The 72,089-nt window shown below is 42.3% G+C and overlaps 1 protein-coding gene and 1 non-coding gene across 2 annotated transcripts; both read left to right on the forward strand.

Moving 5' to 3' along the window:
- Positions 1–36,922: 36,922 nt before the first annotated feature.
- Positions 36,923–58,042, forward strand: LOC145416097 (synaptophysin-like). The gene is made up of 6 exons (XM_080285189.1): positions 36,923–37,009; positions 40,428–40,493; positions 46,245–46,366; positions 52,082–52,277; positions 54,621–54,809; positions 57,905–58,042. Exons 1-6 carry the CDS (start codon positions 36,923–36,925, stop codon positions 58,031–58,033), a joined length of 789 nt encoding a protein of 262 aa, XP_080141315.1. The 3' UTR covers positions 58,034–58,042.
- On the forward strand, positions 41,062–41,180 carry LOC145416161 (5S ribosomal RNA). Its single transcript, XR_013900207.1, has one exon. It is a non-coding gene; the product is annotated as a 5S ribosomal RNA (ribosomal RNA).
- Positions 58,043–72,089: the final 14,047 nt, after the last annotated feature.

Consider the following 72,089-nt stretch of genomic DNA (forward strand, 5'->3'; position numbering starts at 1 on the left):
GCTAACACTTACTGCAATATATCTACTCTTATATGTATCTGTGTAATGTTTTCCTATCTGTGTACTTTATCTATCAGCTTGAAATATTGCTGAACTGAGGCAACACCTTAGCAAGGAGACATGCTAATCATGAAGTGCAGGGGAAAGGTTTCAAAACTATCTGCTACTGGTAAACCTGGGGCATTTACTTACTGTACTCTTGTTACTCTACCCAGGCATAAAATAAGCATCTTAGCAATAGTTTATCAAGCAGAATGCTAGTCATGAAGAAGTGCAGTGGGATGGATGTAGACATGTAGTACTGTGTTATTCTACCACAGAGATATATGAAAAAAGCAGGTGAATGGACAAATCCCAGGCCACGTTACGGTGCAAGAAGTTTGATAATTGAGCATAGACGAATATAAATAAGTTAAAAATCCATCCAATCAGCCATCATCCAATCCCACGTCGCCCCACAGAGAAGCGTAGGAACCCGGGGCTAGGCAAGTTGGTCCTGACATTTAAGATGAAAATAAGTTAAAAATAAAGCTCATTATTATCCTTAGACCCCCAATGCATCACTCTCAGTTGAATAAAACCATCTGGTGTTAGTTGGAATAAAGACAGTTGCCCTCCCACTTACGAACAAGAGCTAAGAAGAATTGCTGTTGAGATTAAACACTTATCAGCTTGAGATTTCATTCGGCCGTGTGGTTGCCAGCCTGATAGTGCCAGGGATTGACTCCTGGCACTGCATCATCCTAGCTTATCATCAATCATCGTCGTCGTTGATTGGCCAGTAAAATCAGCACCTAGACTAAGTTAACTGGCCTTCTATATCCTAGTGGTGGAATGATCTAGTTATGGAGCCTAGCACTAACTATTCTATCATCAATCATCGTCGTCGTCATCAATAGGCAAGTAAAATCAGTACCTAGACTAAGGTAACTGGTCTTGTATACCCTAGTGATGGAATGATCTAGTTATGCAGCCCAGCAATGCCACTGATCATAATTAAAATCATCATTAGGCATTATCATCATCATTCCTGACTCCTCTTCCCACCCAACGATGGGGTCAGGAGTTCTCTATTAAAATATCGTAAGTAGGGGAGCAACTGTTATACTCTGTCCATCTCAACTTGGCTTAAAAGTGATCTGGAAAGGATGCAGAGCCACAGTATTGCTAGCCTTGTCTTACTCTGCTTCTGGCCGATGAAATTAGGCTGCCAAGGACAAAACTCTCTGCTAAGTCAAGGTGGACCATCCAAAAATTTTCTAACTCACATTTCAGACGGGTGGTTGTAGCTGTAGCTGTAGCAGAAGGAACTGCAATGTAGAAAGGTTTTCAGGATCAACGGCACTGGGAACCTCTATTCTATCACAGGTATTTGCCGAGTTTTAGGCCACTGAGTATTTTTCAACATTCACCACACAATCTTGTATCGCCCTATGAGCAGCGAAGGAGCCCAGGGCTGGGCAAGTTGGTCCCGACATTCAAGATGAGAGTGACCAGCCACACTCATCCCCGAGTGGCATTACATTAACGATAAACCTCAACCACCCTTGGGTATAGACATTGCATGATGAGAAAAATTGAGCCAGCACCGCCGGCTTCAGCAGGCAGCACCACCAGGATCAACTCCAGCAGGCAGCACCACCAGGATCAACTCCAGCAGGCAGCACCACCAGGATCAACTCCAGCACGGCAGCACCACCAGGATCAACGCCAGCACAGCAGCACCAACTCAGCAATCGCAGGAACAGAAGCCTGAATAACACAGACGGACCCTGAAAATAAGGCAAGGTTTTAGATAATCTCAAGTGTGTTCAAACTTAATCCTTTTGTCTGTGGAGGAGTTCAATATGGATCTTAATTAACCCCTAGTGTATTGGTACTGGATGGGGGGGGGAGGGCTGCCTGACTACATTTACACTTCTCAATGCCACACCTATCCTGCAAGAGGAGAATGATGGACTACAGAAGGGTAACTCAGCCTGCAGTCCACTGGGATAATGTTCTGCTGTGCCTGGGGTTGAACTACTACTAGTACACAAGACTTAAGATGAACAAATCCATTTTACATCATCTGTCTAGCTCAATTCCTTGGTTATAGTCCCTCAAGTACTTCCTTATTCCCAGCAGAACAAGAAATTCCGACGGCTCTGCATTATTTACCGAACTCTTCATGACTGGCTTTATTCCTGTGTTAATCTTTTGTTACAACTCAGCACTGAATAAGGACAGATGGCAGTTTAAACAGATAGATAGTGGGAAACTGGGTAGTAGATAGATTCCTTCACAATGATGGCCGTCTCCTAATATAAATGAAAGAGTCTGGTGGTAGCTAGTATATTATGACAAGAGCAGAAGGCCCCATACTACAGGTCCCTTTGGCAAAATTCAAAAAAGTCACAATAGGACGCTTACCTGAGAGTGGAGGCAGATGGTTGGTATTACCGTGATTGGGCAGCTGGTTGGTATTAATTTGGCAGCTGGTTGTGGCTTTCTTCTCCCCTTTCTCCATCTCTGTTGGCAGTTTCCACAGCTGGGTCAATTAACACACCTGAAAAAATAGTACACATTAGTCCTTTCCTTCCAAACCTTGATTAACAAAAGTATCTGGTTAGCAGCAAGAACAATATAACCTGGGAACAGTAAGGTTTAATTACATGGCAGTAAGAATTTGCAAAGTCTGTAGTAATAATAATAATAATAAATAATAATAATAGTAATAACAATAATAATAATAATAATAATTTAATTTTTAATGGCTCCAACATGCTTGCATGTGTCGGCCTTGGTCACCTAATGGCGGCTCTCCATGCTGCACGATCCATTGCAGCCTCCCTGTTCAGTCCTTTAACCCTGAGGTCACACTTAATGACCTCATCCCATGTCTTTCTCGGTCTACCCCTCATAACCCCACCCCCAATATTAACACTTCTCACCTTCCTCACCCAATTATCATCCCCCATCCTCTCCACATGCCCAAACCATCTCAATCTACCTCTCCTCATCACAATACCAATACACTCCAGTCCCATCCTACCTCTCAACTCTTCCATCGTAAACCCTGCCCCCTCAGACCTTGCACACAGGGACGCACTACACATCCACCTAATCATTGTCATTTCTGTACGTCTAAGCCAGCAAATATCCTCCTCCTTCACTGCCCAGGTCTCACTACTATACAGCATGACACTCCTAACACATGCTGCATACAAAGACCTCTTAGCACGTAGGGAGAGCCCTCTCAATGTCAGGAGAGGCAAGAGCTCCCTGAACTTCTTCCAACCACTTCTCACCCTAGCCACAGAACTAGCTCCAGCCCCACCTCCAGCACACAACATGTTTTCCAAATAACAAAACTCTTCCACACACTCAAGAGATTCACCAGCAAGATCAATCCCTTCACGCCTCACAACCTCCATCTGCTCTCCCCGACACACCGTACACATAAAATCAGCAGTATCTCGCAGTATACCTCTGACAGCACTACATCTCTTATGCACCCATTTATCACAAACACCGCACAAGATGGAATTACTTCCCACACCCTCGTGTCAAACTGCACGTGGCCACTCTCCCTCGTCTTTGACAGTACCGCCACCAACCCTAGATATCATCACTTTTGTTTTATCTGCAGTTACCCTTAAGCCCTTGTGCCCCATACCATCCCTCTACTTCCTAAATCTTTCCTCCGCTTCCCTTTCATTCTCTGCAATCAACACCAAATCATCGGCATGCAACATCTCCCACAGGAATCTGCTTTTGAAGTCACGTGAGAGGGCTTCAAGTACCATGATAAACAACATAGGACTCAAAACTGACCCCTGATGCACACCAACATTCACGGAAAACTCATCACTCAAATCTCCATTCACTCTTACCTGGGTGCTACCCGGGTGCGTGCACCCACATACATAGCCATAACCACCCTAACCAGCCACTCCTCCTAGTCAAGCCTTCTCATTGCCCACTTCACCACCTCTCTAGGGACTCTGTCAAAGGCCTTTTCCAAATCAACAAAAACAAAATACAGATCCCTTTTCTTACCAATATATTTTTCCTGAAGCTGTTAACAATGAATACGGCATCAGTGGTCCCCCTACCTGGGATAAACCCAAAGTGCATCTCATCAACATTCACTCTCTCTCTCTAATTATACCTTCTAAGACTCTCTCCATTACCTTCATTATCTGATCTAAAAGCTTTATACCTCTATAATTTCCTATTTCCAGGTCATCACCCTTCCCTTTTTACACATTTACAATTACACTCTTCAGCCAATCATCTGGGACAACACCATCCATCCATCATCCAATCCTACATTGCCCCATGAGGAGCATAGGAGCCCGAGGCTAGGCAGTTGGTCTCGACATTTAAGATGAGAGTGACCAGCCTCACTTATCCTTGAGTGGCATTCACTCATAAATAATCAAATTTGTCTGGTCAGTGACTAACCGCACCCCTATATCTCCTGAGGCCTTCAACATTTCAGCAGTCAACCCAGACACACCTGCTGCCTTACCCACCCTCATCCTGCCTATTGCCTCACTCACAGTAGCAGTATCAATCAAAGGCCAAGGGCCAAACACTGGATCTGCTGGCTCCAAACCTTCCCTGTCCCAGTCAAACTCCTCATTCAACAACCGGTTATAATGCTTTCTCCATGCATCTTTAATATCCTCACTGTTAACCACTACCCTTCCTTCATCATTCTTCACACACTGCTCACTTATAATATCTCGATTATCCCTCTTCATCTGATCACTTCATCACCTTAAATATCAAATTTTTCCTTTCCACACTATTTAGGTTATCAAACAAAAGTCTCAGTGACTCAGACTTCGCCCTGTATACCTCTCTTCTAGCCCTACGCTTGGCAGCCAAGTATTCCTCCTTGCTGTAATGATAATCATCATCATCATCCGGGCAAGGTGAGGAGTAGCAATGTCCAGACAGCCTAAATTTGCCCAATCCAATGGGCCACGCTTCCATTCATTCACCATTCAAGCCCCCAGAATCCTGGCTCCGTATGATACGCCAAAAACATTGACCACGTTCTGTAGCTTCACATAAACGTATCCGAGAGTCAATAATAATAATAATAAAAATGCAGTACCCCAGTCTGCAGTCCACATACAGTATATGCTGGCTACAGTTTACATATTGAAGGGACAAAAAAAATGTCACCATATGCTGAATTAATCTGCCTTCCGATATAAAGAATTACAGAAATCTGCCTGTATCACACCCCAGGGGTTGTTGCTGTTGATCAACCCTTGTCTGTCTAGATGAGCAGACCCATCAACTGCAGGGAAGTAATTGCCCTTCCCATGCACTGAGTCTGTATTCCCTTGCGGCTGACAGCGGGGAATAGTGTAAAAGTTTAGTTCCTGGATGGATGTCACATTTGGGTAATTCCACGAAGATGTCAACCTTTTGAGTCAAAATCAGAACTGCTTAAAAGTATATAAATTATACATCATTTTAAAGCTTAATCATTGAATTTTATGAATCTGAAGAGAAAGAGAGCCTCAACTGTCAACTTGGGGAGCTGCATACAAAACTGTCACGTTAGGTCACCAAAGAAAAACCAGTGCTGAATATAGCAACTTTCATAACATCATTGACCAGAGTATGTTATTGTTTGGAATGCTGACACTGTGTTTTATTGAAAATGTGTCTATTTGAGTTGTGATTGACACTACAGTTGTTTACATATACTGTATGTTGTGGTCAGAATGTAGCATGACCTTTAAATGGAAGTATTTCAGGAGTAACGTGTCTCATGTTTTTTCCCCATTTTTCCCATACACAACTAACAAACTGGAGAATACCAACATAACTTTATATTATAAGCAAGCATCCCAAGGCCTTAATAATGTAATGTTGGGATACTTTGAAATAAACCCTGGTAAGCCATATGGTCTGTCACACGTTACATGCCCACTGTGAGGAACGTTATCAGAAAATGATGTAAAGTTTCTCACGCACACCTTTGAACAAAAAATCAAAGTACCTGCACTGAAGTCCAATGATAAAACCCCTGTGTTTGTAATTTAGTATGTTATCTTTAAGTTTTTATTCTTTCCAAACAGTAAATTGATTTTGCCTGGTACCTGGTGAGTGTGCTTTACCATCATGTCTCCAATGACTTCAGCTGATTACTTGAATTCTGCTGGTATTCATTTTACACATGTATCATTGTGGACTGATGGGGCAGCAGCCCACTTCAAGAATAGGTATTCTATGGCAGCTCTAACCTCTTACAAAGCCATCCACAACTGCACTGCTGAACAGAACTTTCAAGAAAGTTATCATGGCAAGGGCCCTCATGATAGGATTGGGGCTTTACTAAAACGGAATGTCTACAAGCAAGTTTTGCAAGGTCGCTGTACAGTAAGGTCTGCTGTAGAATTTTATGAGGAGGCTGAACAAATAACAGATAAAACTGAACTAATGTATGTGTCTACTGAACATATAAACATTGAGAAGTCAAAATATGTAGAGATCTGGAAAAACTGTAAGGCAGCAAAATCCACTCAGCAGTGCATGTCAGTAAAACCTCTTGGCCACTGTAAAGTAGAATTGTATCATTTGACTGCAGGCCAATCGCCTTTTAAGCAGTGCTACCTTCAGAAGACTGGCTATGACCCACAATCTGACTCCAGTACTAGCAGTGATAGGGAAGGTACAGCATCTCTTGCAGAAATGTCAGAGTCATTCATGTCCCAGCCTGAGCCACAGAGTACTACTGATATTGAGGCAACACAAAAACCATCCCCAGGTAACTATGTACTAGTTCATTACACTACCAAGATGCTGTCGAAGCATTATGTTGCAGTGGTAGAATCAGTTCCGGAGCCAGGCATGTTTGAAGTTAATTATTTAAGAAAGAGAGGCACTGACAAAATGGGTGATAAGTCAGTTTCATTTTCCTGACAACCTGGACAGACGAGATCTCAGAGGATATGGTTGTGCAGGTATTGCCAACTCCTCATGTGTCAAGAATGACACGCACATTCAAAGGGGTGAACTTTCCTTCCTCAATTAATTAGTCTAAAAGGATGAATTTTCCATCTTCGATGAGCAAGTAGTTGATCTTTGTCTTGTTTATATCGCTGTTGTGATATACAGGTAAGCTGATTATGTAACTTTCACATCTCTTACTGGCTGTAGGGTTACCTGCATGTTATAAGGTAATTTCTGTTCATAATATTCAAAATTATATTGTTCTTTTCCACTGCATCACCCCCAACCCTGCTTTACAAGAATCATGTTTTGGTTAATTTATCGTGTTTCACATTAATACATGACTTACATTGTTCTGTGATAATTACTGTAACCTTCATAAAAGATGATTTTGTAATTACATGAGAAATATAAATCACACAAGTAACGTTTCTCACTTTTCCTGTTACGTGTCTCACGGTCACATTTTCCTCAACAGCAGCAAAATTCTTAGGGGAAACAGAATTTGCTGGCTATGATTATGATCCTCATACACTGACATATGACTGATATAAAGCACTTCTTGACCTAACCAGTAAAATCACAGAGTTATTGAAAATACTCACGCAAAGTAAAGGGTGGGGTAGCATCGCGGTAACGTTTCTCACGCCACTTTTAAAAATTTATTTAAGTCAAAATAAAAACATATGAATAATCTGACCATGGCATAATGTACTGTGAGGTGTTGGTAGTATACCTTGCAAACAGCATTTATTTATACTGCCTACATAATACAAGTGAGAGTAGATCAGTAACTTATCTCTGAATATAATGTTTCTCACGATGGAATGACCCATTTACATCTCTCCAATCAGTTAACAGGGGCACCATAGTTGGCTCCACTTCACCTCATAAAATGGTTCACCTCACAAAAATGGTTACCACTCACAGGTGTAAGTGTGTTCCTGGGTTACAGAAGTGAAATCAAAATTACATTCAAGTCCCTTCCTTCCTCTCAACTCTTCCACTGTAAACCTAGCCCTCCCAGGCGTAGCATTCAAGAACACACAACACATCCATCTAATCACTGTCCTCTGTATGTCTGAGCCAATGAATATCCTCTTCCTTTACTGCCCATGTCTCACTACCATCCAGTATTACACTCCTAACACATGTCTAAGATGAATATAATTTCCTGACCAACACATATACAACATAAGGTACAATACTAGACTTCCTTTACTTAGCCTAAGGTGCCTTCATGTGGTGGCACTGATGTGTGAGAGTGGTGGAGCTGCCCAGGTATTTAAACATCCCTCAACACCTTCCCTATCTCTGCATGGAGGATGATGGAAAAAAAAAAATAGGTTCATCCTTGGTTTGTATAAATCCACCAACTGTGTAAATTAAAATAAAAAAAGAACTGACGCTAAAGAGGGATGCCTTCACCTGGTGACACTAATATACAACCTCCCTCAACCCACAATTTCAAAGAAGGAGGATGGTGAGTGAGAGGCTAATGAAGATAATGTATGTGAGTGAGGTGGAGGGGAGGAGAGGGAGGGGGAGGCCAAGGATGAGATGAAGGAATGGAGTGGAGAGGTATATGAGAGAGAGGGGTGTGAGCTGGGACCAGGGCAGTGAAATGGCGGGGGACAGGGCAACATGGAGGCGATTTGTTTGTGGACAACCCTTACGGGATTAAGGCGTCTGGTAATAGATAGACAGAGAGATAGCATGGTGGACTGCAGGAGAAGAGCAACATCAGTCTGCAGTCCACTATATTTCAGAATCTACCTTTTGATTCACTTTCATCGCTTCACCCACAGATAAACAAACCGAGATACATGAAAGCAACAAAACCACACGTGCCCTATGGTAACATGCCACACATACCTTCACTATAAGCGCACACACGTGCACATGCACACACACACACACACACACACACAAAGATTCATATCCTGATGGGCCTGAAGCAATAACAAAAACAAAGAGGCATCACATTCACACACTTACCACATTGTACAGGCAGGTGTTGGGGTTAACGTCCATTACAGTTTCAAGTTAGCTGGGGATTCCTCCTCCTCTTCTTTCTGCCTCTCACTAGGCAGCTTCCACGGCTGACAATCAACTCACGCACCTGAAAAATATATTTACAAAATTAGTCCTTTCCTTCTGAACCTTAAGTTTACCTGGTAAGAAACGTATCTGGTGGCATCAAGAACAATATCATTTGGGGACAACAACAGGGTGACATGGAGGCAATTTGTTTGTGGCCACCCCTGGAGGCATCTGGCAATAGATTTTTTTTTTTTTTTTTTTTTTTTTTTTAAATGCACAAAAGGAACACAAGGCTACAAGCCCACAAGATTGTTCCCTCCAAGAAAAAATAAAAACACGATAACAGAAGCCATATTCAAGACCCAATCATTTCAAGATGCCTGGACACACTGTATTTAAAACACTAAAGATCACAGACAGTAGGAAATACAAAGACAGTTATAGAGTTGACCTGTTGCATATATGAAGTACTGAATGTAATGGTTAACTCTTGCATTTGGGAGTTTACATATTATCTATCTCTCTCTATTACAGAGTGAAAAAAAAAATGTCACCATAGACTGAATTAATGTGTCTTTCAAAACAAAAATAAAGGAATCAGACTTAACAACATTCAGGAACAGACTCAGCACTCTTTCTCTCTCTCTCTCTCTCTCTCACACACACACACACACACACAAAAGGGGGCGATGTCTGGTAGATTTACCCCTTAATACACTTAAAGCATCATACTGGCAAGTGCAAGTGCAATAAGATTGTGTCATATCATATTGTTTATAAAGGCTCCAACCTGATTGCATACATTCGCCTTGGTCACCTAATGGCAACTCTCCACATTACCTGATCTCTGGCAGCCTCCCTATTCTGTCCCTTATCCCTGAGGTCACACTCTATAACCTCGTCCCAGGTCTTTTTCAGTTTGCCTCTCACAACCCTACCTGACATTCATACTTCTCACTTTCCCCACCCAACTGCCATCCTCCATCCTCCCCACATGCCCAAACCACCTCAATCAACCCCTCCTTATCACAACACCAATACACTTCGGTCCGATCCTTCCTCTCAACTCTACCCTCAACGTTCACACCTCTCACCCTCCACACCCAGTTGTCATCTTTCATCCTCTCCACATGCCCAAACCGTCTCAAGCTACCCCTCCTCATCACAACATCAATACATTCCAGTTCCATCCTTCCTCTCAACTCTTCATCAACATCTCTCACCATACCAGTTGTCATCTTCCATTCTCTCCACATGCCCAAACCATCTCAATCTATCAATCCTCATCACAATAATGTTTTCATGTACATTTTTATACCCTAACTCCTGTTGCAACAATAATCAACTTACATGATGAAACTAAAAAATCCCTAATTATATATGACATGGTGGGCATACAAAGACAGAAAAAAAAGATCACTTCTATATTTTTACCTTAGAAAGTGCAGAACTAACCATCTACATGATATCTCCTTGCTGGGTATAATTTAGTCAACTACTGAGGGTGTGTTTATACTTCAAGATTACTTTTCTCATTTATTTGTACCCTTAAAATTTGCACACACACACAGGTTCATTTGTGCAACATTGGGGGGTTAGTCCTTAGCTTTAACTCATCTGATGTCTGTCTATCTGTTGCAAGACGCCTTAATCCCATTAGGGGTGACCACAAACAAATCTCCATATTGCCCTGTCCTCTGCTATTTCACTGACCTCCCTGCAACTCAACATCCGCTCTCCGATCTCTCTCCACTCCATCTCATCCTTGGTCTCCCCTTCCACCTCGAAATGAACGGATCTTGAATTTGGCTCTCTTTTGTATTGTTTTTGTTTGTTTCTTGGAAGGAACATTAATGTGGGCTCAGACTGTGGTTCCTTCTTCCTCGCATTAAAAAAAAAAAAAAAAAAAACTCTTCCAGCTATTCAGACTCTTACACACTCTTTCAGCCAGTCTAACTTTCATACACTCTACTAGCCAGTCTCTCATTCTCCATCCTTTCCACTTGGCCAAACCACATCAAAGTACTTCTCTAAACACTTTCAATCACAAAAGATTTCACATGAGCTAAGGGGTCTTTGTATGCAACACGTGCTACGAGTGTAATGCTGTATGGTAGTGAAACCTGTGCAGCAAAAGAAGAGGATATTCACAGGCTTAAATGTACAGAAATGGCAATGATTAGGTGGATGTGCAGTGCATCCCTGAGTGCAAGGCCTGGGGTAGCTAGGTTTACGACAGAAGAGTTGAGAGGTGGGGTGGGACTGGAGTGTATTGGTGTTGTGATGAGGAGAGGTAGATTGAGGTAGTTTGGGCATGTGGAGAGGATGGGAGATGATAACTGGGTGCAGAAAGTGAGAAGAGTTAATTTTAGGGGTGGGGTTGCAAGGGGTACAGCAAAAAGGACCTGGGACAAGGTCATTAAGTGTGACCTCAGGGTTAAGGGACTGAACAGGGAGGCTGCCAGAGATTGAGCAGCATGGAGAGCCACCATTAGGTGGCCAAAGCTGACACATGCACGTTGGAGCCTTCAAAAATGAAACTAGTCACACCAGGTACTGACCAGAATTTTCAGCCATGTACCTGCACACACAGTTTGGTTTCTAAGGGTGCTGTTTACCCCTCCATAAATATAAGTTTTTTTGCTTTCGTTTTATAATCCTGACAGTCTGTTTATATGTGACAATATGGTGCAGAGACCAAGGATGAGGTGGAGGGATGGAGTTAAGTGATATACGAGGGAGGGGGGAGTGAATTGAGGGGAGGGCAGTAAAATGGTGGGTGACAGAGCAACTTGGAGGCGTTTTGTCTGTGGCCACCCTTTGCGGGATTAGGGCGTCGGGCTATAGATAGATAGATAGATGGTGCAGCACAAATGATTTGCCACACAGCACACCCAAGGCAATAACTCTACATGGAGTTTACTGATGACTGACAATGTGTAGGCAGAGCTGATGGAGATTATGAGATAGTAGAAGGTCAAAAGGAATAGGGAAGTGAGCTTAGAAAGACAAAGAGAGAGAAAAAAAGACAAGTAGATAGATAAACAGATAGAGATAGAGAGAAAGAGGGAGAAACTTTATTACAGTACAATGATCCCTACTCTATCATATGGAAGTGAAGCTTAGCCTTACCTTATGAAACCCTATGGAGATCTCAGCCTCTAAGCCTCAGTTACGCAGTGCCGTGGCATCAATATATTCTTGCAAATACCCTAGCCTGTCGCAGTATGCAGCAAGAGGTGGTGTGTCTCCCATCTTTCACAGGAAGGCGTCTGAATTTGGCCTGAAGGCTTCTACGGTGCAGGTTAACACGTTTGTGAAATATCCTTTGACGTGGCAGGATCTTCCCCTCTTGCTACGGAAGTTTTATTCAAGCTTGGGTAGTGCCAGACTCCTCCACAGGGTTAACATGCTGGTCTCATCCCTGGTGAAAGGACACAGGTCAACGGTGAGAGCAGTGGAAGAGTGGCAAAGAGTGAAAAAATGTTATCTGAGAGGAGCATGTGGAGTGAAAAAGAGGTATATGAGAGGTGCATGTGGAATTATATGGAAAAACAACGACAAATGATGAAGGTGACAAGCACTGTGATGTGGATGTTACGAGAAATACTCTGTGATGGTTCAGTCATGTGGAGAACAGAGAATGAGACTGACCAGGAGACTGTATGAGTGAGGTATTAGGGGAAACTAAGGCTAAGATGGTGGGATGGAGTGGTGAGAGATATCAGAGGAGTTGTGAATGGCAGAAGACAGAGTGACACGGAGGCGATTTGTCTGTGGCCACCCCTTGAAGGATTAACGTGTCTGGTAAGTTATACAGATAGATACAGGTAGATAACAGACAAGGTCAAAGGGAATCTGCTGGTAATGCATGACTTCCTGTAAATGTCTGTTACTATGACCTCAATCTTGGCTATAAAAAAATAAAAAAATAAATAAATCATGCCCTATGGGTCAGACACTTACATACTGAAACTTTATTTATTTATTTATAAGTGTACATTAGTGATTATTTAATGCACAGCTTCTCCCTTTCCAAAAAAAATTCTAATGCTTGATCATTTTAAAAACACTTCCCTATCTTTCTTCCTGCCTCCCTCCCTTCCTGGATGGTGTGGAGGGTGGGAGATAATCCTGTCTATTCTTTTCTCACATGTTTGTTAAATCTTTGTAGCCTCACATCCACTCTTTTTTTTCTCACCAGAATGAGAGACTGATGAGGAGAGTGTATGTGAGTGAGGTAGAGGGGAGGAAGAGGGAGAGGGAGGCCAAGGAGATGGGATGGAGTGGAGAGGTATATGAGAGAGGGGGGTATGAGCTGGGAGCAGGGCAATGAAATGGCAGGGGACAGGGCAACATGGAGGTGATTTGTTTGTGGCCACCCCTTATGGCAACAGATAAATAGGTAACCTTAACATGTGACAATAGGCCCCCTGTTATTCCTGCTTCATGTGAACGCCAGTATGAACTTGATAATTCCTCACATAACTCTCCATTCACTCTCACATGTACAGCAGCTGCCCATTCATAAAATTTCACGTCAACCTGACAATCCATTAAGGTACAGTTTTCTCTATCTATCTACCTACTGCCAGACGCCTTAATCCCATAAGGGGTGACCACAAACAAATTGTCTCCGTGTCGCCCTGTCCCCCGCCATTTCACTGCCCTGCTCCCAGCTCACACTCCCCTCTCTCATATACCTCTCCACTCCATTCCCCCATCTCATCCTTGGCCTCTCACAGCTCTCTCACAGCCCATTTTTACTATCACCCATGGAACTCTATCAAATGCCTTCTCCAAATCCACAACCATCATTCATTCCCTTGATATAGTCCCACCTACTTCTTCCTTACCCTTTCTCATTCTGTGTGTCCTCTCTTCATACTTCTCCATTGCCATCCAGTCACATTTTATTATTTTTCCCGTGCAGGTGGCTCTACACTGAGTGACAAGCCTAATGGTTTCCTGTAACTGAGGAAACTGTTTACAATGCTGGGTGGTAACCATATAACCAGATGATGGGGTGATGTGCAGCCTTCTATGGTGACTGTCAACTGGTTGGACTGACGCATGTCCGGAGTCCATCCAGAAACCTATCTATCTATCTATTGCCAGACGCCTCAATCCCGTTTGGGGTGGCCACAAACAAATCGCCTCCAAGTCGCCCTGTCCCCCGCCATTTCACTGCCCTGCTCCCAACTCACACCCCCCTTTCTCATATACCTCTCCACTCCATCCCTCCATCTCATCCTCGGCCTCCCCCTCCCTCTTCCCCCCTCCACCTCACTCACATACACTCTCTTCATCAGTCTTTCACCCTCCATCCTCTCCACATGGCCAAAACACCTCAGTGTGTTCCTCATAACGCTTCCTATCACATCCACATCCACACCACAGAAACCAAGCCTCCATAATACTTCCTGTGCCTCATTTTTTTTTTTGTTATTTATTTTTTTTAATGCAATGAAGAAGGAGCCAAAGGCCAGGAGCCCACAAACTATTCCTTCCAAGAAAAAAACAAAACAAAAACAATACAAAAGAGAGCCAAATTCAAGATCCGTTCATTTCGAGATGCGTGGACACAATGTGTTTGAAAGACTAGAGATCATAATAAGTAGGAAATACAGACAAAGGGAGACAGTTCCAGAGTTGACCTGTTGCATAAATGAAGGACTGGGAGTAACGGTTAACTCTTGCATTAGAGAGTTGGACAGAAATGGGATAAGAGTTTGCTGCTAGACGAGTGCTACGCACCCGTCGTAGAGGTAGGGAGATCCAAGCAGACAGTTCAGAGGAGCAGTGACCACTGATGTAGCGACAGAAAAGAGAAAAAGATGCAACAATGTGGCGAAGAGACACAGGTTGAAAGGAGCCAGTAAGAGGAGGAGAGTTAAAGAGATGAAAAACCTTTGACTCCACCCTACTGGAGCTGAGGGGTGGTTTGCATGCATAGGAGAGGCAGAAAATTACTCTTCAGATTAATCAAGTATACCATCTAAGGTTAAAAAAATCTTGGGTAGACATCTGGATAAGTGGTCAATTTCCAGTAAATGGCCTTTGAACTCGACATACACATGCAACTTTTTTCGCCAAAAATGAAGGTATAATCAAAGACAATATGCCTCAATCTCTGCTTCTAATTCACATGAAAATATTGTTTTGGTGTCTAAATATATGTTTTTGATGTCCAGGAACTCAGCTATGTCGGTTAAAATGTGCCCAGACTTACAGAAATGCATAAAAAGTGGAAAAACTGTTTGCCACAACCGATGGCAAAATCGTTATAGCAGAAAATTTATTGTAAATCGAATTTTGGGGTGGAACTTTTCTATTATCACTGTAGCGAAATATTGTAAACCAAAACATTGTAAAACGAGTAATGACAGTATTGTGAGCGTTTATAAGCTGGAGAGCTGCTACCACATGTGTGAAGCACAGGCTGTAGCAGCCGTCATCACAGTTGGAAACCGCATGTTTGACACAAACTGGAAGGCACACGATAACCCAGAGGTCACTGATCTGGACACCCGGCCAGAATCCAAGAGAGTCAGGGAAGGAGGCAAGAGCATTGAGGTGTGCACACTAGATGAGACTGTCAAGATCATAAACTCTGATGAACAAGTCGTGGTGACCTATTCTGATGATGGCTCAAAGAAGCAGGGTGCTGGGTCATTTTCCGTTCAGGGTATCACCATTAACGGAAAATACAGGTCACTGCCCACACTAAGCATTGCTTCAGAGTCCAGAAAGAACTTAGCTGCTCTCTGGGTGGTGGTCCTGGAAATTCAGGAGGCAGCAAGTGGTGTTGCAGCCAAAACTCTGTTCGAGAAAATTGACTCTGTGATCCTCCTTTCGGGACTTTGGTGAAAGCTTTGCCATTGCACTTGACATTTCAAAGGCTTTTGATCGAGTCTGGCATAATTCTTTAATTTCCAAGCTGCCCTCTTACAGTTTCTATCCTTCTATCTGTGCCTTCATCTCTAGCTTCCTTTCAGGTCGTTCTATAGCCGCTGTTGTAGACGGCCATCGTTCTCCTAAATCTATTAACAGTGGTATTCTTCAGGGCTCCGTCCTATCACCAACCCTCTTCATTTTATTAATCAATGACCTTCTAAGCTGTACATCTAACCCTATCCACTCATATGCTGATGACTCCACCCTTCACCTTTCCATTTGGTTCCCGCAACTTCCATCTCAGCAAACAAGGGATGAGGCTATGACACACCTATTGTCTGACTTGGTTCGTATCTCTGACTGAGGTAAAAATAATCTGGTTGTTTTTATTGCATCAATGACTCAGTTTTTACACCTATCAACCCAACAAAATCTTCCACAGGTATACACACTAATGTTTAATAATATTCAGCTTAATCCTGCATCATCCTTGAACATGCTTGGGGTTTCAATTACTCGGGACGTATCTTGGAAAGATCATATTACATCTCTTGTAAAATCTGCTTCCAAGAGATTAGGTGTGCTAAGCCGACTCCGTTCCTTCTTTACCCTTGCACAATTGTTGACTCTATACAGGGGTTTTATCCATCCCTGTGTGGAGTACAACTCTCATGTGTGAGGAGGTTCCCCACATACAGCTCTTCTCAATAGGGTGGAGTCAAAGGCTTTTCGTATCATTAACTCTCCTCCTCTTACTGACTCCTTCAACCTCTGTCTCTTCGCCGCACTGTTGCATCTTTATCTCTTTTCTATCGCTACTTTAATGGTCACTGCTCCTCTGAACTGTCTGCTTGCATTCCTCCACCTCTATGACGGGCACGTAGCACCCATCTGGCAGCAAACTCTCATCCCTTTTCTGTCCAACTCTCTAATGCAAGAATTAACCGTTACTCCCAGTCCTTCATTTATGCAACAGGTCAACTCTGGAACTGTCTCCCTCTGTCTGTATTTCCTGCTTCCTATGATCTACGTGTCAAGTGGGGTTGGTGGAGGATTAGTGCCTCTCTCTGTAAAACAATTAACTCTAAGCCCTTGGCCACCCCGTTTGGGATACATGGCGTCTGGCAATGGATGGATGGATGGACTAGATGATGTACCTCTAGCAAGATGCAGAAGCATGTGGTACATGCACGACGGTGCACCTGCGCACTTCAGCATGACTATACGGGAATATCTTGATGCTCAGTTTCCCAACAGGTGGATAGGAAATGGCGGTCTCATCTCCTGGCCAGCATGATCCCCTGACCTAAATCCCTTTGATTTCTACCTGTAGGGCCATCTAAACTCACTAGTTTATGAAATGTCTGTTGACACTGAGGATGAACTACTGTACCCGTTCACATGATTGTGTACGTACTACACCACGGGCATTTGCGCGTGTGTGTAGTCTATGGTTCAGCGATGTCAAGTATATAATGAAGGTGGAGGGAGACATGTGGAACCCCTGTTGTAATGTACGTGCATGAGTCTGTTTTCATGTATTTACATTAGTCTGGCAGGGATTGTTTAATTCCCCTAATGTCAAACATTAATGATACAGTTAACAAAATCATTTCTCAGTGACAGACACTGAGATTGATAGAAATACTGATTGTTATTTTTCAGAATCATACTCCATTTACTTTGCTACCATACTGAATGTTATGCTGATGTCAGAGAGCTGGGAGTTAATGTGGAAATGGTAGCATATCTGCATTGGTGAGGTCACAACCGTATGCTGTGTACTACACCACAATTTATTACAGGCTTGGTGGATGAGTTTGGGAGAGTGTGTGAGAAACAGAATCTAGAGGTGAATGTAGGGAAGAGTAAAGTGATGGTCTTTGAGAGAGGTGAAGTCAGTGAATGTACAACGAGGCTGGATGGTGAGGAATTGGAAAAAGTGAGTATGTTTAAGTACTTGGGTAGTGTGATGAGTAAGGATGGAGGTTTGGAGGGTGAAGTGCTTGAAAGGGTACAGCAGGGAAGAAAGGTTGCTGGTTCTTTGAAAGCAGTGATAAGAAACAGGGAAGTGAGCATGGAAGGGAAAAAGTTACTACATGACAGTATTGTGATACCAACTCTAACATACGGAAGTGAAGCTTGGACATTGTTGGAAGGACACAAGTCAAGAGTGAGAGCAGTGGAAATGAGTTATTTAAGAGGAGCCTGTGGAGTCACAAGGAGAGACAGGCTGACGAATGAGGATATAAAGGAGCGTTGTGGTGTGGGTATGGATGTGATAGGAAGCGTTAGGAGGAATACACTGAGGTGGTTTGGCCATGTGGAGAGGATGGAGGGTGAAAGATTGACGAAGAGATTGTATGTGAGTGAGGTGGAAGGGGGAAGAGGGAGGGGGAGGCCGAGGATGAGATGGAGGGATGGGGTGGAGAGGGGGGTGTGAGTTGGGAGCGAGGCAGTGAAATGGTGGGGGACAGGGCGACGTGGAGGCGATTTGTTTGTGGCCACCCCAAACAGGAGTGAGGCGTCTGGCAACAGATAGATAGATAGACAGTCTTTAAATGGCCATGTAATAAGTGTATTACAATAATAATTAAACTGTTCAAGGACTCAATGTTTCATGTATTATACACCATAGAAAATATTATGTACAGTATTATCATCATTCGACCGTAACTATGGACAGCACATGGGTATAACAAGTGGAAGCGGGAGGGGGACGGGGTGAGGGACGAGGCACCAGTGTTCGGATTGGTTATCCATAGGCTTGGCCTGGTACAGCACTTAAGGGGCTATCACACGGGAGACTCGTGGACGTCCAAACTGGCCATGGACATCTAAATTTGCCCCCGCGGGAGGGTCATGGACATCCACGGGTGAAAGGCCGCCAGAGCCATTCATGGACGTCCATGGCGATCGTGGACATCCATGACTTGGTAGTCTCCTTCTTCTCTATGGAGTTTACATGCAGCGTGTGTCGTCTGCTATCTTGAACTCCGTAGTCAGTTGAGGTGGTACGTTATATTACGATTAACTCAAAACAGTCAGTAAACTTTGTAGTTTTAATATTTCTGTCACAGAAACTTTTCATATATACCAAAATGTGGTAAAAATGATGGAATGTGGATTGATTGTTTACAAGAAAGGTCCGCACACATTGGAAAGGCATACTCGGGAAGAAAGCAGTACTGCGCAGATTTCTATACTGGCTACTTACTTCTCTCCATGGAAGCCATTCTCTCATCCACAGTGCCCTCCTTCTCCCTCTCCTTTGTCTTCTTGCAGAGGCTTCTTCCTCTTCCTGCAGGGTTAGGACTGCAGCACCCATTGCAAAAGTCACAATCTAGGTTCACGTCCATTGTTCTTGTTGATAAACACGCCATCTGTCAGGGAGTTGGAAGTGACCTCCCAGTTGCGTGTGGTGAACTCGATAAAGAAGAAGAAGGTGGCCGTCGACGTCCAACGTGTGATAGGGTATGGACGTCCAAGCTCAGTTTGAACGTCCATTTCTGTGCTGCACAAAACGTTCACGGGTCCCCATGTGATACCGGCTTTACTGTTTTCAGTTCATATCTTGCATCTCATCAGTGGCTCTTTTCTTTTTTCCCCCCATATCATTGTAGAATAATGTGATTTTGTTTTTCAATAAGGGATTTATTCCCAAAGTTTGCCAGTGCCATTCAGTAATACCCTGTATACAACTGAATTCCCTCCCCATTTTTGCACACAGCAGAAGGCACAATACCCTGTTCTACTTTACTCACACCAGCTGACTATGACCTCTGTTTATTAGTAAAGCATTAATATTCAGTTCCTTTGTTTCCACTCCATCCTCTCACCTCTCGTATTTCTCTCTGGCCCTTTGAATACTCTCGGCATTCAAAGATAATTCATCAGTGCACAAAAGCTCCCAAGGTAGTAACTAACTGACAATGACATTAAGTGCCAGGATAACAGCATAGGATTCAACACAGAACTCTGATGCACCCCACTCACAGAATTCCTTGCTTCACCCTCCATCCTCTCACACACACAGTTGCCTCTTCATACAGCAGCTGCATCAATAACCTGTCTTTCCACAGCCCATTTTTACTGTCAACCATGACACTGTATTAAATGCCTTCCCCAAATCCACAAATACAGCAGTACAGTATGTTCCCCCCCCCCTCCTCTAGCACCTGTCTTGTTCGTTAGTTCCTTCAGGGGGTGGGGGGAATGTACCCGCCGTGGCTCAGTGGGTTAAGAGTGTTCAGGTCTGATTGAAGGGTCAGAGGTTTGCATCCACCCAAGGGTCACTGGTAGACATCAGGAAGGGCATCTGGTCATAAAAAGCTATATGCTCTAAAACAAGGTCCTCTACACAGGGGCAATGCCTTTGCCCTTATCGAAAGAAGGGGACATGGAATACAGCTCAAAAAAAGGGTAAACTCCCTGACTCCATCTTTCTTCTCCCTAACTCTTACCTTCCTTCTCCCTCACTCTACCTTTCTGCTATGTATCAAGCACTACTGGCCGTATGCTTAAACACATATGGAGAGGCCCTACATTGGTCCCTACTTTACACACTAAGGAAAGCACAAGCAAGCCTTCAATTTTTACACAGTATGCTAAGAGAACATTAACCCGCCCCATCCCGACCACTTTTCCACCACTGACTCCCCCCAATCCCGACCCTTTTTGGAAAAATATTTTTTTGGCTCAAACCTTTGCTTTTGGTGAGAAACATTGAAAATTCATAGAGAAATTGCTCACCTGAGGTTTAAAGTACTCGATACAGGTAGGAGTACCTCCTTACCTGACTGGGTTTTCCATCAGGCTGGCAACAAAGAAAACGAGTTCTATGGGAGGATAACTATTTCACACCACTCATAAACGGTATTTATTTATTTACCTGATACAAATTTATATGTAGTACGAGAGTATATTGGTTTTCATGCAGTAATATAGGCATTATAAGCATTGTTTCACTTGCTAATACCTGACCTTTTTTTGCCATATTACCTGATCATCATTTCTAACTGTTTCTTCCTCTAATGCTATGTAAAGTTTGTCCTCCACATTGTCTTTGATTGGGGAATCACTCTGGCCCTGAATTTTGTACCGTGGCATGACATGGCTATACTGGCCAGTTCACTGATAACAGGTGAATTGGTGAGACAATGGCATGCAGGGGGGGGGAGGAGGTCATGCTGGGTAAGGCATTGTCCCTGCCTGGCATCTTGTAGAGGAAGGTGTCACGTGTATACATACCAAAAATCACTTGCAAAAATTGAAAATTGTGCAAATTAGGGACCTTGCAATTTTTTCGCGTTTATGTACGTCGATGGGATTGGCAGTGACAAAACGTGTGGACGTTAGAGAACGTCGACGGGATGCCGCGGGTTAAGGGAAAGGGGGTGGTTGGTAGCCCTGCGTGACCCGTTGGTACGTCGGAAGTGCTCCCGTGGGAGTCGCCGTGATTATTCTTGTCCAGACGATGTCAATCAGCACCAAACTAAAATAATTTTCCGTCATTTTTTTATATATCAGCACTTATTTGCACGTATACTTTATATACTATTATAGTAGTAAACTTTTCAATCAATACTTATGTTGTAAATATGATAGCGCCGGAGATATGTCAGGTTAGGTTAGGATAAATTTGGTTAGGTTACCTTAAAACCAGCTAGGTTAGCTTAAAACAAGTTAGGATAAATAAGGCAGGGTTGAATTACGAAAATTTATGTTAGGTTTGGGTAAATGAGCACTGATAAAGGGCAATTTCGCTGAAAAATTGCGTTCTAAGATGGCGTTTGTCAGTCTTCGTGCACAGATTAGGATAAGTTTGGTTGGGTTAGCATAAAATTGGTTAGGTTAGTCTCAAATAGGTTAGGTAACGTTAGGAGAAATAAAGTTGGGTTGTTACGAAAGTTTAGATTAGGTTTGTTTAATTAGGTCTGCAAGGGTAATTTCGATCGTATATGGCGCTCTAAGATGGCGTCCATCGGTCTTCATGCACAGCAAAATAGTGGCTGTCCATGAACAAACACCGCTTTTTAAAGCACTTTTGACCATATTTAAAAGAAACGAAAAACACTAACTTGAAAACACAATTCGAGAGTACATGAAGAATTCCATGAAGGACTAAAGCAAGGAAAAAATGCAAAATAAGGTGGTCCTATGTCTCCTTAACGATTACCAAGAATTATGAATAGAATGCTGCTGAAATATAACAAAAAATGATATAAGAAAATGAAAAACAGTTTGCGGTGCCTGAGATTAAAACGCAGTGATGATCCAATGCTGGCATGACGCTTCATAGTTTGGCCAATGAGCGAACAGTACCTTTCTCGTTACATATATTTACGTATATTATTACCTTTAGCATTGACTGAACGTTCTATATTCAGTTAAATCACATGAGTAACGTATAAAAGTGGTTTACACATGTCAATTTCAGGATCTCGCCTACTGTCAACTACTCTTAAAAAAATAAAAATGACAGTGCGTGTCTCCGCCAGGGCAGAGACGGGCCCGGGTTTGACCTACTACTCGGTAAGGTACAGCCTGCGTGTTTTAATAACCAGCGATTCAGTTCCCGTGTATGTTTGCATTGCACTTTTAGCAAGTTAAAATATTTTTTACATAAACTATTTACATTATTCTATGCGTTCTGGAGGTACAGAGTTACTTTGTTACGAATAATTAAATGTAGGGTTTGCGAAAGCCAAGCATTCCTTCCCTTAAAAGAATGTTGGAACAACCCTACATATTGAGGGAAGTCTTTCCCTACTTAAACTTTTAGCATACCGTTTTGATATAGGGCCCTTAGGAAAGGCCCTACATTAGCTTTAAGCATACGGCCGGTACATTCTGTCCTGTTTTCACTTCATACTTCCATCACAAATTCACCTTATACCTAGGGGTTCCCTTGTCCAGCCAGACTACATCTCTGGCTTCTACTCTACTCCATACTGTACTCATTGCCATCTTCAGTAACTCACCCTAAGTTTATTTTGTCTACTTGTCTACCTCCCATGTTCGTATTTTTAGTTACAGGAGCTGATTTCCGGGGAGGGGCACTAACCCTTTGCCAACCCACTTGTTGCCACGTACGGAACATGGTTGGTTATAAAGTTACCACCCAGTGTTGTAAATGCTTTCCAGGTTTAGAGGAAATCAAGAGTGAGAGCAGTGGAAATGAGTTATTTAAGAGAAGCATGAGGAGTCTTGTGGAGAGACAAACAAATGAGGAAGTGAAGGAGTGTTGTGATGTGGATGTGAAAGGAAGCGTTAAGGAGAAACACACTGAGGTGGTTTGGCCATGTGGAAAGGATGGAGTGAGAGATTAACAAGGAGAGTGTATGAGTGAGGTGGGAGGCCAAGAATGAGATGGAGGGATGGAGTGGAGAGGCATATGAGAGAGAGGGGTGTGAGCTGGGAGCAAGGCAGTGAAATAGTGGGGGTCAGGGCAATATGGAGGTGCTTTGTTTGTGGCCACCCCTTGTGGGATTAAGACATCTGGCAATAGATAGATAGATAGGTAGTCTACCCCCCCCTACTCTTTAAATTTCCACACCTCCCTCCACTACACAAAGCTTCTTGACTTCATGGCTTCTTTACTTCCTAAATTGGTTCCTAAGCTTGAGGTGTGAGTCTGATACTTAAGCCTATGACACAAACTGCTCACCAAATGTATCCTTCCCATCCCTGACCAACTTGCTGTTCCTTCTGAGACAAAAAAATCATCTGACTTCAAGTTCCTATATACTCTTAAGTTATCTACCAATTTTCTTCCTAAACACAGCACTACAGGACACACTATCAAGGCTGGGGCTTACAAATTCTTGTAAGAGTGATGAAATGTCAGTTTTATAAAAGACATGGAGCTGAGACACTTCTTGGAGCAGCCAACAACTGAGGTAAAAATTATATACGAAGTGAGGAAACTTGGTGATGTAAGCGTTAAAGAGTGTGTCTATCTATCTATTGCCAGACATCTTAATCCCATAAGGGGTGGCCACAAACAAATCGCCTCCATGTCACCCTGTCCCCCACCATTTCACTGGCCTGCTCCCAGCCCACACACCCACCTCCCTCACATACCTCTCCACTCCATCCCTCCTTTTCATTTTTAGCCTCCCCCTCCCTCTCCACCTCACTCACATACACTCTCCTTGTCAGTCTCTCACTCTCCATCCTCTCCACATGGCCAAACCACCTCAATGTGTTTCTCCTAACGGGTGTGACATCAGACAGAAATAATTATATGGAGAGAATGGATGCAGATATGGTGGTGAAAAGAGTTTAAAGGTGAAAGGAGGCATGGTAGGACAAGAACCTATCATAATTATCTATCTCCAGCCAGACACCATAATCGTGTAAAGGGTGGCCACAGACAAATCGCCTCCATGTCACCCTGTCCCTTGCTATTTTGCTGCCTTTCCCCCAACTTACACCCCTCTCTCTCACAGAGCAAGAGGATGGATGGATATAGTAAATAATCATATATGAAGGCAAGGTATGGAAGCTGATAAGGCTAGGAAACTGAGGCAAATATGGTGACTTATATTACACAGGGGAAAATACATGATAAACAATTGGAAAGTAATATTACGTGCAAGAAAACCATCATCCCTCCCTCTTTTCCCATCCAAAGACAGGGTAAGGTAGGGTTTAGAATGCAGGAGAATAGAAAAATATGATAAAGTGAATAATGAGCACCTTAGTCAATAATATGGAGTATAAAACCACTCTGGTACTGCAAAGGAATGTCTTCATGCAGTGGTGCCAATAGACAAACATTCCTGACTTCCTAAACCCCAAGAGGAGCATGGTGGACTGCAGGAGAAGGGCAACATCAGCCTGCAAACCCCCAGATTTAGTCTTGAACAAAATGCAACCACATTCAGGTACTTACTAGACAGTGGAGATAATTGTCATGGTGACTGCCAGAGATCGGGCAGCGTGTAGAGCCGCCATTAGGTGACCAAGGCTGACGCAGGCAAGCATGTTGGAGCCGTTATGTACGATATGATACGATGACATGGCAGTTTTCACGGCTTAGTCAACTCTAACCTGAAAGTGAAAATTATAAATTAACCTTTTCAGTCTCTGGTTAAGTTCATAAAATTCTCTGAAGACAGCAAGATTTTGCATGGTTCTATCTATCCATCTATTGCCAAATGCCCTAATCCCATATGGGGTGGCCACAAACAAATACAAGCATTTTCCTGAATATTTCCAAGAAAATTGATGGCAAGAACTGGGAGGTTTGGGGTGAGTTGGCCTGGAATAACCCTGCAGCCTTCATGGGGCGGCACTGATGTAATGGTGGACTGCAGAAGAGGAACTTCCACCTGCAGCCCACTCGGTTCATGTTGCTCAATGAACCGGGGGCTGCAACTACTATTACTTATACTACAAACTTGGCATAAAATTGAAAAATCACCTTGAAACTGAGCTGAAATAATACGGTACAATGCCAGTCACAAAGAAGTGCCATGGAAAGGATTTTGAGTCACAACACTTTTTTCCTGTCAGAGCTGAATGAAATAAAGCTACAAGAGGCTGAAATCTAGGCCAGGTCAAGGTGAAAGAACTATCATAATTAAAACACGATGCATGTCAGTGCCTTACTTAAAGTCTGTGACCCCGATTCATGGTTTCTGTCTGTTAAATACACCTGGGGACTACAAACTGATGGCTGTGATTAGTGGCACTCACATAATTAGCTGGCTACACTCCCTGATTATACAAACATCCCTCAATTCCCTCCTTATCCCGTAAAAGGAAGCTGTAGTGGATCCAGTCCCTGGCTATAAAACATCCCTCAACTCTCTATCCCCTGAAAGAACGATGGTAAGAGCAATTTTGGTGTGAGCCACTGTTTACATCTGCTGAAGTACAATAACCACACACACACACATTTTAAATAATATGCAGATAATGCAGAATGATAACTAAACTCTTAAAAATAATTCCTTCCCTAAACTTTTCCTTCCCTTCGAAGGATTTTCCTTTCCCTTCAGTATGCGTAAAGATTTCCTTGGAAGGGAAGGAAAAATGTCCAGGTTGGTAGCCCTGTTAAACTAAACGACCCATCCTGCTGATATCTGGTATGATGGAGCATTAAACTGATAAACTAATACATCAAAACACGCATATCTCGTGCTGGATAATGAAAGCACAACACATTTGAGACGTGGGAGGTGGCCACCACATCCATACTGTTGGTTTGTATTCAGCCATGCCATTCTGGCCAACACCGCAGCGTGTTCACTCCTCAAGACAATATTTTGATAAATTATATTCGAGGAATATTATTACGCTTAATGTTGTTATTAGTAAGTGTAAGAATCACTTGTTAACGTCCGTCTCGTGTACTCGCATGGCGGCGCTCACCTGTGTTTTTCCAGCTGGAAGACATGAGCCGAACCACACGTGTGATCTTGACGGCAGATTTTCCTTTTTCAGGCAAATTAACAACCAAAATGTTTCTTGAAATGAATCCTCGTTTGACCCTGGCCATAATGTATAAGATTTGTCAGTGTCAGATCATAAAAGACTGGATGAATATCGGATGTAGTACGTCGTCTGCTCTGTTTATATCTGGCTTATTGTCTCAGCCGACATGGGTAACACTTTTAAAGAGACACAAATAGCGCTTAAACATTAGTATAGCGTTGTAAACTGCATCAATAAAATTAAACAGTAACCTCTGTCAACATCTTAAATATATATAAGACAATGAACCACAACAGAAAGCACAAAATTTATGAAGGAATTTTTGAAGAGAAGGGTCAAGGAATTCCTTCAAGTTCCAATAATTTCTGCTGCCCAGAGGAAAAATCTTTCCCTTCGCGCGGCCCAGGAAGGGAAGGATTTTTTTAAGAATACCAATTCGGCTAAAGATTTCCTTCCCATGCCTCTACAAGGGAAGGAAATGTTTAAGAATACGGCCGTCTCTCTCTCTCTCTCTCTCTCTCTCTCTCTCTCACACATCCTTTTCCTACTTAACCCTTACAGGATGTTGGACAGTACGTGACAAGAATAAAGTAATCTGTTATAGACATGTTCATGAATTATTTGTTTTTATCTAAAATGCCCGCCGCCGGACCACCCACAGTGTAGAGACTCAAACAGTGTGCTCATCTCTGGACCAAAAATAAGGTCGGTTTTGCGCAGGCCATCTATGATTAGTGGCCTTGACCCGTGACGTCACTTGGATGGCTGTCTCGCTCACAGGAGCAGGACAACAGTGTGTTTTTACCAGCCATATGTGACTCATAGCCTGCTTTTATTTTATACATTTCATCACGTTAAAATACTTTTCACGATGTGCAGTATGTTTGGGTGTTCAGGGAAGACATCTGACGGCAAGTTTCTGAGACGCTTTCGCATGCCAAATGATAAAATCAACAAGCAAAAGTGGATACATTTGTGTGGACGGAGGGACAAAGTTTCTCCCACTGGCCGTGTCTGTGAAAGGCATTTCAGCTCGCAACAGGATGCAAGAGATCTGCAAATCGAGTTGCTGGGGACACCACCACCAATCAGAAGACTGCTAAAGTCAGAAGCAGTCCCTGATCAAAATCTGCCTAATAAACAACAAGGTATGCAGTGAGTGAATAGTTTTATGGTGAAAAATAACTGACTACAGTAAGATTAATAAATTATTAGGGGATTTATGTTCAAGTATGAGCACCAAATGTTCACGTAAGATCTATCTATCTATCTATAGCCCGACGCCCTAATCCCGCAAAGGGTGGCAGCAGACAAAACGCCTCCAAGTCACTCTGTCACCCACCCATAGAGGTAGGAGTAGGTAGAGGCGGCATAAGGGATTAACCACGGGTAGGTCAGAGTGAGGCCGACAGACCTGACTCGACCAACATGGCGGCGACCCCTTTGACAGCTGTCTGACTTGGTTCCGCTGACCAGGCGCGAGTGTTTTCTTAGTTGCAAACAGAAAAAATGAGAAAGAAAGTTGGTTATGAATGGAAGGAGAAAAGAAAGTAGTTAATGAATGAAAAAAAAGGAAGCATTTAAGAACATATGGTAAAATGAAGGATGGAAGACAGATAGATGATTTAAAATAATATACATCAGCACATTATGAAAAAAGTTTATATCTATTATTCTATATAATATTCAGCTTGACTTTACTAACTCCAGTCATATACATAATGTACACTTACAAATTATAATTCACTCTAAAGATACTCACCGGTGAAATGTAATGGATGGGTCAGATTTCTTATCTCCTCTTTCTTTACACCCAAATGCGGCACAGGTGGTGGGCATTTTTGGAGTCTTAGGTTATTTGATGGTGAGTTACAACTTAGGACAGAACGTCTCACACCCACAGCTGAACTACAACTAAAACCAGAGGTAGAATGAAGTCTACTTTGTTTCTGGCATTCTCCCTGAAGAATACCAGGTGGACACACAGCCGGAGGTATTAAGGGCTTAATAATCTCATGGCCACACCCACGGAGGTATGATTAGGACTCTTACCTCTATGGGCACAGCCATAGAGGTAGGAGTGCACAGCAATCTTCTTCGTCAAGTAGGTGTTGCTGTGACCTCTTGACTTGACCAATATGGCCGTTTGACAGTTCTCTGGCTTCACCGGAGCCTTCTCCCGCCGACTCTACCCTAATCCTACCTCTATGCACCCACCATTTGACTCCCCTCCCCTCAACTCACCCCCCCCTCCCTCATATACCTCTCAACTCCATCCCTCCACCTCATCCTCGGTCTACCCCTCCCTCTCCCTCCCTCCACCTCACCTACATACATCCTCTAAGTCAGTCTTTCATTCTCCATTCTCTCCATATGTCCAAAACACCTCAGTGTATTTCTCCTAATCTTTTCAACCACATCCACATCTACCCCACAACGTTCCTTCACTTCTAAAATGCCCGCGACCGGACCTTCCGCCCCGCCACCCCCCACACCACCACCGGGCCACCACCACCCCACCACCCGAGGGGAGATAACGGTCAGGTTAGTGACCCGGGACAAGAGGGTCATCCGACCACCACTGATCTGGGCCCCTTCTCCCCGCAACTACCTCAACACCAGGTGAGCCCAGACCCGCAACAAGTTACACAGCGGGTTAACCCTCGACAGCAGTGGGGTGGGACTGATACGTCAGTCCCTCGTAGTCTTGTGGTGACGACCACAACTTCACCCCAACGGGACAGGAGGTCCCTAGGTGAGCCACAGGGTGTTTACACCTACTGCCACCACGAGCCACGGGGAAGTACCTTCCTCTGCCGCAACAACCCAGGTGAGCCACGAGGGGCTTGTATCCTCTGCCACTGTGAGCCACGAGGGCGTAATACCCTCTGCCACAATCAGGACAGGAGGTCCTTTGACGAGGGAAGAGAGCCCTCTATAACAAATAGGGCAGGAGGCCCAATAGTGGATTGTACGGGGCTCACGCCCCTAGCCACTCTTAGGGTAAGAGACCCTCACACACCGCCACAAGTGGGTCCCAGGACCAATCAACCTGGTGCCACGGCAATTGTAAAGACAAGAGAGAGAGTCGCCTCTGTGCTACCCTCCATAAGTGCAAGAGAGACCACGGCCTCCGTGTGTCCTCTAGAGCCAGCTAACTCCTGCAGGAGTAGCCAGACACCACCCAGGGGAGTTACCCCTAAAGTGTCACCTGAACAGAGGACTGGTCCCAGTCGGGACCTACCTCCTACCCCCGGGAAATTCTTGTCTTCCCCAGGTACCAGCGGGAGACGAGGCCGCAGCCCACACCTGACGGCGCGTCCCCCAGCAGACCTCCGCAGTCCTCGGACCCCTAGGCGAGCCCGGCAACCCGTCGACGCCGACCTCCCCCTGCCGCAGACCCTACGACGTCAGGCCCGTCTGCTACACCTGTTTGGCCCCAGTCCCTAGGGCCAACACAGACAGGCCTCCCTTCACAGTGACCAGAGGAGGGCCTACAACAGGTCGAGACCCCAGGCAAGAGGGTCTCCCTGCACCGTGACCAGAGGAGGGCCTACAACAGGTCGAGACCCCAGGCAAGAGGGTCTCCCTGCACCGTGACCAGAGTGAGGACCTACACCTTACAGTGACAAAGTGATATCGCCCCAGAAACTCGGGCAAGAATAGTGACTTTCCCTTTCCTGTAGTGATCCAGTGACAGAGTGAACCAGCGGGATTACACCAAAAAGTGTCCGTAAATACCTTCCCCTAACAAAGACTATAAGTTCCGGGTTCATCCGAACAGTGCTAACCCAAAGTCCAATCTAGAGTAGTCTCCCCCCTTGTCAGTGTACGCGCGGGCGAGAGTTGCTGCGCCGAGCCTAAACAGTGAACTCTATAGTAGCCGCAGCGAGAAATGAACGCTGTGGTGGGGCAGCCGGTCATCCGGGGATTCCCCCACTGTAGCCATATCCACATGTCACCGACCATAGAGGTAGGATGTCACCGACCATCGGCCACCGCTGCAGCCCCGCTCCATGATCCTTACCCTGTGTCTCTGGCTTTCTCTTTCTCTCTCGGTTTCTATATAAACTGGTGTATTTCCGAAACTAATTATGAAATTATTATGACTTTTGTTCCACACCACCACTGAGGTAAAAATCAAGGAGAGTTTTCTGTATAAAGGTTTCCCCCCCTTGTCTGAGGGTAGGTCAGTTCTGGCGAGTGTATAATTATAGGTCAGGCGGAGGTATCGGCAAGGCCGCACTCCCCCGCTCATATGCCACATTTAGGAGGGGGGGGGAACCTTTATACAGAAAACTCTCCTTGATTTTTACCTCAGTGGTGGTGTGGAACAAAAGTCATAATAATTTCATAATTAGTTTCGGAAATACGCCAGTTTATATAGAAACCGAGAGAAAAAGAGAAAGCCAGAGACACAGGGTAAGGATCATGGAGCGGGGCTGCAGCGGTGGGCGATGGTCGGTGACATGTGGATATGGCTACAGCGGGGGAATCCCAGGTCATCCCGGCTGCCCCACCACAGCGTTCATTTCTCGCTGCGGCTACTATAGTGCTCCACCTCCCTTGTTAATTTATAGTAATAATCCCTCCTCGGCTCATCAAGCCCAGACATCTCTATTGCCCCGACACGCTAAGACCTTTTGGACTTTGATACAAGTGATCCCATCCACTTACGGACTCTTAACCTATTATAAAGCATAATTAAGGAGTGTGCGAATATCCCATATTACACTAACGTAACTCTATATCTGTATCCTCTGTTTATAATACCATCCTATGTGATATTGTTAAGGTGTTGTAATTAAGGTAATAGATGTGTTAAAGGTGGACTGCCTAGTTTTTATGTCCTGTTCCCTTGTTAGTGCATTACTTCCGGTCCGGAAAGAGGACCCCGCTCAGTAGCTAGTGTCTTTAGTACGAGGAGTCGGCCTAAAAACACTCAGCATAACATCTTCATTCGCCAACCTGTCCCTCCACGTCACTCCACATGCTCCTCTCAAGTAACTCATTTCCACTGCTCTCACTCTTGACTTGTTCCCCTCTTGCAAGGTCCACGCCTCGCTTCCATACGTCAGGGTAGGGATCACAATACCATCATGCAGTGACTTCTTAACTTCCATACTCACCTCCCTATTTCTCATCACTGCTTTCAGTGTACCAACAACCTTTCTTCCCTGCTGTACCCTTTCACGTACTTCATCCCCCAAAGTTCCATCCTTACTCATCACACTACCCAAGTACTTGAATGCACTCACATTCTCCATATCCTCACCATCCAACCTCACTGCACACTCTGTGATTTCATTCCTCTCAAACACCATAACTTTACTTTTGTTTACATTAACTTTCAGCTTCCTCCTCCTACACACTGTCCCAAATTCATTCACCAAACCTTGCAACTCCCATTTATCTTCACTCAACAATACTGTATCATCAGCAAACAGCAACACCGGAAGCTTCCAAATCTCACCCTCATTCATTAGGGCCACCCCCACATCCACTGCCCTACCTTGCACCTCCTTTACAACCCCATCCATATATATATATATATATATATATATATATATATATATATATATATATATATATATATATATATATATATATATATATATATATATATATATATTAAACAGCCATGGAGACATAACACACCCCTGTTTCAGTCCCACATTGTGATCAAAGAACTCATTCAGCTCACCATCCACTCGCACCGTAGCCCTAGCTCCCTCGTACATACTCTTCACAGCACTCAACAATTTCCCCTCCACTCCATATATTCTTAATACCTTCCACATACCATGCCTGTCTATTCTGTCATAAGCTTTCTCCAAGTCCATGAAGGCAGCATACATTTTCCTTCCCTTCTCTAGATACTTCTCCACTAAACATCTTAGAACAAATATCTGATCTACACACCCTTTTCCCTTCCTAAATCCCCCTTGTTCTTCTCCAACTAGCTCCTCTGTCATATGCCTAACCCTATCAATGAGTATTCTACCATATATTTTACCAGTCACACTAAGAAGGCAAATACCCCTATGGTTACCACATACTTCTCTCTCCCCTTTTCCTTTGTACAGAGGAACAATTATACCTGATTTCTAGTCCTCTGGGACTGCCGTAAGATGCTTAAAGGATTTTCTTGTCCCTACGCAATGCATATCACCAAGAACCCAAGGGGTGTGTGTAACAAGCTAAATAAATGAATGTGGACCCACTCATGACAAACGTACCTCTAAGGCATTATCAGTGCACCATAACTATATTTTCATTGCACATACAGTTACTTGCACAATTTCCATGATGAAATGGTGATAGGTTCATTGTAATATGAGTGAGCGGTTAGGTAGCCTATAACGAAACAGTTGGTGGTGAATCCAACGAAATATTAATGCTGCCGACCTATATATTTGATAATAATTCTTTAATAACTTTAATTGAATATCACTCCCGTATAAATACCGACGGAAAAAAAAAGGAATGTTAGAAAATTACAGAGAGAGAGAGAGAGAGAGAGAGAGAGAGAGAGGAATTCCCCTGAGACTTAAGCATGGTAAATACCCGCAGGTAAAACAGATGCGGCCTCTCTCTCTCTCTCTCTCTCTCTCTCTCTCTCTCTCTCTCTCTCTCTCTCTCTCTCTCAAGCATGCATGCTGTTATGCTGAGTGTTTTTAGGTCGACTCCTCGTCCTAAAAACACTAGCGACTGAGCGGGGTCCTCTTTCCGGACCGGAAGTAAAGCACCAACAAAGAAACAGGACATAAAAAGTAGGCAGTATACCTTAACACATCTATTACCTTAATTCTACACCGTTACAATATTACATAGAGTGATATTTAGGATATGGGATACAGAGATTGGGTGTGCTAAGCCGACTCCGCTCTTTCTTTTCCCCTGCGCAATTGTTGACTCTATACAGGGGTTTTATCCGCCCCTGTGTGGAGTACAACTCTCATGTGTGGGGAGGCTCCCCTCATACAGCTCTTCTCAATAGGGTGGAGTCAAAGGCTTTTCGTCTCATTAACTCTCCTCCTCTTACTGACTCCCTTCAACCTCTGTCTCTTCGCCGCACTGTTGCATCTTTATCTCTTTTCTATCGCTACTTTAATGGTCACTGCTCCTCTGAACTGTCTGCTTGCATTCCTCCACCTCTACGACGGGCGCGTAGCACCCGTCTGGCAGCAGACTCTCATCCTTTTTCTGTCCAACTCTCTAATGCAAGAATTAACCGTTACTCCCAATCTTTCATTTATGCAACAGGTCAACTCTGGAACTGTCTCCCTCTGTCTGTATTTCCTGCTGCCTATGATCTCCAGTCTTTCAAACGCAGTGTGTCCAGGCATCTCAAAATGATCGGATCTTGAATTTGGCTCTATATTGTATTTTGTTTTTCTCTTGGAGGGAACTGTTACTGCGGGCTCATGGCCTTTGGTTCCTTCTTCCTCGCATAAAAAAAAAAAAAAAAGATATACAGAGTTACGTTAGGATGACACGGGATATTCAACACACACTATGGTCACACATAACAATGGCTTGTGGTTCTATAAGTGAAGGTGATTGTCTTGCATCAAAGTCCAAAATGTCTATACTCACAATAATAAAAGTAATATACAAGATTATTAGTCGAGGGGCGGAGTATTACTATAAGAAAGGCAGGGGGCGGATCATGACACTCGACTTGGTTAACTAGACGCGGCAACACTCTCCCGCCCACCCGGCTGCCGTTCACACTGACGGGGAAGCTTCTCTATTCTGGGAGGGGGGAACAACAGTAGACTTACTATTATGGAATTACTCTCTTTTAAAGGGCAGGTGAGTTTATTGGGATTACGAACACTTATTTGTTGACTTCCTCTAGATCGTACTATGTCACTGTCACTGTTCCTGTTCCACTTTCTCGGGTATATTGAGATCGAAGAGGTGTCACTGATCTACCCGTTTTTCCTGGGTTAATTCACTCTGTCACTATAGCCGGGGGGGGGGGGGACCTCCGGGGACTCTATCCGTGGCGGGCGTCACACTACCCGCAGGGGGAGTCTCTACCCGGGTCCGTTCCGTCGGTGTGTTGCAGGGATGCCCTCTTGCCTCCCCCCGTTGTCCCTTCCTAGGGTGGTGGGGTGTGGCCCGGTTGCTGGGTGGGGGCTGGTCCGGCGGAGGGCATGGTTGAAATATTTATTGTCGTAACACTGAGAGTGGGTAAATTATTTATAATGAATTTATCTTACATAACAAACGCCGTAATGGCATATTGTTAAAGTATTAGCTGAGACGTTCACAATAGCGAGCAGGATGAGTGATAAGTATAGCAGATTTTGCGGAAACAAATACATACTCGAGCGCTCCATCACAGCTCGCTGGTGATGCTACTAAAGTGAACTAGCCGCCATGTTACTGTGCCCAATTGCGCCCGTTCAGAAACATAACTGCAGTGGCGGACTTGGATATGGTGAGGCCCTTAAGCTAAGTAGTTGCTGAGGCCGTATTTGGCGATTGTTAACAGAGAATGAGGCTGCGTAACACCTGAACTTAACAAGAATGCAGCCATGATGCATGACAAGCGTGCAGAGTGGGTTAAGCTAAATAATCACTTACATATAAATAATAACTATAAATAATAAAATAAAATTTTAAGAGATCCCTTCAGACTGAGGCCCTAAGCTGTAGCTTGTTTAGCTTATGCCTAAATCCGGCCCTGAACACAAGGTAAAATGTATCTCATTTGTCTGAGTGACTTATTTTATGAATGAAATATGTTTGCATAACATTATATTATGTTGAAATTTCATAAAAAGTGTAGTTATAGTGAGAGTGGGCGTGGCTGGCATTGACGCATATGGGCTCAGAGGTACGGAACGCGCTCTCGAGCATCGTTTCGTCTGTAGCCCTGCATTCTTGGAACATATAAAACAAAATAAGTGGGCGGAACTGAGCTCAGAAACTTCAAGGTTATTTCATTTTTTTTCTAAATTAGCCTTTGGATTTCCCTGAAGTGTCAGTCATCATGGGGGTAAGTAATACATACTTATATGCCAGATTAACACTAACTCCATTTGCTGCACGAAGTATGCACTTGGTAACCAATTATCGTATGTTACAATATTTGCTGAAGGTGTATGACATTACCCACCACCTTTTATGTATGTAGGCTACTCTGTATACTTTTACAGTATCCAGTTCATTAACCATTCACTGTCAATTTGGGTAATAATTATCAAGACAGGGGACCACCGTGGTTGCAATGTTATCAGCTTTTAGTAAAGCCCTTGCAGATTTTTTTCATTATGTTATGGGAGTGCATTTTCAAGACATGGCTTTTAAATAAATTCTTATTACAATATGAAGACAATAATGCACTTTTCAAATGTCATAGTGGAATGATTTGTTGGCAGGATTGTTTGGTATTTTTAAGAGGATGTAGGCCTAGTGGTCTTTTTTAAATTAAAATATGATGAGTCATGCAGTATTTCCAAATTTTCCTTGTAAATTAATTGTTCATGATCTTTCATAATTTTTTTTTTCTACAGTAATTAGCATCTATTGTGAGCTTTTTAAAAATGTTTGTTTTAAAGTGTTGGTTAGTGGTAGGTGGTGGTGACCATCATCCACTCACTTGATGTAGTGATGCTTACTTCTTCCTTCACCATTATAATTATTTTTCTGTGTCTGCCCTCCTGTCTTCCTATGCCTCCCATCCTTCCTGTCACATTTTATTACACTTTTTCCCTCCTCAGGTGGTATTACATTGAGTGACAAGCCCAATAATTATTTTTGACCTCCAATTCCCCAGGACCCTATCTTCCTTTCAGGCCAGTCTGCACATATTACATACCCGTTGGACTACAGTCTCCCTCATGCTTCAGCATTTCACCACACACTCCATCAATTTCTGGAGCTATTCCCATTTTGACTTTTAACATTGCCTCCACATCTTCCATCCTACTGATCTCTTCCTTCCTTCTGACCTCCCTACTCCTCCCAGCCATTACCCAGCCACGTATCCTCGCATTAATTTCGTTCTGTTCAACAATTCCTTAAAGTGTTCTCTCCATCTGTTCACTTTTTCTCCCTTGTCTACTGTCAGTCTACCATTTTTATCTTTCACTCCTCTACCAACTTGTTTATCACCCTGTCAAACTCTCATTACCTTCCAGAACATTTTCTTACATTCCGTCCACTTTACACTCAAATTCTTCTAGATTCTTTATCCACTCTCTTCCTGCTCTCTCTCTTACTAATCATTTCGCATCTCTCTTCCTTTCTACATAAAACTCTCTCTTCCTTCTCTCAGCTTCCTCAATGCCTCTGCTTCCCATCAACCCAATATATGCTTTCTTCTTTGTGCCACAGCGTGTCACACCTCTTCATTCTGTAATAACAAATGAAACTTAGCAAATTAATCACACCGTCCTAGCTGGGATTCAGTCCCTGGCCCCTGTGCTCCAAATGTGCACATGTTACCACTGAGCCAATTAAAGGATCCCCCTTTGCCAGCAGGCATCGTGGGCATTTATAGGCCCTATTACATCCCTCTTTTCTCCCCTTGGTGATTAATTTGGTGAGTTTCAAAATGGTAGCGTGGCATTGGAGGCCACCATTTGGGACGCTGCAGATGACACTGAACAGCTCATCCCTGGGATGTAAGGACAAGGATGCTGTCAGCTGACCAAGGAACAACAACAGATTGCCAACCAAGTCTCGCCTCACATCCCACACCGCTGCCAACCAATGTAACAACCGAAATGACTCTTAAATTAATCACACTGTCCTTGCCGGGATTCAGTCCCTGGACAGTGTGCTCCAAATATGCACACATTGCCACTGAGCCAAACAGAGGATACCCCACTTTGCCTGCAGGCAATGCGGGCATTTATAGACCCCATTACACTCCTCCATGCTGTTCCTTGCACTCCTTTTCATTTTCTCCTCACCCTACACATCACCTCACATGCAGCACAGATTTCTTCTGTGAATATGTTTCACGCCCTTCCACCTCCCCCATCTGCTCCAAATCATATTTACCCAGTCGCTTCTCCACTTCTCTCCTGTATTCTACCTTTTTTCCATCCTCTTGCAACCTTTCTACCCTCCTTGTTTGGATTACTTCCTCCTGTCCTTCCCTCCTCCTATTCCTCCATTGCACTTGAACCTTGACTGTCTGGTGGTCAGAAAGTCCATTCCCCCAACCTCTGTATGATCTTGTATCTACTGCTTATCTTCTTATTCTGTCATCCACACACACATAATCAGTCATTGCCTTCCATTCATTCAGTTAACCACCTGCCCATCTCATCACTCGCCACATATACTTGTGGATCATTTTGTGCCTAAAGAGGATATTGGCTATCACCAGTCCTCTCCCTGGCTATCCACTAGAGCACTGCCATTCTCATCCACATCTGCAGGCATGCTCCACTCACCAACTACTCCATTCACTTTCACATTCCCTACTTTTCCATTCATATCTCCTATCAAAATCACTCTCAGTCCTCTCAAACTTTTCCATGCATGCATCCACATTTCCCAGAACTCTTATTTCACTGCTTGCACGATCTAACTTAGGACATACACACTCACAATCGCCCACATTTGTATTCCTCAGCCTTACCCACATGATCCTTGAACCAATTGATCCATACTCTTTTATATTCTCCTTCCATCTCTTGCACACAACAATACATATACTGTCTTTTTGCACCCTTATTTTTACCTACTCCTGCACATATACCCCATCCATACCCGGTACTCCCTCTTTCTAACACTCTCACCTCTTCATTTAGTCTTAGTCAATCCACATATGTCCACTTTTGCATCCTCAAACACCTGGACATGCTCTCACTCTTACACCTCATTATTCGCACCCCTTAAATTCCATAATGCAATTTGTACCATGTTCTTTGTCCATTCCTTGGTTGTCACCTGTTTATCTGTCCAGATCTGAGGCCTCTTGTGTGTACCTGGTTGTTGAGGGCACTAACCTTCAGACAACCCACTTGTTGACACATAGGGAACACATGTTGGTTGGTTATAAGGTTACCACCCAAGGTATTAAATGATTTCCTGGTTTTGTATATATATATATATATATATATATATACACACTCTTGCATCCTTTACACATCTTCGCATCCTTTCATCCACATACACATAATCAATCATTGCCTTTCTTTCATTCAGTTCACCACCCACCCTTCTCATCACTTGCCATGTATACCTGTGGATCATTTTATGCCTGAAGAGGGTATTGGCTATCACCAACCCCCTCCCAGCCCAAATGTCCACTAACGCACTCCCATTCTCATCTATCTCAGCAGGCACACCCCACTCACCAACTATTCCATCCACCTTCACATTCCCAACTTTACCATTCATATCACCAATCAAAAACACTCTCTCATTCCTTCCAAACTTTTCCATGCACACTTCTACATTTGTCCAGAACTCTTCTCTCACTCTTCTAGCATGATCTTGCGTTGGTGCATACACACACACAATCGCCCACATTTGTATTCCAACTTTCAACTTTACCCACACAATCCTTGACCCAACTGATCCATACTGTCTTATGCTCTTCTTCCATCTTTTACTCAGAACTATACATACTCCTTCCTTTGCCCTCTCATTCTCACCTACTCCTGCACATATACCCCATCCATACTCCCATTCTCTCACACTGTCTCCTCTCCATTTTGTTTCAGTTATTCCACATACATCCACTTTCGCACCCTCAAGCACCTGGACAATCTCTCTCTCTTTCACCTCATCATTCGCTCCCCTTACATTCCAAGTTCCAGTTACCATGTCATTTGTCCAGTCCTTGGTCATTATCGTTTGGTCAGTCCTTGTCCGAGGCTTATTGTTTGTCTTTTTAGTTAGTTGTTTTCCGGGGAGGGGCACTAACCCTCCGCCAACCCTTTTAGTCGCCTTTTACGACAAGCAGGGATACTGGGGGAGTATTCTTGAAAAACCCCTCTATCCCCAGGGGTATATATATATATATATATATATATATATATGGTGGATATGTTATGTGCTGGAGATGGGGCTGGAACTGGTTCTGCAGCTAATGTAAAAGGGTAACTAGAGGAAGTTCAGGGAGCTGTTGCCTCTCCTAACACTGTGGGGTCCTCCATGCTAAGGGATCCTTATTTGCAGCATGTGTTAAGAGTGTAATACTGTATGGTAATGAGACCTGGCAGTAAAGGAAGAGGACATTCATATCTCAAATGTACAAAAATGACAATGATTATATGGATTTGTAGTGTGTTCCTGAATGCGAGGCCTGGTTGGGCTAGGATTGTGATTGAGAAGTTGAGAGGAAGGATGGGACTTCAGTCTGTTGGTGTTGTGATGAGGAGGGGTAGATTGAAATGGTTTGGTCGTGTTGAGGGGGGTGAAAGATAACAGTTGGGTGTGGAAAGGGAGAGGTGTGAACATCGAGGATAGGGTTCCAGTAGGTGGGCCAAAAAAGACACAGGATGAAGTTATAGAGTATGACCCCAGGGATAAGGGACTGAATAGGGAGGCTGCCAGAGATCGAGCAGCATGGAGAGCCACTATTAGTGACCAAGGTTGACACATGGCAGCATGTTGGAGGCTTTATAAATGATGTATTATAGGACATCCATGCATTGCTCAGTATTAAGTGTTACAAATGAGGAAGTAAAGGAGCATTGTGGTGTTGATGTAGGTGTGATTGATGGTGTTAAGAGAAATGCTTTTGAGTTGGCTTGGCCATGTGGAGGGGATGGAGAATGGGAGACTGACCAGCGGTGCATATTTGAGTTAGATGGATGAGGAAACCAAGGATGAGATAAAGGTATGGAGTTGAGAGATATATGAGAGAAAGGGTGTTTGTTGAAGGAAAGGCAGTTGAATGGCAGAGGACAGAGCAGTGTGAAGGCAGTTTGTTTATGGCTACCCCTTATGGGAATAACGTGTCTGGCAATAGATAGATACCATTGCCTACTAAGTGTTATTTTCTGAATTTTTTGTGATGCTCTTGTCATTGTATCAGTTGCTGTACAGTGAATTAGCTGCATATAAAAATATCTAACATGGCCATTTTTCCACAGGATGATCAGGAAAAGTTCACCCAACAGCTGAAGGAGACAAAAGTGTTGATTAAGATTCCAGAGATTGTGAGTAACTGAGTTTATCTTGTGTGTATTTACTTAGTTTTATTTACCTATGTTCTGGAGAGGTGTAATAGGCTAACTGAAATGAATCTTAACAGATTAATCACTAGTCTGGCCAAGCTTTGATCTCTGGCCGACATGCCCCAAATATGCACACGTCACCACTGAGCCAAGCAGAGGATTCCTTTTTTGCCTACAGGCAATGCAGGCATTTATATAGGCCCCATTTCATCCCTCTTTTCTCCTTTTGGTAATTAATTTGGTGAGTTTCAAACACAGTAGTGTAGCAGTGGAGGCTACCATTGGGGATGCTGGAGATCACACCAAACAGCTCATCCCTGGGATGTAAGGACATATGCTGTCAGCTAACCAAGGAACAACATCAAATTGCCAACCAGTCTTTGCCCCACATCCCACACTGCTGCCAACCAATGTAACAACCGAAATTTTTTCATTCATTCATTGCCAGATGCCATGTATCCCAAACGGGGTGACCAAAGGCTTAGAGTTAATTGTTTTACAGGGAGGGGCACTAATCCTCCACCAACCCCACTTGACACATAGGGAGAACGCCAACGGCCATACCACGTTGAGTACACCGCTTCCTGTCCGATCAGCGAAGTTAAGCAACGTTGGGTCTGGTTAGTACTTGGTTGGGTGACCGCCTGGGAACACCAGATGCTGTTGGCATAACGTTCTCCCTACAACCGAAATGAAACTGCAAATTAATCACACTGTCCTGGCCGGGTTTTAATCCCCGGCCCCTGTGCTCCAAATGTGCACATGTTACCACAGTCAAACAGAGGATCCCCCACTTTGCCTGCGGGCAACGCGGGCATTTATAGATCCCATTACAGAGGGATGCCTTCGTGTGGTGGCATTGATATGACTAGGTGGCTTCACTGCCTGGTTATACAGATATCCTTCCCATATCCCCCCAAAAGAGGATGATGAACTGCAGGAGAGACAAAGTTCAGCTTTAGCCTGCAGTCCATTGGGATCACATTTCAGATGAACCTAGGGTGACAACTGCTAGTGCTACAGTATTTACCTTTTGCAGTATATAGAATTTGAGTTAAGTTTGTGTTTTCTTTTCCCATATCCATTTTTATCTAATGTATTTTTTAACATGCTGATGTTCTTTGGTCACACCACCTACCCTTCAACACTGTTTCCAACATCTGTATTTTTCTGCTTCTGGCTGAGACACAAATTTAAATATGTGTGCATCTTCTCTTTCTCAGTTTAAATTCAGGTTCTTTTGTCATGCCATCATCTTTCACAAAAAGATTCTGTCTATTCACCTTTTCCAGTCTCCTTATTCCTTAAACATCATCATCAAATATTCTCTCTCTCTCTCTCTCTCTCTCTCTCTCTCTTGCTTTCTCACACACACACACACACACACACACACAGTAGGACGTGCGACATCGGCGCTCCGTACCGAATCAACACGACCAGTGGCATTACCTAAATTAGTATCTTTGCATGAGTCAAGCTCTGTACTAGGTTAGACTAAATGATTTTTCATTATTAAAAGGAAAAAAAATAATAAGTTTAAACAAGACTTGTTCAAACAGGAATGAAAAACAAGACGAAAGAATAATGCTGAGTCATCTGAGGTTTGTTTAGACTACAACAACATGGGGATTGTAAGTATATACTTTGCACTTTTAGTATTGCAAAATGGATACATACTTTAGTAAAGCAAATTTGGAAAAGAAAAGAGATAAAAGTAAAAAGCAAAATGATGATTTCTACCAAGAACTGGTTGAAGTGGAGACTCACAATAGACTGGTTGAACGTGTAAACAAACTAGAAATGGCTTTCAAAAATGAAATTGATGAAATAAAGAAGCAGATGTACTTGCAAAAGGAAGAAATAGAAAAACTAGGAAGGGAGGCCAATAAGAAAGACCCAACCATCAGTGAACTAACATTGGAATTGAGTACACTTAGGAAGAAAATTAGTGAAATGGCAAGTACAGTAGTCAATCACGAGAGTGTTATGGAAGATTTAAAAAATGACACAGAGACAATTAGGCAAGTAAGCAGTCTTATTGACCAGAGCAGTGATATTGAGGAGAAGATAACACAGGTGAATGAAGCTGTGCAAAGCTACAAAAATGATGTGGAAACCACGTATGCTGAAATGGTGAAAGTAAAGAAAGACTTAGAAACAAGGGTGGAGGAAAAAAGCATTAAAAAGGAAGTGAAAAGAATAATCCAAAACAATCCAAAGTTAGTCAGAGATTCAGTAGATATAAACAAAGCTATAGTAATCACTGGTATAGAAGAGGAAGATCTAAAAAACAAGATCACAAGAGACAAAAAGGAGATGGCTAATGTAATGAGCTTACTGAAGGAAGTATCAGAGGAAATCTGTAGTAAAGACATAGAGGAACACAAAAGGTTAGGGAAGTATGAGAAAAGCAAGACAAGACCTCTAAAGGTGACCTTCCAGAGTGTAAACACTGTGGAAGAGATACTAAAAAATGCAAAGAATCTTATGGAAAAAGAGGAGTTCAAAAATGTATGGATAAAAAGATGCCTAACACAAGAGGAACTGGAATTACTGAAAGAGAAAAGGGAGGAAGCAAAAACAAAAAATGAGGGAAGATCGGAAGAGGAGAAGAAGAAGTTTTTTTTACAAAGTAATAAGATAACAGGTACGAAAGTGGTACACAAACAGGATGGAAGAAAAAGGAGGAAGGTAGTAGAGCCATGTCATGACAAGTATATAAACAAGATGATAAAGTTGATGTACTCAAATGTGGATGGAATGGTATCTAAATTACTAGAGATGAATGATTATGTCAGAGAAAATGAACCACAAATAATATGCCTAACTGAAACAAAATTAACACCAAGGATATCCAATGACATACTAAACTTAGAGGAATACAATATATGGAGAAGAGACAGAAATTTAAAAAAAGGAGGAGGAATTATAATATTAACTAAGAAAAATCTAAAAGTCAATGAAATAAAACTGGATATACCATCACAAGTAGAACTGATTGCAGTAGAGATCAACACATCTGAAGGTAAGGTAATTGTTGCCAATTTGTACATGCCACCCAGATCAAACACATGGGAAAGAGAGGAATATGAGGACCTGGCAGAGAGTACAATTCAGAGTTTAAGATCATTGCTACATAAAATGGAAGAGAAATCAGAAAGAATTATACTAACTGGGGATTTCAATACAAATATAAATTGGAATACTCTAGATATAATTAGCCAAGAAAGCTGTTGGGACCAAAAGCTCCTGGATCTCGTACAAGAGTTCTTCCTAAAGCAACATGTGAGGGAAACCACCAGAAAAAGAGGACTTGATGTACCTTCAGTGCTAGCTCTAATATTTACCAGGCAAGAAAATGATACTGACAGTTTAATATATCACCCTTCACTCGGCAAAAGCGATCATGCAGTACTAAATTATAACTTCAGGATAGCATATGACATAGTAAACAGCAATGACAGTTATAAAAAGAGCCTAAACTATAAAAAGGGAAATTATCAAGACCTAAAGAAGTATTTCTTAGAAGTTGATTGGGAAAATGAGCTTAGAGGACAAGATTTAAATGCTGTATATAAAAAATTCTGTGAATTTTATGAAATAGGAGTCCAGAAGTACATCCCACAGCACAAAGAAGCAGATAAGAAAATACAGAAATGGTTCAATACAAAATGTAAAAAATCAAAAGAAAGAAGAGATTTGTTGTGGAATAGATACAGAAGACGTAATAGTGAAAGGGCGTATAATAATAACAAACAGGCAAGAAACGATTATTCAAGAATAAGGAGGGAAGCCCAAAAACAGTTTGAGGAGGATATAATAAATAAAAGTAGTGATCAACCAAAGCTGTTGTACAACTATATCAGAAGCAAAACCAAAGTAAAAGATATAATACAATCCATTACGGATGAGGGAATCACTTATACACAAGAGAAGGATATTTGTGAAGCACTAAATAAGAATTTCCAATTAGTTTTTACAGAAGAAAAAAATTTTGAGAGGGACTATGTGGAACATGCATGTCCACACATACTACCAGATATGCAAATAGCAGAAAAAGTAATACAGGATGAGTTAAGTAGATTAGACAGAGGAAAAGCAAGTGGTCCTGATGAAATTTCATGTTGGGTGTTACGAGAATGTGCAAAGGAGTTAAGTAAACCATTATTTTTAATTTTCAAGAAATCTTTGAGTCCAGGTAAACTACCTGATATTTGGAAAAAAACAAATATTGTCCCCTTATTCAAGAAAGGAAATAGACAAAATCCACTCAACTACCGACCAGTATCACTGACCAGTGTTGTAAGCAAGGTATTAGAAAAGCTTATAAGAAAAGCTTGGGTAAACCATCTAGAAGAACACAGCATGATAACAGAAAGACAGTTTGGTTTCAGAAAAGGAAAATCATGTGTTACTAATCTGTTGAGCTACTATGACAGAGTAACAAACACAATACAGGAAAGGGAAGGATGGGTGGACAGTATGTATTTAGATTTCAAGAAAGCTTTTGACACAGTACCACACCAAAGACTTTTATGGAAACTGTACCATCAAGGAGGAATTTGAGGCAGATTGTTTTGTTGGATGCAAGACTTTCTCATAAAAAGAGAAATGAGAACAGTACTAAGAGGAAACTACTCATCATGGAAAGAAGTGACTAGTGGAGTACCACAGGGTTCAGTGCTGGCACCAATCATGTTTTTAGTGTATATAAATGATATAAACAGTAACACTGGAAATGAGAGCTATCTGAATATGTTTGCAGATGATGCAAAAATACAAAGGAGAATTATTAACACAGACTCTTGTAAAGAGCTACAAGAAGAATTAAATAAACTTCATGAATGGAGTAGTACATGGCAAATGGAATTCAATGTGGACAAGTGTCATGTAATCAAGTTTGGTAAAAGTGGAAAAAGACCTGATTGGGATTATAAGCTAGGAAATAAAACCCTATACACATCAGAAAGAGAGAAAGACCTAGGTGTGATTATCAATAACAGACTATCTCCGGCTGACCACATCAGCGAGAAGGTACGGAACATGTATACACTGCTTTCAAATATGAGAATAGCATTCACATACATAAATGAAGACATGCTAAGAAGGATAATAACATCATTCATTAGACCAACCCTGGAATATGCATCAGTAGTCTGGAGTCCTCATCTCAAAAAGCACATAGACAAGATTGAAAAAAAGTTCAAAGGGCCGCTACAAGATGGATACCAAGCTTAAGGGACCTAAGTTATGAAGAAAGACTAAATAAACTGAATCTACCAACATTACAGGAGCGAAGGAAAAGAGGTGACATGATAATGCTATATAAGTGCATATCAGGGAAGGAGAAAATAGACATAAATGATTACTTAACACTTGGAGAAGCATCAGCAAGAGGACACTGCAAAAAACTGCATAAGAAGAGAGGTGATAAAGACGTAAGGAAATTCAGTTTCCCAAACAGAGCAATTGATCAATGGAATGCACTACCGAATGAAATAGTGTGTGCCAAAACAATTCACAAATTTAAGGATATGTACGATAAATATGGTTTAAGACACGGGACAGTACGAGCTTGACTCATTCCTGTGAAGATACAATTAGGTAAGAACAATTAGGTAAGAACACACACACACACACACACACACACACACACACACACACACACACACACACACACACACACACACACACAGCCTAGTGTTGTTAATTCAGCTCTTGCCTTCCCAACAGATCATCAGCGTTTGTGCATTTGCCATTACAGCCGGCTTCTATACGTCTTTTTCCTTCTTTGTGATGTGCGAGACGGGAGACAAGAATTTTACAGTGACTGAGAGAATTACGTTTCCTTTCAAGTTAGTTTTTCTTTGTTTTCTCATAAATTTTCATGGAGCTTACATTTTCTGATTAGTGTGTTACAGGATAATGATGGTGATGATGATGATGATGGGCAGTGGTGGTGGTGATGATTGTGATGGAGATGGTAAAGGTTATGATAATGATGATAGGCAATGGTGTTGGTGATGATTGTGATGACATTGGTAAAGGTGATGATGGTGGTGGTGGTGTTGGTTGTAGTGGTGTAGGTGGTGGTGTTACTGATGATGATGATGGTGGTGGTGGTGGTTTTGTTAGCGGCTTCTAACCAATGTTGAACCTTTTCTTTGGAATGACAACTTTCTTTTTTATATTTTTGTTAGTAAAAAAAGTGGAAAAAAAAAAAAAAAAAAAAATGTGGAGATGGGTAGACATGTGAGGTAGAGTCAGGCTTCCTGGGGCTAGAATAGTGAATGAATTGGTGTGTGGCCCATCTCACAGGGCATGCCCTTGATAAGTTTTCCCTCTGTCATGATTTCTCTGCCCTTATTTCCTGAACCCTACCTTATCCCTTCCTAAAGTGTGTTTGGGGGGGGAGGTGGGGAGAGAGAATTCTGGGTAATGATGAGGATTGATGATGATATCTTGACTTTGGGGATTTTTTTTTTTTTTTTTTTTTTTTTTTTTAATACAAATGATGTTATTCAGCTTTCAGAGATTCATTTTGCTTGGTAGAGGATAGATATAGCCTTCATTAGCCCTTCCACTAGTACAGACCCATTCCAAGTGGTGTTAAATTGTCTGGTGGTAGCAAGAAAAAAAGCAAAAATATGTCCTTAGGGGTCCCTGGTGGTCTAGTGGGTTAAGGTGCTTCAGTCTGATGGGGCATGCAAGGGTTTATTGCTCACATAATGCCATTCAGGGCCAAGGCATCGTTCACCATTGCCCTCATTGTTGAGACTGAGTAACCTGCCCCTGAGCCTCTACGCTCCTATTTATGTGGAGCAAATGGAACTTAATGGATGAATGGATTGAAGGGGTTATTGTAGGAAGAGCTTATTTGGGGTAAAATGGAAATGATGATGGATGGGCTGAAGAGGTTACTAATGCAAGGAATTTGTGTGGGGCAAAATGTAACTGGATGATGGATGGATGGATTGAAGTGGTTACTATAGGAAGAACCTCTGGAACTCAAGACTGCATGCACACTAAATGCTTGCTGGCAGGTGCAGGAGTATTCCATCATGTCAGTTCGTACAGGTGGCCTCACATGACACAGGCAGGTGTAGGTGAGAATTTCTGTGGGTAATAGCTGTGCAGAATTCCCACCCACACCAGCAAACATTTGATCTGAATGCAGCCTAACTTGTTATTGCTGATATCAGAACATTCAAAGTTGTACATCCATAGTGATTTTTTTGTAATTACAGTACTAGCTTCATTCTGAATTTTTCACTCATATTGTAGAAGGATTTTCAGAATATGGAGAAGTTGGGGGACACCAACCCTACCAGACAATCCCAGGTTTGCATTTGCAGTTTCCCATCTCTTAGGAGGACTGCCAAGTTAGGCAAACAGGCTCCACCTGCTCTGTTGGATGGCTGTTGTCATGGAAGCTCATCAGTCTTGTGACAGGTCTTGTTTTTGTCGTGCTTGGTGTCGAGCCACTCACCTCACAGGGCAAGACCAGTGAGGTCACTAGTTTAGTTGCAAATAGCCCCACCACGACATAGGTAGTAGTGGATTACATGGTACTTATAGCAGATCAGTAGACCTGACCCAGCTCTGTGTAATAGGTTAGTGTGAAACTATGTGTAGAATGTTTTTGACCTATTAGGTGGAGCCAGGATTTTGAGGGCTTGAATGGTGAGTGAATGGGAGAGTGACACATTCCATTGGGCAAACTTTGGTTAGTATTTCATTCCATGATTTTTCTTCTGGCTGTCTGGACCCAACCTCACCCAGTTTGGGTTGGGAAAATTGTGGATGATGATGATAATGATGGTGGTGATGATGATGATAATGTTGCTAGGGTACATGTATTCTGACTTGAAGGTCCCATGCCTCTTTCACATCAGTTGATGATCAGATGGTGAGATTAGAGAACTTACTTGACAAGAAACCAAGGAGACTTATTCTTCACTTGGTTAAGGCTTGTTACTCGTGCTTTTTGTGCAGACCTAATATCAAAGTTGTGGGAATGTCTCAGTTTCATTAAGTGAAAATAAACCAGCTTTAGTTCTCCCACGTTCCTTGACTGAGTAACTAATTAGAAAAGAGTTCAGTCATGACTTGATTTATGATTGAGTTACGTCAAGTAAGAGCCGATCGTATACCAATAAATCGTAACTCAGTGTCAATTTAACATGGGTTCAATGGGGGTATGTTGGGTTAAAAAAGAAGTTTCAAAAGAAGTGATCCTATGTCTCCATAAGGATTACCCAATGGATTAATAGCCAATTCTTGTATAGTTTACTTTGGAGTTCATCAGAAAGAAGAATGTCGTAATAGATGATATAGCAAGAGCTGTGCTGATGAATTTGATGACTTTTGTGATGGTCATGATGATATTTTCCCCTTTTCTTCCAGCATAGCGGTAGTAGTAGTAGTAATAGTAGTAGTAACAGTAGTAGTAGTAGTATTTACAACCCTAGGCTCATCTAGCTGTGAACCCACTGGACTGCAGGAAGTAGACACTGAAGTCCACCATCCTCCTTTGGGTTGGTGTGGTGGGGGGAAGAGTTGAGGGAGGTTTTTGCATCTGGGCAGATCCTCTATCTGATTGCATTAGTGTTGGTGCAGGAAGGCATCTCTCTCCAGCACCCTCTTCCAGCATAGACTTAATAAATACGCATTATAGTTTATGTGAGTGGAATGATGACTGTAGTATTGCTATAGTTACCTTAAGTTGACCCAGGTTATCATTCTTTTTGTAGCTTATTTAATGTAACTTAGTGCCAGAAAAAGCAATAGTGCAGCTCTACATACTTTTCACAGCAGTTCTTCATGACTGGCACCATATTTCATTGTTAATCTTTTGATACAACTTAGCATTCAAGTTGGAGAGAGTGCAGTGTTGGGTAGAGTTAAAGTAAAAATAGTAGAATTATTTTGGTAACCAGGGTTAACATGATTGAATTCAAGTGATTTTAAACAGTAGTTTAAAACATGCTTTAAGTCATCAATTTTTGACATTAAATGTATCATAAATGTCAAAAATACGCAACTTCACAAGCAGATTTATTTATTTACTCATTCATATCTCATGGTGGCATAGTTTTGCAGGGCAAATTGATCAAGATGCACTAAACACAGCACAACAGCTGCATACTGCTATAGCCTCTTCAGCAAGGGTTAAGCAAACCTTTTCAGCATTTGGTCTTGTCCATACAAATGTGCAAAATGTTTGTGGAAATGAAAAGGCAGGAAAGTTGGTTACTATTTTCAAACATCTAAACCAATGAAATTAGTAAAGTACAGTGATGTATGTAATGAACTGAAGAGAGTTCATTGTAATACATAAACATAGCAGTTATTATTGTATAGTTACTGGAAAAATGAAGGCTCTGATAAAATAATTACAAAATGTATCAAGAATTAAGAAAAATTTACAGTACCCTATGTTTAGTGTTTATTTCTTTCTATTTAAATTCTTCAGGAATATCGACAGGTAATATTATTTTATAAGTTTAAAATTATTTTTGTTTCAAAAGTGAATGGGAAATTATACTATATTATAACAAATGTGGCAGTACTATACAGTATATTAATTTACTTGATTATTTCTTAATCAGTCACGAATAATATCTTATTTCATTATCTTCTAAGGAGCAGCCAATAGAACTAATGAATGTAGTAATTCTCTCATTTCTCCCTGTCAGATTGTGGTGAATTCGAGGTCTTATAAAACTCAGTATATTTTAGTTTTATTTGTCCTTATCTGACATTTATACTGTAGCTGTGGTATTGTGGGACAGCTTGAAATAGAGCTTTATGTACTGGTAAATTTTCATGGTTTTTCAAATGTATTTGATTTGATTTTTATTTTTGTAAATTTGTGACATTTATGACATTTATGACATTAATTATATTTATGACATGATTTAAATCACTGTCTCGTCATGAATCGTTTATGACACAATTTTTTCCAACCTTGTTGCTAACTAGTGTACTGTATTGTACTAGTACTAGGAACTTGATAACTTTTATGTTACAGTAATTACAGCACACCCATTATCTAATGGAGTTACAGTATTGAAAGTGGACTGGATAACAATTTAATGGATACAGGGATGATTACTGGTATAACAAATGTTCGCTGGGGTTGTGTTTGAGACCAAGGGGCACAAAAGAAAAAAAAAATTACTCCCCAGGAAGGTTCCTAGACCTCCTTTAATGCCCTATCTGACTGCGGTACAGCACTTTTCTTTACTGTATCGCCTCTTGGTACGGTAGAATAATAGGAGAGGTGGAGTATAAGTTAGTATGATAGAATAATAGGAGAGGTGGGGCAGAAATAAGACAATAAAGTCCCAAAACTAGCCTAGAGTAACCAATATTCAATGGTGCCTGGTTCTAGCTGAGCCATCATGGGTACCCCCCTGAGGATGGGGGAGTGGTGGTGTTCCTTGGTAATCACTCACCATCATCAGGAATGCTCACATCAGGTGAGGGAGAGTGGTTTGGAGAGACAGGGGGAGTCGAGTCAGATGAGTCTTGGGTGAGTGTTGTGGGAGTGGATGCATGGGTGATCAACTCATGAAGGGCTAGGGTTGTCTTTACTACTTGTTGAAGGCCTTGGTTTAGAGGAGGTGGTAATGCTGGGCTGCTTGGTATCCCTCCTCTTCCCCGGCCCATTTGTTCAAGGGGGTGGCGAGAGATAAGGGGTTTACACAGAAACATCAGAATGGGTTTCTGCACATGTAATAGCTGGTGGCCATCTTCGCTGCGACAGGTGATGGTCAGCTTGTGTGTGTGTCGGAGCACACGGCAGGCTTTTCATCTGCCACCTTCATGGGTATATAAATAGTCCTAACTTGTTTCACATCATTATTGTAAATTATCAGTTACTGTACCGGAAGATTGGATAATGGGGGTCTGCGGTATTTTCCCTCCTTTCCTTCCAGCTTAAACTTGTGCAGTACAGTTCCTGGGAGGGAAATTTTGATGATAATACCGATGAAATTTGATTAGATGGCTGTAGCAGTGTTTTCCTCCTCTCCTTCAAGCTTAAACTCAGTATTCCTGCAGTACAGTTCCTGTGACTTGAATTCTGATGATAATGCAGTATTAGTAGATGGGTGGCTACCATCAGCCATGGGAGGTACTACCATGACAATGAAATGTGGCTACAAGGTTGATAACTAGCCACACAGACATCACGCTTAGGCAGGAAGCATTAGCCACAAATGTAGCCACTTAGTGGTCTTTCTTCCAAGTGACTTTACTGTACATACATTAAAAGTCCAAACCGAAACTCACATTGTTACAAATCTTATTAAACATCTGATTATTTTTTTCAGCAGCTACAAGCAACTGTTGTGAAGTAATTAGCTGGTTTTGGCATTTTTTTAAGGTTATAGTACATAGAAAACATCAGCTGTACCGTGGCCAATCCCAGTTTGGGGACTTCTTGAGAGGAAACATGGTGCCATTTGTAGATTAGAATAATACTGATAAATTTTATGATTGTTTTGATGGCTACAACATTCTGATTGTTTTGATGACTACAACATTCTTTTCTCTCCCTCCAGCTTAAGCTCAATAAACACGCGATACAATTCCTGTGAGGGGAATGTTGACACTGTCCATGTCAATGGCAATTTCTCTTTGGAGGCCGTGTTCTTTGTGGTGGTTGGTATCCTTGCAGTGGTGTATTCCATCGCAGCGCTGGTCCTCTACTGTTTCTTCAGTGATGTCTACAACAGAATTCGGATAATCGCCATTGTGGTATGTGGCACAAGAGTTTTATTTTCAACCTGTGTTGTGGTGCAAGAAATTTTGCTTTATTTTTTTGCCGTCAACCAAGGGTAACCATAAGGTAAGGTGTAAACATTGTGACCTTCCAGTTTCAGCCCAAAGGAAAGTAACCTCAGACCGTATCACACATTATTTTATTCTAAAATAATAGTAGCTATCATCAGTATGATATGTAGACAATGGATATGATACTGTGTGAATGTTCCACTCCAAGACAAGATTATGTGACTTACCGATTGCCTTTAGTTGATTCAGGAAGTGGTGTGGTATAATTTTGCCACATGAGTGCTTCACTAAGGCTAAGATGGTGGTAGGTGGAGGTGCCCATCATCCACTCACAATGTAGTGCCACTTACTGCTTTCTTGTCTAGCATTCTTTTTCTGTCTTTCCTCCTCTTTTCCTACTTTCCCATCTTTCCTGACATTATTTATTACTCTTTTTTCCACTTCAGGTTGCTTTACACTGGATGACAAACAGAATGATTTCTTGTAACTCAGGAAACCATTTACAATGCAATGTGGTAACCATATAACCAAATACTGTAGTAGGGTGATGTGGAGCATACTATGGTACCTTTGTTAACTGGATGGAGATGCAAATGCAGCATCCACCCAGGAACCAGACATCAACACTGATCCTATGCCTCACTGTGAAGTGCTGTCAGCCACATGGGAACATTGGTTCATTGCATGGGACAGCCTTGCAGGGGCTTGTGATTGCATATGGTTGATGGGTGTGCTCAATCAGACACACTGGAGTAGCACAGGTTAAGAGTGTTTCATTTTGGCTAATACTTTGTTTTCTTCTTCATTAAGAACTTTGGCTTTGTACACAAAAGACAGAATTAAAATACTGGCAGTATATGAATTAAATTAGAAAAAAAACGACTTCAAGGGATAGGTTAGGGCTACTGTATATCCATGTTTTCCAGGTATATGCTACTTTTAGGTTTGTAAATCTTCATTTAGGAGGAATTTTTGTAATTATGCCAAAGTTCAGGATTTCTGCTTTTATCATTTTCATCTCTGGAAAAATGCCATAAAATGTGTTGTAGGTCTGTGAAAGAAAAATAGCTCAAGACTGTAAGCTGAGAGAGAGAGAGAGAGAATCCTTCATTCAGGTCACTTTTGGTTTTTGTGAGGTAGCTATGAACAGTACCACCAAATTAGTACCTTAGGGCAAGAATGTATAGCTGTTTTTTTCCTTTCGCTGCACACCAATTTTTAATATAGAGCACCAAGATAAATTAAAAGCATATTACTGTACCTATAAGGCTTCTATTTTTCTGCAAGGTTAGGTTTGTTTACAATACTTATTTCTTAGCACATTAAAAAACTATGTGTGACAGCAACAAAACAACATAGCACTGGAGTGTGTATTTGGGGAAGAATGTGAAAGTATTCATATACAGTACCTTTATATTGTGTATAACATATTATCCTGCATTTGTCCTCAAAAGATGACTGATTCAAGGCAACACTGTGCTGGAATGTGTCAGGCAAGGTGGATGGAGGCATGCACAGGGGTGTCTTTAAGATGTGGTAGCCCTGGATTAGATATGTGTGAATTGGGTTGTACTCAATCTCTATGTATCAAACATGGTTGAATCTAAGTAAACCCAACTTTGTCTGATTTGGTAGTCATAATCTTGATCCCTACAAGAAAATTCTTAATTGTAGAAGCCACATTTCAACAGTAAAATAATACAAGAAAACACTGAAAACTTTACTGATGATAGTAGGGTCTTGGTTAGAAGAAAAAACTCTAAAGCACCATAGTATAAAAGCATCCACTGAAAGTTTCAGTAGGTCTGAACCACTGTTTATTAATAAGCTGTTATTTTTCTCTTTATTCTCACCAAAATGTCAGTATTGAAATAGTTTCAGCCTCCCAATTATTTTGTGTAATTCACCGGGTCTGTCAGGATCACTTTGATGGTCGTGATCGTCAGCTTTTACCCTCCCGGAAGGGAGCTGAGAGCTCATATAGTCCAATCTAAGGGCAAGGCTGTGACCTTCACACATGCACACACCCGTTCCCTTGCTCTAGGGGAACAGTAACCACCCACTTCGTCAGTGAAACTTTTCGCAACCTGAGCGAGGCACGAACTCACGTCCACCAGTTGGCAAGCGAGAGCGTTACCACTGCACCAGCGAGCGGTGTGTGTGTGTGTGTGTGTGTGTGTGTGTGTGTGTGTGTGTGTGTGTGCATTTACAGTGTTTATCCTTTATCCCATTCTTAGGGTGGAAAAAGAGGTAATGATATTGATGATGATGATACTGTATATTTCTCTCATAATATACTGCTTTCAGGACCTTGTTTTTCACATCATCCTGGTGGTGTTGTTGCTGGCAGGAAGCATCACTTGGACCATTGGTTTATCCAGCATGATTTCAGCCACTGCACTGTCACTCATTATTGGTGAAAACGAGGATTTGTGCCGTGGCAATGAATGTATCCCCCAGAAAGAGGCATTGTACGTTGGACTCATCATTTCCGTTGTGAGTATCTGTTTGTGGTAGGTAGTGTGTAGTGCTGTCTGCAGATGAATCTACATCAAATAACAAGCCAAATCTTTGGTGGTAACAATAAATTGTAAACTCGTAATTCCAGCGGGCCTTGACAGAAGGCAGGGGTGGCAGTAATTAAGCCCCCACTCTCTACAGTACTGTATATCTACCAGATATTTATTTATTGGTAAAAATACAGAGCCTTTGAGGGTCCAGTACCTACCCATGGTTGAGGAAAAATGGACAGGATTGTATGGCCTTGTGGAATGTAAAAGGCATTAATGTGGAATGTAAAAGAATGGAAGAGGTGAATTTGCTTAAGAGTGTTATAGGTATGCTGTGATGGCATTGTGTGAATCAAAGATGAAACGGTGTGAAGTGGAGGAGTGGCAGGATGTGAGAAGTGTAAGGTTGAGTATGAATGCATATGGAAGATGTAAGAGTTGCACTTTTATTGAGTCATGAATAGCAAATGGGAATGGCAGATTTTAAGTACAAGTATGTCAGTTCAATGTGCTTAAGTTTCAAGTCCCAGTTTGAGAAGGTGAAAATGACAGTGACTGTTGTGTATGCAGTATGCACCCTGTGATGATAGGGGAAAGGCAACAGAAGACTGTTCCTGTGACCAACTGGATGGAGTTATAGGACAGATGCCCAGGAGTTAATGAGTTTTTGTAATGGGTGACTTAACAGGAGAGTTGACAATGGTCCTGTGAATGACGTATTGGGTTGTTTTGGAGTACCATAGGAGAATGATAATGGAAGGTGAGTGAAGGACATGTATTTGGAAAGGGGATCAGGCATTAGTGCACAATGATACACCCAACCATTCATGGTACAGAGAGACTGGAGAGAGTGTTAATACTTTGACCATGACCTAGCATTTCTCAGTCATTCCCCTGAACACGGCCTAAGTCTCTAAAAATTGGAAGTGCTAATTATAACTTTGTTGCTACTTTTCTGATAGGAAGTGACCATGAAGTTCCCATTTTTTACTGTGATAATGGTAAAAAATGCACCTTTCTTTGAGAAAATCATCATTTTCTGAGAAAAAATGGGAAAATAATTAATTTTTGTTATTGTCTGCAGCCGCTCTTTGCAGGATTAGGGCATCGGGCTATAGATAGATAGTCTGATTTTGCATCTTGACATCTCTGGTCCCACCCACTCTTTTCAGGCTTAGTTACTCATTTCTCCAACAGATGGCAGAATATCCTAGGCTGGCTTGCAGCTCAGATTCAAGGGAATACAGCTTTCTTACATGGTACACAGAAAATTTTTTTCTTTGGCTGTGGACTGTAGTTGCCTGATGCGTCATGAAGGATAATTAGTAGGGTGACCACAGTTGCCTCATGTGGCCAGAGGGAGCTTGATTATTAATTTGCTTGTAGAGAGAAAATTGCTTGGGTTGTTGATGCAATGATGGTAAGAAAATAATGTGGAGATTTATCTGATCACATGGTTCTGTTATGGCTGTGTTGGATAGAGCAGAAACTAAGTGAGATTTTTTTTTGTTTTTTTAATAACACAAGAGAGGAAGGAAAAACAAACAAAGAAAATAATCCATAAACCAGATTACTAGTTTCCTCCATTCTTAAAGAATCTGTAACAATTGGACCTCAACAGCTGTAGGTTGAAGTTTGGTGGGAAACAACTGAGGGGAAGTGAGTACCAAAGAGATGCAGCTCGAGAATAAAAGATATCTGATAGTTGGAAGTTTTGCAATATGGCTGTGTGACTTTCCAGTCATGAGCACTGATGAAGGTGATGATTCCATTTCTTTTATGGCTGTTTCCTGTCAGGAGGCTCCAAGGATAGAGGAAAAGGTGTCTTCAGATGATGATGATGTTTATGGTCATGATGATAGGGAAGGCAATTATTGGTGGTGGTGGTTCCGTATGATTGTCTCCTGTCGGGATTCCCAGGAAGGATCAAAAAATGTCTTGGGTGATGATGATGATGATGATTCTGTTGTTGTTGTTGGTTTGACTGAACACTCACCTTTCACGTTATTCATGCTACTGTCAGGCAGCTTTATTTGACTTGGTAATGACTCCTTACATAGAAGGAATTAATCAACCCAGTCAATTCGGAATCTCTCCTGAGCTGAATAAAATAATTGGGAGTCAGCAAGAATGAATTATTGAAACTATTCTTGAACTGATTTTTTTTTTTCTTTATGGAAGATGACTACTCCTACAGCCTGAATAGTAAGTTGTGGTTGCATGAAATTCCAAAAGCCATAGATATCAGGTGGGAATAAGTGTAATTGGTTAAGTGTACTCTTGACCATCGGCTGAGCAGAAATGGGGTTAGAGATCTTTTTCAGGTTAGAACAGACATAATTATCTACATCAGTCTGCTTCACTTGGACAATACTGGAGTTCCTCATTTGAAGGAATGTGTATGTTGTAAGAGTGAGGTGGAAGAGACAGACTTGTGGTATGAGGAAAGGTATTACAATGAAGGTTTATTGCATTGATTGTGAATTGTATTTGGTGTTGGTAGGTACCAAGAGAAACGTGGTGGTGCTGTACGTGATGACGACCATCCTCCCTCACTTGATGTACCTCTGCTTACTTCTCCCTTCACCTTTGTCAGTCATTTTCTGTTTCTGCCTTCCTGTCTCCTATTTCTCCCATTCTCTCTGTCACTTTTATTACCCTTCACTTCAGGTGACTGTAGACTGAGTGACAAGCCCAGTGGTTTCCTGTAACCCAGGAAACCATTTACTATGCTGGTTGGTAAACATATAACCAAATAATGGGATGAAGTGAAGCTGACTATGTTGCCTCTGTTACCTGGGTGGAGAGGAGCAAATGCAGTGTCCATCCAGGAACGAAACCATCACACCTTGCTGTGGTAAGGTGCTGCCAACCACAAGGGAACATAGGTTCACTACATGAGATGGCCTTGCATGAGTGATTGCTTGTCTGTGGTTGATGCTTGGTCAGATAGTCCAGGGGTACTCAACATCAACAACCAAGAGAAACAAGGGTAAGGATGATGATGATGTTGATGATGAGATACCAAGAGAAACAAGAGTGGTGATGATGATGATGATGGTGACAAACTTTTCCATACAGGTTTTTGGTTTTGTGAACATGTTGCTTTGGCTGAGCAACATAGGGATCCTGAGTTGGAGAATGCACTACCTCAAGGACAAGTTTGTGGTTGGAACCAGTTCTGGAGCTGAGCCCTCAGGACCAGAGTAAGGTGAAGTGTTTATTTTGGCAACTATAAAAAAAAGAGTGGAGTATTATATTGGCAAGGGAGAAGGAAAGGGATGAGTGCTTGAAAGAGAAGATGTTTGAGGATAAATAGAGTAATATATTGGTGATATAGAGGGAAGAGGATCAGGAGTGTTTGAAAGAGCAAAAGATGTTTGAGCATAAAGCAGATATAAAACAAGAGAGTGAAGTAGTATAATGATGAGGGAGAAGGAAAAGGATGAGTGTTTTAAACCACTGGTGATAAGTGTGGTGGTGGATTTGGCTGAGGTGAACATCAGCCTGTTGTCTTCCACCCAAGTCTACAGTGTTGAGGTAGTCCTGTTGCAGTATGCAGGCTGTGTGTGTGATGTGATGTGTGGTTGTTAAGGTGATTTCATCTTCATGTGAGGCAGTGTTTGTTGGGAATTGGTTGGGATGTGGGAATATCATGCATGTATAGGTTGAAGATTGTGGGTGAGAGAACAGACCCCTGTGGAACTTCATTGAGGAAGTTTCATGTTCTTGATGACTTGCCCTGGAATGTAACATTTGCATGGCTACCAAATAAATATTCAGGAAGCCAGCTTTTGTTGGTGCTCTCTATATTTGTGTTGTATATTTTGGCGACTAGTTTGCATCAGAGGATAGCATTGAAGGCTTTACTAATATCTGTTGTTGCAAGAAGTGTGCATTATGGGAGTGTTGCAAGTTGATGCAATCTGATGCTTGTTGTATGAGAATAGTCAGTAAGGTGTTTGTAGTGTAGTGCTCTAAATTCATGTTGTCAAGGAGCAAGAGGGACATGGGGTGGGACTTCATTGAGAATGAAGCTCTCAGTTATTTTGGATGGTGTGCCAGGTAGTGTTTATGGGTCTATGGAGGAAAAGGATGTAAATAGAATGGTGAAAATGGTGTATATGAGTGATGGTAAAGGTGGGAGAAGGTGTGGGAGGCCAGGAAGAAAGTACAGTATGTGATGAAGATATATGATTAAATGAGAAAGCAGAGTATGGAAATAGATGAGGCAAGGAAACTGACAAGAGATCTAATTAGCTGGATGAATTATGTATGGAGAGGTATGTGACAGGATTTGACACCCCCCCCCTTTTTTTTTTTACTTGATAGTTGATGGATGAACTTTATTTGACAGGCGATGTGAAGTGTACTTGTAAAGAAAAATGTCTTTGATGTATTTGCTGATGGTTAGACCTGTGAGTTAGAGCCAGGATTCCAGGGGCTTCACTTATTGGTGAATGAATGTATGTTCTGCTTTTCTGGTTATGCTGATTATAGTTGTATCTTTCTTGTGCTTTTTCTTTCCTTGTTCATGAATCCTGCCTCACCCCATCCATATTTGGGAGAGAGAGGTGATGATGATGATTTAATTTAGCATAGTGCACCCCACTGACTATACAAAACCCTTCCAGGTGACTGATAATACCATATGCCACAGCAAGGAGATGTGAGTGAAAGGATAACAGTCATCAAGAAAGCAAGGTTGTTGGTATGGTGTTTGTGTGGAGTGGGAGCACATTTCCATGGTAACATACCACCTTCACTTGCTTACCTCCAGCCTTACCACCACCCCAAATTCGTATGTACCTCGTGCTCACCACACTCACCTATGAAAAACCTGTACAGTACTTTGATGTACTGTATATTGGTTTGGATGGTAGTAGGTTTCCATGGTAACCCCCCCTGCCTCAGTCTCCACTAACTTGTCTCTAGTCTCACCAACACCTTGATTCATTAGTATAGTTATCGAGATGAATATCAAAATACTTCGTACTGGTAAAAAAATAATAATAATAATAATAATTATAGGACAGTGAACAATGGCTTTCAAATCCAGTATTGCAAACCTCAGAGCCCAACAGGCCAGAATCAAGAAATATTGAGCCCAGCCACTTGCATGGTTAGTTTTCCCATTTTTTTATATCTTTAACCCTCTGTAACCCCTTGAATGTAAGTGACATCCTGTTTCAGTTTGTTTTCGTTGCTGCCAAACAATCTTATTCAGCCTCAAAAGATGTCTCATATTGGGGGGGCTTAATAAGGTCGTATGTAAAGACATTGAAATGTTTATCCTAAGCCACATAAAAACATATACAGTATAAGTACAGTAGGTACCAAAAATAAAATTATTCAAAATGTCCCAGGTCTCACTGGGTCATTTGTCTTTTAAAGTAGGCTATGGTCTTAGGAAGCATGTCATTGGTCTGGTTTGGGTCATAGAGGGTTTTTCTTAGCTAAGTTGGTATCTCTTATGGTGTATTTCCCCTCCTCCCCTTTTTTAATTCATTTAAATCTTCATTACGGTCCAACTTTGGTGTATAATTGGATTAATATCAAGTGGCAACTGATCATATAGCGGATGATCATATAGTGATGCCATTATAACATGGGTTCAGTGTGGATATGTTTTTGGTCAAGGGTCACCCACCCAAAAAAGTGTAAAAACAAGTTTCCAACTTGCCCAAAGAGGCTCCTTGGCCAGTCCGAGTTGTCACCATGGGCCCTCCCCCCTCCCCCTAGGCTAGGGATAGCTGGTATCCCCGGGTACTCATTTGTGGTAGTCAGCAGCGGGCGGTGAATAATGGGGAGAGCGATCTGGTGAGGAGGGTTATGTGTTGAAGGAGGGGGAGACCAGGTGGGGATACAGAGGGAGAGTGGGTGGGGGAGCCAGGGATTGAGCACAAGTAGAAGGCAGACAAAATGGAGGCAGGGCATTGAGTCAGTGTTTTGCTGTTGGAGAGCCTCGGCTCCTCTTCCATGCCGATGGGTGGCCTGAGTTGGAAATATTATATGATGCTATGGTTGTTTGTCTCTCTGCCATCTTCTTTTGGGCAAGTAGCTTGCAGTATGTACCAAGATATTTTTTAGTTGCATAACAGGTAGCGTTATTCCCAGCAGGATTGGGATCCTTCTTGTGGATGAATGACATGGCCATGCTTTCCACTGGGGCCTTCACCCTTGCTGTATGTGATTCCTAGGTGTTAAGATAATTCACAAATAATTTGTGCATTTCCACTTTAAACCATACCCAACAATGTTAGTGTGCACTTGCACTGCAATAGTGCAGAAATGATGGTGATTCGATGGTGTTGGACATGTGAGAAGGTGAGGTAACACAGTGCTTACAAGGTGAGAGTTGATCACTGCAGTGAGGCACATGTTAGAGTGACTGAGTGACACAGGGACTTCAAAGGGGTGACAGGAGGAAGGGAGATTGCTCTGCTGACCCAGAATGGGTTTTGTGCACATGAACACTGGATGGCCATCTTGGCTCAAATGCATGACTGTTGGCTTGTGTTTTGCTGTGTAGATGACTTGGGAGCCTCGTGGGGAGCATTACTTAGATCACATAAGTGAAAATTTGCAGTTGCTAAGTGCAGAAAGGGCGTAACTTCCTAATGATTGTGTGAGCAAGTGATCGCAGTAGGTGAGCTGTGTACCCTTCAGCGTACTAGACTACTGTAACTGGTCTGTATTCTCTTCTGCTTAGGAGGCCCTTTATCACCTTTTCTCAGTGATTTAATTTGTATACTACACTACAGTTGTCAGTTGCCAGACAACTTAATCTTATAAGGGGTGGCCACAAACAAAGCACCTCCATGTTACCCTGTCCTCTGCCATTTGGCTGCCCTCTCTTCAGTTGTTGCCCCCCTCTCTCATATAGCCCTGCACTCCATTTCCCATCTTACTCTTGGTCATCTGTCCTCCTTTTCCCCTCCACCTCACATAAATTCTTCAGGTCAGTCTCTCATTCTTCATCCTCTCCACATGGCCAAACCATCTCAGAGTATTTCTCTTAACACTAGTAGTCATATGCACATCAGCACCACAGTGCTTCTTTACTTCCTCTTTTGTGATGGAGGGTTTGGGCACCCCATCATCCACTTGATGTCCTGCCTACTTCTTCCTCCATATCAGTAATTCCTTTACTGTGTCTGTCCTCCTCATTTCTTATTTCTCCCATCCTTCCTGTCACAATTCATCACTTTTCTTTCCACTTCAGGTGTCTCTATAGTGAGTGACAAGCCAAATGGTTTCCTATAATTCAGGAAACAATTTACAACACTGGGTGGTAACCATATAGCCATATATTGAGGTGACATGGAGCCTGCTATGGTGCTCTTGCTAACTGGGTTGAGAGCTGCAAATGCCGTGTCCATCTGCAACCAGACCTCCACACTCTTAGCTGCACCTTGCTGTGACGAGGAAACATTGGTTTACTGCTTGGGATGGGCCTGCAGGGCAGTTGCTTGCCATTGGTTGATGGGCCTGCATAGCCAGACAGACCAAGGCTACTCAACAACAACAGTGTTTTGCGTTGCCTTTATTTTTGTATTTCATCTCCTTCAATCAAACAATCTGCTGTATTTTTTTCTGTTCTATCTTTGCTTCACTGAGATGGTTTTGATTTTTATAATTTTGCCCTTATCTACCCAGAGGTGATTTTATGTTGCTTAGGGGACACCATTCAAACTGGATGAGATGTTTGTAGCTTTCATAAACCCTTCAGTATAAAGTAATTCCTAAGTTAAAAATAATTATGTGGAAGAAGCTAGAATGAAATAGGAACAAACCCTGATTCTTTAAGAGGTTAACTCATTCTGATTATTGGTGGGTTATGCTGTATTTGAGTACAAGCCCCCCCTCCCCCCCTGTTAGATTGGGTTTGGTGGAATCAAGATGATAGGTCCCCATCTTGTAGAATAGGCCCACACGATGTAACACACATAGTGGAGCACTGCATTGCATATGGCACATTAAGATAGACAGCATCAGTGGTGTAAGATATCTGTGGGACAGCCGCAGTATAGGCTGTTACCTGCAGTCAGTGGGTCTGCTCAATCAGATGGATGTAGTGAGTTCAGGCACTTCAGGTGGATGTAGTTCGTGGGATATACTTTCGAGGTGTGGTTGGGCTTTGCTTGCTCATCTATTGGGGGTGAGCAACTGGTCAGTCTTGCCTTAATTACCTAGACTTAGTTGTGTAATGCTGGGTCCCTACACTCTTTATAGAACAAAACTTGTACTGTTCTGGATTGCATTGATATAGATTAAGAGGATATTACTGAGCACATTCTTTAATTTATAAGTAATAAAGTGTAGGTTATTGAAAAAAGTGATAATTATTATAAAGTAAGTGGGTGTAGAGCACTGGTTCTCAAACTTTTTTGTTCTTTGGCCATCTTGTCTAAATACAATAATAGCCATGGCCCCCGACACTTAATACAACATCTGTGTCCCTCTCTGCCTCCCTTGCACTTGCACAACATCTGCCACCCTTACCTTTGAGGAATAAATAAAGCAACATCACTTGAAGGAGTATGGTGGGTATCAGATTTGAACAACTTAAGTGACTGAAAATCCCAGTATGCACATACTACATTCATTCATCCATTATCCAATCTTGTGTTGCCCCATGAGTAGGAGCCTGGGGCTAGGCAAGTTAACATTTAAGATGAGAGTGGCCACCCTCATTCATCCCTGAGTGGCATTACATACGCAATAAACCCCAACCATTCCTCGGATACAAACCTGCATAGGCTGAATTCAATTAAAGCTCATTAATTACCCACAAAACCACCAGGCGCCATAATTTGGTTACATGGTTACCACCCAGTGTAGTAAATGGTTTCCTGGTATTCTAGAAACCATTTGGCTTGTCACTCAGTGTAGAGTCACCCATAGACAAGGAAGAGGAAAGAATGGAGGAAAGAAAGACAAGAGGAAGGAAGAAAGGGACAGGCAGTCGCCCAAGAACAGCACTACATTGAGTGGTTGGTGAGTGCCCCCACCTACCACCAAATAGTCAAAAATTGAATTGAATACTTAGTGATGGGCTATGGTTGAAATTGCATTTTTGTTGTTATGTGGGATGTTTAAGTTAAAAAATGTACAGAATAGATCTTCCTCTGTCTGAAACTGATTATCCTTTTTCACTTTGATGCCAATGTGCTTTTTAAAAACATGTTTGCTGAGAAAGTTAGATAAGCTGAAAGAAACATTACGAAGTCAGTGTATCATCCTACACCAAATAATGAGCAGTGGCAACCATCATCCACTCACTTGATGTAGTGCTTTCTCTTCCTACATCTCCCATTCTTCCTGCACTTTTTACTTCTATACTTTACGCTGAGTGGCAAGCTTAATGGTTTCACACACCTGAAGAATCCATTTACAGTGTTGTGTGGTAACCATATAACCAAATTTTATAGGGTGAAGGGTAGCCTGCTATGGTGCCCGTGTTATAACTGGACGGAGAGATGCAAATGCAGTGTCCATCCAGGAATCAAACCTCCACACTTTTCCCCACTCCTTGCTGTGGTGAAGTGATGTCAGTCACAAGGGATCATTAGTTCACCCCAGGAGCAGTTGCTTACCTGTGGTTGATTTTATTATTTTTTTTTTAATGAGTTATTTGTATCTTTTTAGTGTATAAGGGTGTAAGATAAGAGAATGTGGACATTCCATCATATTTTAGGTGCTTTAGAATTCTCTGTAATACCTGTTAGCAATTTATTTAACTTACTTCAGCCAAACATTTTCTTGTATGTTATTGGTATCATTTTAATATCAATGCAGCTTGCATCAGCAGCATACAGGAGGATAATGAACTATACTATAAAGAAGAAATAGCTAAAGAGGAGGTGTTTAGGAATCTCTAAAGCTAAGGAGGAGGTGTATAATAATCTCCAAAGCTAAGGAGGAGGTGTATAGTAATCTCTAGAGCTAAGGAGGGGGTGTTTAGGAGGCTCCAGATCTAAGGAAGACATGTTTAGGAGTTTCCAAAGCCACTCAGAATCCATTCCAGTGTGTTCTTAAATATAAGGGCTAAATTCTACATGGTGCAGGAGACTCCACATCACCTCTTCCTCAACAGTTTTTCATCCATATTATGTCCCTCTCCATTACTTAAGCAAGCTGTCAACACTATACTTTTTTTACCCTAACTTGGTCTAATTTCCAGTCTCCTCATCTTAGATGCAGCACTTTAACAATAGACTAACTTTAGAAAATTGTTCTGGTCACGAAGCAGTGCTGTGGAAAAGATGCACACCCGTAGCATTATCTTCTTCTCTCACGGAGGTAGATGAAACCACCAGCAAATGGACAAAATCTGGGCCAAGTTAAGGTGAAAGAACTACAGTGTGGTGCAAAAGTAAGGAAAATATCAAACTGTATTGTGTAAGATAGGTCAGTGAAAAAAAAAAAAAGTACCTTTGTCTCATGGAATGAGTTCATTGCCAGGGACTACTGATTCTTCGAGCTGTGAAAATTGCTGTGATACTGAAAAACTATGAGTCCATCTGTCTGTAGTCAGGTGCCTTAATTTATTGAGGGGTGGTCACAGACCATATGCCTTCATATCACCCTATTCTCTGTCATCACACTGCCCTTCTCCCAACTTACATCCCCCTCCCTTATATGGGTATCTCTCTACCCCATCCCTCCATTTCATCCTTGGTCTCCTTTTCCCTCTTGCCCTCCACCTCACTCACATACCAAAGTTGCTGTCTATCTATCTATTCTATCTATTGCTAGACGCCTCAATCCCGTTTGGGGTGGCCACAAACAAATCGCCTCCACGTCGCCCTGTCCCCCGCCATTTCACTTCCCTGCTCCCAACTCACACCCGCCTCTCTCATATACCTCTCCACCCAATCCCTCCATCTCTTCCTCAGCCTCCCCCTCCCTCTTCCCCCCTCCACCTCACTCACATACACTCTCTTCGTCAGTCTTTCACCCTCCATCCTCTCCACATGGCCAAACCACCTCAGTGTGTTCCTCATAACACTTCCTATCACATCCACATCCACACCACAATGCTCCTTTATATCCTCAGTCGTCAGCCTGTCTCTCCATGTGACTCCACAGGCTCCTTTTAAATAACTCATTCTTGACTTGTGTCCTTCCAACAACATCCAAGCTTCACTTCCATACGTTAGAGTTGATATCACAATACTGTCATGTAGTAACTTTTTCCCTTCCATGCTCACTTCCCTGTTTCTTATCACTGCTTTCAAAGAACCAGCAACCTTTCTTCCCTGCTGTACCCTTTCAAGCACTTCACCCTCCAAACCTCCATCCTTACTCATTACACTACCCAAGTATTTAAATGTACTCACATTTTCCAATTCCTCACCATCCAACCTCGCTGTACATTCACTGACTTCACCTCTCTCAAAGACCATCACTTTACTCTTCCCTACATTCACCTTTAGATTCCGTTTCTTACACACTCTCCCAAACTCATCCACCAAGCCTTGCAGCTTCCCTTCGTCTTCACTCAACAACACAGTATCATCTGCAAACAACAGTACAGGGAGTTGCCAAACACTATCCTCTCTCACCAGGGCCACTCCAACATCCACTACCCTACCTCGTACATCTTTTATTACCCCATCCATGAACAGATTGAACAACCATGGAGACATGACACATCCCTGTTTCAACCCAACCTCCAAAGAGAAAAATTCACTTAGTTCACCATCCACACGCACTGCAGCCTTACCACCATCATACATACTCTTCACAGCATTCAACAACTTCCCATCTACTCCATATATTCTTAATACTTTCCACAATCCTTGTCTATCCACCCTGTCATATGCTTTCTCCAAATCCATGAAAGCTGCATACAACTTCTTTCCCTTCTCTAGAAACTTTTCCATTAAAGATCTAAGAATGAATATCTGATCTACACAACCTCTTCCCTTCCTAAAGCCTCCCTGTTCTTCTCCAACTAATTCCTCTGTTCTTTCTCTAACTCTGTCAATAAGTATCCTGCCATACACTTTTCCTATTATACTAAGAAGACAAATGTCCCTGTGATTACCATACACTTCTTTTTCCCCTTTTCCTTTGTACAAGGGAATAATTATACCTGACTTCCAATCCTCCGGGACTCTACCTTCCTCCCAGGCCAATCTGCACATCTTCCACATCCATTCTACTACTATCTCTCCCCCATGCTGCAGCATTTCACCACACACTCCATCAATTCCTGGGGCTTTCCTCAATATAACTTTCTTCATTGCTTCAACAACTTCTATCCTACTGATTTCTTCCTGTCTTCTCACATCCCTCCTTCTCCCAGCCATTCCCCAGCCACTTATACTCGCATTACTTCCATCCTGTATGTTCAACAATTCCTTAAAGTGTTCTCTCCATCTGCACACTTTTTCTCCCATCTCCACTAGTAATCTACCATTTTGATCTGTCACTCTCCTGTTAACATCACTTCCACCCTGTCTTACTCTCTTCACCCCTTTCCAGAACATTTTCATACAGTCCCTCCACTTTACACTCAGGTTCCTTCCAAATTCCTCATCCACTCTCTTCTTCCTTTCTCTTACTAATCTTTTCACCTCTCTCTTTCTTTCTACATATAACTCTCTCTTCCGCCTCTCAACTTCTTCCACGCCCCTATTTCTCATCCATTCATTGTATGCTTTCTTCTTTTGTGCCACAGCCTGTCTCACCTCTTCAGTCCACCACGCTGTTCCTTGCACCCCCCTCCGTCTTCTCTTCCTCCCACACACCACATCACATGCTGCACATATTTCTGTTGTAAATATCCTGCACACACCTTCCACTTCCCCCATCTGCTCCAATTCATATTTGACCAATCGTTCCTCCACTTCTCTCTTATACTCTGCCTTTTTCTCATCCTCTTGTAACTTTTCCACTCTCCTTGCAACTACTCCTTCCTCTCGTCTTTCCCTTCTTCTATTCCTCCATCTTACTTGTATCCTAATTCGGGCCACCACCAAGTAGTGGTCAGAAAGTCCACTCCCCCAACCTCTATAAGCTCTTGCATCCATTACACATCTTCGCATCCTTTCATCCACACACGCATAATCAATCATTGCCTTCCTTTCATTCAGTTCACCACCCATCCTTCTCATCACTCGCCATGTATACCTGTGGATCATTTTATGCCTGAAGAGGGTATTGGCTATCACCAACCCCCTCCCAGCACAAATGTCCACTAACGCACTGCCATTCTCATCTATCTCAGCAGGCACACCCCACTCACCAACTATTCCATCCACCTTCACATTCCCTACTTTACCATTCATATCACCGATCAAAAACACTCTCTCATTCCTTCCAAACTTTTCCATGCACACTTTCACATTTGTCCAGAACTCTTCTCTCACTCTGCTAGCACAATCTTGCGTTGGCGCATACACACACACAATCGCCCACATTTGTATTCCAACTTTCAACTTTACCCTCACAATCCTTGACCCAACTGATCCATACTGTCTTATGCTCTTCTTCCATCTTTTACTCACAACTATACATGCTCCTTCCTTTGCCCTCTCATTCTCATGTACTCCGGCACATATACCCCATCCATACTCCCATTCTCTCACACTTTCTCCTCTCCATTTTGTCTCAGTCATTCCACATACATCCACTTTTGCACCCTCAAGCACCTGGACAATCTCTCTCTCTTTCACCTCATCATTCACTCCTCTTACATTCCATGTAGCCAATACCAAGTCCTTTGTCCGGTCCTGGGTCGTCATCATTTGGTCAGTTCTTGTCCGGGGCTTCCTGTTTGTTTTTTTAAGTCAGTTGTTTTCCGGGGAGGGGCACTAACCCTCCGCTGTGATACAGAAAATGCAGTATATAGTTGCTGTGATACAGAAAATGCAGTATATAGTTGCTGTGATACAGAAAACTGCAGTATATAGATAGTGTAACACCAAAGAGAACACTATGTTGTAATGTGCAGGATGTCACACACAAAAAAGCTGTATATATAGGTAAAAAAAAAAAATGCAAAGGAGGGCTGTGAGAGTTGCCATGATAATGTTTGTGAGTTGTATTTACAGGTCTCACTAATCCCACAGGTCCTACATCCTGCATTTGTCATGTAAGCCAGGTTTTTCCCACCCTTTCCTGTGTAATATTTGTCTGTCATAAACTACTGTACCTCTGTGTCTGTCAGAGAGAGAGGCCTTCACATACTGGTGCTATAACAGGTCATTACTCCTGCCCAGGTAAATAATTGTCCCTCAACATATCCCCCCCATCCCCCAAAAGGAGGATGATGAACTGTAAGAAACAGGCTCCTTCATCCTGCAGTCCACTGGGTTGATATTCAGATGAGCTTTGAGGGCACAGACACAAGAGCATCCAAGTAATAAATATCATCTTGAGAGTTCATTGCATTCAGATGTATGTAATGTTGTCTATACTTAATGTATTTTATGCCTTATATACAGGATGGTTCATAAATAGCACTCCATTAGAAACTTTGGTAACGGTAGCTTACCCAGTATGTGTTGTGGGGACAGCTCAGTGTTGGTGTGGGTGTGGCAGTGGGAGTAGGAAATGAAAGCTGATGTAGGAGAGAGACATGGTGCTGACCAAGCTGTTCCTGTAGAAAGTGCCTGGCAGAGTTGGAAAGGAGTGCTATACTCGTAGATAGAGCACCCTGGACAACGAAGGTGGTTCAGACAGTAGGGGAGGGGGATGGTTCCAAAATGGCTGGACCATCCCAAAGGTGACTCAACCACATAATTTTTTATATACCATATACAGTACTGTATGTCATATACAGTACAGTAGTTATATTTATTTTCCACATATATTGCAATAATATATAGAATGCCTTGATAAATTGTAATTTGAGATAAGTTAGAATGACTTTGTAGAATAAAAAAGAACATTCCCACATAAAATAAAAGCTGAACCTAGTCACTACCATGCCTCTGTCACCTACTACAGAAGACTCTGAAATCCAGAATGCTTGGCTCCCAAGGCTTTATGGAAAAGAGAATATTTTGAAAAGTAAAATAGCAATAATAACTATGAGAAAATTGTTAAATACAGTTTATAGTGCCATAAACAGTAATTGCGGTCAAGCACCTTGTATTGGAGTTATATCACCCATTACTATACCAGTCCACAAATAAAGTTTGTCTTCAAATATACGTGGAAAGATATTAAAGTGGAGGTTTTTGGAAACTAAATGTTCAGATTTAGGCAGTTGTACTGAAATAAAGTTTGCCTTCAATTATACATTTATTTTATGAGGATGGATGATTTCAACACCCCTTTATTGCATGAAAAAAATATTTTAGAAAGTGGAAGTTTTGAAAATGGCAGAGTATAAGAGTATAGTGGAAGAAAGATAGGGAAGGTTTGAGCTAGAGCAGATGGAAGGGGTGGAAGACCTATGTAAGATATTCACGGAAGAGATAGGCGCAGCGTGTGAGGTGGTTTGTGAAGTGAGGAGGAGATGCAAGGGTGTGCAAGGGACAGCATGGTGGAATGATGAGGTGAAACGAGCTGTGGAACAAAAGAAGAAGGCATATAGTGAATGGTTAGCGAGTAGAGGTAGGGGAGAAGATGACAGAGAGAAGAGAGAGAGGTATATGTGAGTGGGAGAAGGGAGGTTAAGAGACTGGTGAAGGAGAGTAAGAAGAAAGTGGATGAAGAGTTTGGGAGGAATCTGAGTGTGAAATGGAGGGAGAGTAAGAAATTGTTTTGGAAGGAGGTAAAGAAAGTAAGACAGTGTGAAAGGGGATATAGTAGGGGAGTGAAAGATAGGAATAATAGATTGTTGGTGGAGAAGAGAGAGAAATTGAGGAGATGGAAGGAGCACTTTGAGGATTTGTTGAATGTAGAGAGTGACAGCAATGCGAGTATAAGTGGTTGGGGAATGGCTGGGAGAAGAAGATATGAGAGGAGGGAGGAAGAGATCGGTAGGGCGGAAGTAGTGGAAGCAATGATGAAGATCAAGATGGGAAAGGCCCCAGGAATTGATGAAGTGTGTGGTGAAATGCTGAGGTATGGGGGTGAGATTGTTGTGGAGTGGATATGGAAGTTGTGTAGATGGGCTTGGGAAGAGGGAAGGGTTCCAGAGGACTGGAAATCAGGTATAATTGTTCCTTTATACAAAGGAAAAGGGGAGAGAAAAGTATGTGGTAACCATAGGGGTATTTGCCTTAGTGTGACTGGTAAAATATATGGTAGAATATTCAATGACAGGGTTAGGCATATGACAGAGGAGCTAGTTGGAGAAGAACAAGGGGGATTTAGGAAGGGAAAAGGGTGTGTTGATCAGATATTTGTTTTAAGATGTTTAGTGGAGACAGAATAGATAGGCAAGGTATGTGAAAGGTATTAAGAATATATGGAGTGGAGGGGAAACTGTTGAGTGCTGTGAAGTGTATGTACGAAGGAGCTAGGGCTACGGTGTGAGTGGATGGTGAGCTGAGTGAGTTCTTTGATCTCAATGTAGGACTGAAACAGGGGTGTGTGATGTCTCCATGGCTGTTTAATATATACATGGATGGGGTTGTGAAGGAGGTGCAAGGTAGAGCAGTGGATGTGGGGGTGGCTTTAATGAATGAAGGTGAGATTTGGAAGATTCTGGTGTTGCTGTTTGCTGATGATACAGTATTGTTGAGTGAAGATGAATGGGAGTTGCAAGGTTTGGTGAATGAATATGGGACAGTGTGTAGGAGGAGGAAGCTGAAAGTTAATGTAAACAAAAGTAAAGTTATGGTGTTTTAGAGGAATGAAGTCACAGAATGTACAGTGAGGTTGGATGGTGAGGATATGGAGAATGTGAGTGCATTCAAGTACTTGGGTAGTGTGAAGAGTAACGATGGAGCTTTGGGGGATGAAGTGCATGAAAGGGTACAGCAGGGAAGGAAGGTTGTTGGTTCACTGAAAGCAGTGATGAGAAATAGGGAGGTGAGTATGGAAGTTAAGAAGTCACTGCATGATAGTATTGTGATCCCTACCCTGACGTATGGAAGTGAGGCGTGGACCTTGCAAGAGGGGAACAAGTCAAGAGAGAGAGCAGTGGAAATGAGTTACTTGAGAGGAGCATGTGGAGTGACGTGGAGGGACAGGTTGACGAATGAAGAAGTGAAGGAACGTTGTGGGGTGGATGTGGATGTGCTTGAGAAGATTAGGAGAAATACACTGAGGTGGTTTGGACATGTGAAGAGAATGGAAAATGAAAGACTGACTAAGAGGATGTATGTAGGTGAGGTGGAGGGAGGGGTAGACCAAG

Source organism: Coenobita brevimanus, chromosome 104 (assembly GCF_032717465.1).
Source record: "Coenobita brevimanus isolate Jiangsu-jjx chromosome 104, ASM3271746v2, whole genome shotgun sequence".
Taxonomy (NCBI): domain Eukaryota; kingdom Metazoa; phylum Arthropoda; class Malacostraca; order Decapoda; family Coenobitidae; genus Coenobita; species Coenobita brevimanus.

Bases quoted from the DNA above. Each gene is read 5' to 3' on its own strand.
- LOC145416097 (XM_080285189.1), top strand. From the start codon at position 36,923: ATGGTAGCGTGGCATTGGAGGCCACCATTTGGGACGCTGCAGATGACA. The intron at 40,494-46,244 runs GTGAGTAACTGA...CCTTCCCAACAG, and splicing joins TGATTAAGATTCCAGAGATT to ATCATCAGCGTTTGTGCATT. The intron at 46,367-52,081 runs GTTAGTTTTTCT...CTCTCCCTCCAG, and splicing joins AGAATTACGTTTCCTTTCAA to CTTAAGCTCAATAAACACGC.